The sequence below is a fragment of the Lytechinus variegatus genome, chromosome 11 (genome assembly GCF_018143015.1).
Source record: "Lytechinus variegatus isolate NC3 chromosome 11, Lvar_3.0, whole genome shotgun sequence".
In the NCBI taxonomy this organism is placed as follows: Eukaryota; Metazoa; Echinodermata; class Echinoidea; order Temnopleuroida; family Toxopneustidae; genus Lytechinus; species Lytechinus variegatus.
In genome coordinates this window covers 2,129,091-2,190,038 of record NC_054750.1, presented here as the reverse complement: position 1 = coordinate 2,190,038, position 60,948 = coordinate 2,129,091, and the positions used below count along the sequence as shown (strand labels likewise).

Below are 60,948 nucleotides of genomic sequence, written 5' to 3'. Positions count from 1 at the left end.
GTGTTTGACGAAAAAGGAAATGAATAATACTTATTCTTGCCGATTATTTGAAATTCTATAGACGAATTTTAACGAGAAGAACCAATGTAGAGCATGAGAAATCATGTGCTTTCCAGCCTATTCCCAGATTGAAATACATGATACAGTAGTATTATACATTATTCAATGTGTCACTTAAAACTTTTAAATGTTGTCGGTGAACATTTAAAGTCAATGTCCCGTATTCTAAAGTCTGGTTTAATTTAGACCATGGTCTAAGTCTGTGCTAAAATTATGGGGGGCAAAAATTCTAACATTCTGTTTATACTGTGCATTTACTATTTTGTTTCCTTTTGCTTTCATAATGATGAAAAATACTTAAAAAATACTCCAGTTTTCATTCCCAGACAAGTTGGGTGTGATATGAGTTAATTAATTTGGTTTATACTGTTAGGGATTTGTGCCCAAATCGGCTCTCCATAGTTAAATCAGAACTTGGTCTATCAATTCGACAGTTTATCACCTTCTGCTCTGTCCCCACTGCGGAATAGCCACCCAAACATTGCCCAAAGAACTGAGATATTCGGATCTGTGCTGTTTTCTGTAACAAAATCTTGGAAAACAGGCGCTATTTCCATGTACTTACGTTTCCACTGTGTTAGGTTTTGTCTGAATAGGATCTTCTTTCATTATTACAGGGAAATTAATGTTCGAGTTATTTAATAAAGAAGAGTTGTTTCATATTCTACAGCATTGCCATGATTCGGTGAACGGTGAATTTGTTGCGTCTGGGAGGAGGTAGCCATTGAGATCGAGATCCTCTCCGGATTTCGGTTTTTGGTAAATCGTTTTCATATCCATATAATCATGTGCCAAGTTTTCGTTTTTTCCCTTGGGTGAAAATTCGATTCCAACATTGTCATCAGACAGTTTCAGCATTTCAGTTTTACTGCAATTCTCAATTGATTTTACATCTCTCGAAGGCATATCTGTGTCTGGCCTGCAATAGCCATCAAAGTCTTTGTACTCGTTTCGTTGGTGTGTTTGACGAATGGTTTTCATGTCCGTGTATTCATGAATATTTTGAATTGTTTCTAAGTTGTCAGCATTACCAACCAGATCCATGGTTATTTGTGATTCATACTCATGTCGAATCACATCAGTCTTTTGTCTATCGGGTAACTGAGGTGGGGCGTGTAAGTCTTGATTAGTCGAACTGGTAGATAGGGCATTAAGTGATGAGAGATTTGTGACATCCATATAAATATCGTCTGAATTCCTAGCAGCCATTCTCTTATTAAATCTGTAAACACAGTACACGATTGATAAGATCAAAAATATACTAAGGAATAGCGTGCAAATGCCGGTGACTATTATCATGTGAAGACTAAGTTCGATGGCTGCACCTGAATTTGTTTCCAAATTTTGACCAATATTAATGTGTAACGGGCGGCGAGGTGTGCTGTAATCGGTGCTCTTATTTCCAGTAGTATCTGTAGTTTCGTATCCAATAGACGTTGAAGACTTCAAGTATAATGTGTTTGTTGAATGCATTTCATCAGATGTACTATCGTCTGAGTAAGTCGTAAAGCCTATAAAGATATACGAAACATTTAGATGCACATTAGATGTAGCTCATGCCTTACATTATTTCTACACACAAGCACACACACAAACATAAAACACTCCCATGCACGCACGAACACACACACGTACAAAAACTCTCACACACAGACACACAGACACACACACACACGTACACACACACACACACACACACACATATATATATATATATATATGTATGTACATAAAGGTTCATTTTTTCCCCAGTGAAGATATCTGAATCAAGTGTTCTTCATTGTGTGCAGACTACTGAGATCAATAAAAAGCATGATTCTGAACCGAACCCAATCCATTTATCTCCTATCAAATGATTTTGACGATGTAACTCCAATATGTTAAGAATCTGGGCCTCTCTAGGAAACAGATTGGTAATAACGTAACTGTAAAATGTAAGGTAAAATATAAGGGATGATCATTTACCGAGAGATCGACAAGTAAGGAAACTCCGAAAGAGAGCTACTACTACTAATAATAATGTGACTTATAAAGCGCCACAATCCACCCTGTAGAGTGCTCAATGCGCATAAAGAGCTAAGAGTTATTAAAGTTTTTAGAAGATTTTTGAAAGTTTCGACAGAGGTACTTTTTAGTATCCTCAGGAAGGCTATTCCACAAAGTGGGGCATGCAAATGTGAATTATCTTTCCCCCAAGGTCTTGAAACTTTTGGAAAAACAAGGAAGCCAGAAGTGGATGAACACAAAGACCTGCTTGGTCTGTAGAAATTGATAAACGAAAGACTGTATTGTGGTGCTGATCCAAGAAATACCATGAAAAGCAAGCAACAAAATCTTAAAGATAATCCGATTGCATGAGACAAATCCCTGTAGCCGGCAACGTGATATCACATGAAGTGAATATTAATAGCCAAAATATCTTAATCTTAATCGGTTTGTGTGTTTTGGGAGGGCATTAACACAGTTTTCAGTTACCTGTATTTCTGCATATGACGCTGGCATCCTCTTTATGTGCACAATCATGTACACCTATTCCGCTGTGATTACAGTCCTTGAGGTTGGCTTCTGATCCATTGCACTGAACACCATCCAAAAAGAATTCACCAGAACCCACACCAAAGTGAGCCTGGGGTAAAGCAGCCAGAGCTCCCTCAAATCCTAGGTGTCTGCATACCACGGTAGCATCATCCAGATCCCATAAATCATCGCATACAGTTCCCCAAGATCCTTCGTGCAGAATCTCTACCCTTCCTTCATTTTCACTGGCTCCATCTGCAAGTCGAACTAAAAAAAAATGATAGTGTGAAACCGTAATCTAAAGTATCCACTTATCAGATCACTTTGGAGATTGGTAAGTGGTAGTTTTTTTATGTTGATTTCAAATTTAGACTATGCCCCCCAAAGAAAGATCATTAGAGGTCTTTCCCCCCAATATTTGTATCTTTTATTACAGGCATACATTTTTAGCACTGTATAGAAAGCAATGGCATTTCAACTTTATTAATTTCAAATTTCAAATCATCTCTGGTTCTTTTGATTGTGGGGCGATAGTTTCTCGAGATAAAGAATTGAAAACATACCTTCAATGAAGCACATGACTCCTGCATCTTTATTATGACCACAGTAAGTATAATCTCCAACTCCTGGGTGTATGCAGTCTGCAAGATTGTCTTCTGATCCATCGCATTCTACCCAGTTAAGAAGAACTCTGCCAGATCCCCGACCAAACCGAGCAGCAATCGGTGCCTCCAAGGCTCCATCAAACCCAAGCATCCTACAAACCACCCGGGCGTCACGCAGATCCCAATTTAAGTCGCATACAGTTCCCCAGGATCCATTATGCATAACGTTTACTGTGCCTTCGACATTACTTCCTCCACCGGTCAGCCTTAATTGGAAGGGAGATGACTGATCTAAGGTGAAAACAATACAGGTTATAGGGTATTTTAATGCATACATAATGCATATTTTAGCTCTGACTTGACCCACCTTTCAATCTTAGGCCTATGACATTCATAGACAATAATGACAAATATAGAGAATATATATATATATTTAATTTTCTAGGGGTGTCCACCTTGAAAAGTATTCCTTGGTTTAATGGTCATTCTCGTACCATTCGATTTGGCTATTAAAGATAATCTACATTGTTAAAACAGAAAGCTTGTACACACTCTTCAGATGATCCTTTTCTGTCTTTTCGACGAATAGATTTTATAACAGTGCATAGTTGTTTTTGGGTTTCATGTTAGTCACTGCTTAAGAATTGTAAGCTGTTCCCACGCTTACATATTGGAATCTTGTAAGTGTATGTATACAAAAATAATAACTCGAAATAATAAAAAATCACCACGCTTACTTGACAATAGGGATTCTACACATCGAAACAACCATTTCAAAACTTGATTGATGCTTCAAGGGAATTGTGACGGAATGGAAATAATAACCTCTTGTAAAGCAGACAACACCAGCATCACTGTCATGGTTGCAATTGTTGACTCCGAGTCCTCGATGTAAGCAGTCAGCAAGAGAATTCTCTGTCCCTTTGCAATCAACGTCATCAAGTAAGATTTCGCCACTTCCGGTCCCAAAGGTTGCACTACCTGGTGCGGCTAATGCCCCGTCGAATCCAAGCATATTACAAACCACTCTTGCGTCTCGAATATCCCAGTCATCATCACATATAGTTCCCATGCCTCCTTCGTACAATATCTTCACTCTGCCTTCAAAATCGTTGGCGCCATTGATTAGGTGAATGCTGAATGGTTCTATTGCAATTTGAATAAAATGTATTGTAGAAAGGGGTGAGCAGATAGTGAAATTCAGTGATATGCTGGTATATTTAAACATTAATGACATTACATGAATGCTCGCGATGAAGTTTAACGAATTTTGCGAGTACGATTTTAATAGCTCAAAAATAGTGCAAGTAAAGATCTACCTCCTGAGTGACACACGGCTCCTGCATCCCTCGAATGCATACATGGGTAACGTGCGATGCCAGCATGTGCACAGTCTGCTAGGTTGTTTTCAGTTCCTTCACAGTTGACATGCATTAACAGAACGCGACCAGATCCTTGACCAAACCTTGCAGATCTCGGTGCTTCCAAGGCTCCATCAAACCCAAGCATCCTGCAAACCACCGCAGCGTCACTAAAATCCCAATAATTATCGCAGATAGTACCCCAGGATCCGTCATGTAGTACCTCTACTCTGCCTTCAGCATCGTTAGACCCACCGGCAAGGCGAACTTGTAATGGTTCTGGATTTGCTGTGTGAAAATACGATATCAAAACACAAGGAGAATAACAACAAGCCATTTTTTTTTATCATTTTATGTGAGAATACTAAACTTATACTTTCAATTAAAGGAACATCAGATCAGCATTCAAAAGATACATGGCTACGTCTCTTGGATTTGGCAACACAAAGCACAATTTGTTAGGATTGTTGTTTTATTTTGGGGGTGTCCATTATGATGTCTGGAATAGGACCCGTAGCCTTAGGAATGCATGGAAGTGCAAAACATATCGTGATTGTAAGGGTCAATCAAGGAAAAGGAAAAGGATACATATACCTCCCACTACTGTCTCCCATTACCATATGATTACTACGAATTTGTTCACCCCTCCGTGCAAGAACAGATGAACGTCAGAAACAACAGATTCCTGTGATCATGCGCCTTCATGATTGCTCCATCTTGCTTAAGCCAGTTCATGAACTAAGGAAGCAATCTTTACCCGTCTACTAAACACCAGAAGAAACATAGTATTAATGAAAGAAGTGGTCTGAAAGTACTGAAATCAATTAACCCTGCTCGTTCTCAAAAATATCTCGTGCATTTTCTGGAGCATATCCAACACGTCATTGATCATTTTAGGACTGTTGATATCTCTGCATCCATCATTCTTCGTAGTGATTTTAATGATTTACAGATTGAATCGTAGCCGACTCATTCAATTTCCTACCCGGGGCACTGCAATTCTAGAGTATTTTCGAACTTTCTCGGCCATTTCATCTCTCACCATCGAGACTGGCTCTTCTAGAACTCACTGACTATTATTCCATCTTGCTTAAGCCAGTTCATGATTTATCTACTGAAAAAAAGGAAGATCTTACCCGTCTACTAAGGAACAATGGGAAAATGCATGTGAAAATGGTATTATACACAATTTCCACATTTTCTTATCCATTGAGTGACGCAATCGGGCCAAGAAATGTACAACATAATTATCTCTGACGTAAGAGACATCAGAGAAACAAACATTGACTTCTTACCTCCTGAATAACACACAGCGGATGCATCCGACTGATGTCCACAAAGGGAATTTATCCCAATATCAAAACAGTCCTCCAGGCTCTCCTCTGTTCCCCAACAACGGGCAAAAAGCGTATCATCAGATCTTTGGCCAAATCGAGCAGTTTTTTTTTGCACCCAAAGCCCCTTCGAATCCTAGCATTCTGCATACAACCCTTGCAGCCCTTAGATCCCACACCTGACCACAAACGGTCATCCACGATCCACAGTACAAGACCTTCACTCTTCCTTCACCGTTGTTGGAGCCTTTGAAAAAACGTTAACATTCACGAATATTTCTTCATTTCATTGTCGCTGTGCATTTATGCAATCCCCGGTCTGTTGATGTAAATTGTAACTGGAAATAATAGAAACGACTCTTTTTGATGAATTATTAGAGGACCACTTACTTTAGAGTTCCCATCTTATGGATACCTGGGTGTCACTGAACGCAGGCCCCGCTTTTCCGACAGTGGCGGTGACGTTGTAAACATCGAAATATTAACCGAAGATTAAGTTTTTGAAATATCATTATAACTTAGAAAGTATATTGACTTATTTAATGAAACTTGGCCAAAAAGTACTCAAGTATTCCTTACCATCCTGTCTGAGTTTCAGATCACGTGACCAAGGTCAAATGTAATTTAGTGTCATTGAGCGTAGACTAAGCTGAAGGGAATCGAAATTTTAACCTAAGATTATTTTTTTAATGTAATAATTTCTTAGAAAGTATATAGACCTAATTCATGACACTTAGACATGAGGATAACAAAGCATTACTAAACATCCTGCTTGAGTTTCATGTCACAGTCAAGGTCAAAGGTCATTTCGGGTCAGTGAAGATGTTAGGGTATTTGTTGAATGCCAACATAACTTCGGAAGTTACTCATCCTTGCGGGACACCGGTTATTCAACTTTGGTGTGAGTTGACACCGCCTCAATGCCTTTTCAGTGCTATACTTGGCCTATGATATTAGACGTCTGCCAGTTCAGTACACTCTATAAGCAGATAAATAGCACCACGTACTTCTGAAAGTGCTGGGATCAAATTATTTGGTTATAAGGTGTAAAAATGATAAGACATGTCCAGTGGAATCAAGCTTACATACTGTCATCAAGAGATTGCCATTCTTAAAACACACTAAAGCTCTCTCGGTACTGCCACCCCTTCTGTATGCAGACTGTCTTCATGGTGTATTTGGCCAAGATCGTTTCATAAATGTGATACAGCCAGCTGCGTTGGGACGACTTTTTTTCAAGAGGCTTGGCAAGAAACCCGTGACAGGTAGATCTTTACTTTCTTAAATCATTTAATCAAGATTTGTTTCAAAATACAGGCACCAATTATACAATTATGCATTATGGGATTTCCCTATGCCGGCAAATGTATTGAGTTTAATAGTGCAATAGTCTGATCATGAAGGGCCGTTGCAATATGTATAATAATTTTTTCTCATATAGGAAGGTATTTTGTGTAGTATATATAATGTTAATAAATGTTGCTGTTTATTATTGGTCTTTGGGGGCTATTTTCACTGTCATTCTTACCATTCTCTCTCCCCCTCTCTTTTGCTCTCCCCCTCTCTACCACGTCTCCCTCAATCGTCTTATTCCAAATTCGTCTTTCTCGTCATCGATATCTTTCAATTATGCTTCCTATCTGTGTTTCCTATACTCCCACATTATTTAGCTTTTTTTGTAATATCAGTCATAATTCAATTTGTAAATTGACCCCCTTCAACCTTCAAGCTGCTAGTCAATGTTATTTCATGTTTTATTCATTTTTTTTAAATTTTATTTTAATAATAATGATAATATGCAACATTTATATAGTGCATAATACAAATGTTTCTAAGCGCTGCATACTATTACCCCGGCTTTAGCAAGGCTACCCTGATCGGGCGCATCGAGCATTCAAGGAATTCCTTCTACCGGGTACCCATTTACCACACCTGGGTCGAGAGTGGAAAATGTAGATAAACGCCTTGCCAAAGGGCGCTAGTGCTCTCACTCATTTCTTTTAGTTAATTATCTTTTGTTCTTAATTTTTTAAAATTCTAATTCTATTTTATCACACACACACTTATATATGTACAGTACATTTATTGGGAGGGAGACTGAGGCCCCCTGACTCGCCCATTTACAACTTCACTGGCTCAATTTGAAGCAGATCCGACTCGGATCCGAGACATGGCCCCAGGAAGCGGGGTTACTTGGGTTGAAGCACCCCTCCCCAAGATTTTCATGGGGTGCATTGTATGTTAAATAACATAGGCAGCACCCCCTCTGGCATGTCTGGAATCAGGTTGGTATGCTAAAATATGAAACGTTTATCAAAATCACTATAATGTTGGAACGAAACCAATTTTCTGTTTTTTTGCCCTTCAATTTTCGTCTGACCAAAATAACATTCGTTTTTAAACGAAACCCTTTATTTTCGCTTGTCTTTTTTCCCCAAACCAGCACCCCTCTCTTCAAAAGTTGCTCTCAGGCCCCTGATGCCAGAATTTATTGAGAAAAACAGCAAGTTCTGTGCTCTTGCTAAATTAAACTGTAATTTGATCGTTGCAAAACATTAAATTCAAGATGGTATAAATATCTTTTTGCGAGAGGAATATCACAGGTAACTGTCATAGAAAAAAATGTAATTTGGAACGTTGAGAATATGGCATATTAAGAGCTATGAATGCATTTATTAATTATCATTATTTTAATTTCATTTTCACCATGTAAAGAAAGGCTAAGAACATATATACTAATATTTCCAAATACTAACTCTGTTTTCTTCAAATACTGTTTAACAAAAATGGTTTTCTAGCATGGATATTAAATACAGTTATATCGTCTTATGGTAACGTACCATACACTCGATTATGTTATTTACGCCCAAATAGTAACGTTTTACCACTATAATATACATCAATTGTGTTCTGAGTTATGGTGCATAATATATTTTCATTTATTTACCACAGTAAAAAAGCGCGAAAATGTCCAACTTGGTTTCGTTTCCTTTAGGCGATACATCGGTTTTTACCAACATTGTATTTTGTCAATTTTTGTCAAAAATGAATTCGAAAGTTTACCATTCATCGTCATCAAATTAAAATTGAAAGTCTTTGTAATATACTTTCATAACGGATGACCTCGACAACAATGTTTATTGCCATTTCACTTTCATAGTATATAATTTAAAAAATCGTTTATACCAAGAGGACAGTTATTTATGTGTCTCCTATAAACCAGTATATTACTTAATGTACAAGAACACCTTAAAAATGTGCTGTAAACTCATAATTGCATTATCACCTAACATATGAAGGTAATAATTAAGAAAAGTTCTTAATCGAAGGAAATGTAAATGTTTTTTAGTTACATCATAGGGAGAATATGGCATATAAAAGTTATGTATGCATTTTTATTAATTCTTTTCTTTTAATTCTTACATGGTAAAGACAGGGTATCAAACATATTTATTCATATTGCCAAATACTATCTATTTTTTCCTTCAAATACTGCTTAAGAGAAATGATTGTCTAGCATATACATACACACACAATATATATATATATATATATATATATATATATATATATATATATATATATATATATATATATATATATATCGCTTACTGATAACATACTGTACAATCGATGATCCTTACTTTTTGGTGGGGGCCAGTTATACCACGCTCATTTATTCACACCAAGGGCGAAAACAAAGAACAACAGAGGGCGCAGATCAGGCGGTATCAAAGTTGTTGTGCATATACCGTTTATTCTTGACAATAAACAGAAACCGAAACCCCTGCATCTTACAGAAGATCAAAGAAAACATTGTGATGATAAGATAATACAAATCAATACCAATTTCCATCATTATTAATACTCAGAATTCTGTGCAAGAAATGCACTTTCATAGTATCATAAAAATCTATATGAAATTGTATTTGACTAGGACTATATAATATTTTCAGGTTATAAATCACTACAATAACTCCCCCTAGTTTATTAATTTCCAAGGAAAAAGTTACATGTGCATTACCTGCTCGGCTGTGCCTATGGCCAGCAGCCAGAAAAGAACGGCCTCAGCGGCTATGGTAAAAAAAATAGATTATAATCATGTACATGTAGCATGTATCACACAATATTATAATTTATTACTTCAAAAAAGAGAAAAAATAATCAATTATCGAAAAGAAATGAGATACACTGCAGACTAGCTGTACATTTCTAAACTAAATGGTATACAAATATAAGAAAAGACTACGTTTATACACGTTCTTTCGATCGTTTAGTAAATACGACATATCATTCAATAAATGCAATATAATTAAATACTATCATTTAAAATAAATGGAGCCGCTTGAAATACTAAGCATTTTGTTTTTGCAATATATATAATCAACATGTCAAAGTTATAATTTAGATGCAAAAAGAAAATACCTTAAAAAGGAAAAGAGGTGTATTTTTAACACTGCTCTAGCCAACTATAAAACATTTCCCCAAAAGACAAGATATTTTCAATATAAAAAGACCTATGCTATAATTGCAAGCAAAGTGAAATATCTTATTAATTTATTTAACATACCTGATGAATAATTAATTACAAACACACATCCGAATATGAAACGGTATGCGTTCCCGCTTAATTTTCTCGGGATAAGGTTGCTACCCAGCTACAAGACTTGCCTGATATAGCTCCGCATTATAATTTATGACGTCATATTGTACTACATCGAAATATACTATACTTGTGAATACAAAACTTAATAATGAGTGTATATTTGAATTGTTTGATATGTTTTCGACGACAGTATAACAATATAAGATTATGACAGAAAAAAAAGGAAGGACTATTTTTCGGTGGAATCATACCAGACCCACGTGACCAAAAAGTAATGTGGTATCGCGTTTTGTCACGTAATTTCACCACACCCGAAACGGTCGTATAATGATCAAAAAGTGACAAATCAAACTGTTAAATTAAAGAAATTAGTTCGATCGCTACATTTTAGTCCAAAGAGTATTTTTTACAACGATAATAAACATCAATCGTGTTCTGCATAATGGTGCATAATATGTTTTCATTTTTTTAACAGAGTCAAAAAGTGCGAAAGTGTCCAATCTGGTTTCGTTTCCTTCAGACAATACATCGGTTTTTACCAACATTGTATTATATAAAATTTTGTCAAAAATAAATTCTAAAGCTTGCCTCTATCGTCTTCAAATTAAGATTGAAAAGCCTTTGTATTATACTTTCATAACGGATGACTTCGACAACAATGTTTATTGCCATTTCAGTTTCATAGTATAGAATGAAAAATCGTTATACCAAGAAGACAGTTATTTATATTTCTCATATTAAGTAGTACTAATTGTATAAGAACAGCTGGAAATGCATTATAAACTCATAATTGCACCTAATAACGTCATTATCCACCCTGTGGGGGCAATAATAAAGAAAAAAGGCTTAATATAAGATGATGTAAATAAAAAAAAAATCATGTGTAGCGCTGACATCGTTATTAACAGCTACGGAGATATTATCATTACTTTTTTTTGCTTTAATTCTCACAATATAAAGAATGTCTATTAAACATATTTACTCATTCGGCCAAATAATATATATTTCTTGTCTACTGGTAACGTACAACTGTTTTTAGTCTAAATAGTATTTTTTAACCATTATTATACGCATCAGTTGTGTTCTACATAATGGTGCACGATATGTTTTAATTTATATGTGAGAATGTAAGAAATGCAAATGTGTCTATGACATGACTTTGTTTACTTCCGACAAAACAGTTATACCGGCTTTGTATTATGCCATTATTTGCTACAAATAAATTCTAAAGCTTTCCTTTGTTTTCATCAAATTATAATGTTTTTTTTTTGCCATTTCAGCTTCACAGTATATGTGAGGAAAGCTTGTTTCGACCAAGAGGATGGTTATTTATATCTCTCCTAAATATCATGGGTAAATGTATAAGAACGCCTAAAAATGCATTGTAAACTAGGAATGTTACTAGTCAGGAAAGTATAAATCACACAATTAAACATAACAGGTCGTCGACATTACGTCAATTGATTTGTTTAGGGGTTTTGGCCAATATGGGAGGTGTCAGCAGTTCATCTAAAGAACGTTCATTTCCGTAAGTGAGATTGTCAAAGATGATGGCTAGCACTCTTTGGGATCTTGGCGAGGACATTTGATATCCATGTAAATGTAATCATGATCCCCATTTTCATGATTTTGTCCGCTGGATTGCGATACTTCTTTAACATCTAGTTCATTTCTGCTGTTGGTAAAATTTGTTGATACTGCGTTGTTATTCAAAATCACTTTATTTTTGGAAGATGTATGGCTTCGAAAAAGATGTTTATCAATATCTTGGTCAGTGCTTGCTGACGTTATATCGTGGAGAAGGTAACCATCAACATCTAAGTCTGAACCAGATGCTGGCGTTTGATACACAATATTCATGTCCATGTACTTATTACCTTTATCCTGAACATTGCTGTTGCCATTCCCTGCCAAATCAGAGATAGGTGTTCCTTCTGATAAGTGCACACATGACTTAGACACGTTTGATGAGGTTGCTAGAATATAATCGTCAAACCCTGTGTCTGGAGTATCTACGATTGGCCTCATGTCCATATATTGTTTAACCGCATCCTGTGTACTATTATCTGTTTTTCTTTCTACACTTATTCGATTTTCATAATACGCTTTTCCTGATTTTCTTCCTGTCTCCATATAATTTTTTCTCTCTGAATCTTCAGAAACTGTTTGTTTTTCCAAAATGGTATTTAGATCCGTGTATTCATGGCTGACGTTGGTCGTATCTTCACCTTCTGTTGAGGCTATCTGTGATTTATAAAAGACTGACACATCGGCCGACGAATGTTGTGGTAAGTTCGGCGGAGAACTCAAATCTTGATAGGTTGAGTTCAAGTCCTGATGGCCCTCGGTTCTAGAATGCATCAAATCCATGTATGTAATAGTATCAGAACTCCTCGCTCTAAGTTTCGTCCGCCTTTGATATAGGCAAGATAGAAAGGCTGCTAAACCCATGGAACTCAGGACAAGAATGCATATTACGAGCCACAGGAAATGATCGCCATGAACTTTATTTGATAGGTTAGTCTCGAATTCAGAACTACCATTAGAAACTGAAAAGTAGGAAAAAAAATATTATGAATGGTTGGCGAAAATGAGAAAAAATAGGAAATGACAAAATATCATACAATAAATACATTCGATGTAAAACTGCAAGGACCACATTAATCAGAAATTACTTATCAAAAACCTATCAATAGCTTAGCTCGTCTCTTGGTGCATATTATTGTGTTGAAAATAGATATACTCGTGGTAAGGCGGATGAAAAGCTTATGCAATGGAAAAACACAACAATGAAGTAGAGATAAATACCACTCAAACGCACACACCGAACACAAACCCATATGAGTAGGCCCATAGAGGTAAATTTTTGAGAAAGGAATCTGATTAAGATAGGAAGTAAATGAACATATGGAAATAATACAACTTCACTTTTCAATTAGGTTAATTTTATATAACAATTGAAACCTAGAAAGGCTTGTGCAACTTTGCAGTTTTTTAGGAAAATATTTTGTCTGTATCTATCGCAAACAAATCCTTTTGATGGGGTAAATCATAATCAGAAAACCAATTCGTAAATAAAATCAATCACTAACCTACCTCTAGAAAAACAAATGGCTCCCGCATTTTTTGACTGTCTACATGAGAAACGACCAATCCCAACGTGAGAACAGTCGGCTAGGTTGTCTTCTGTTCCATCACACTCGACAAAAAAGAGATGAATAGGACCAGAACCCTGGTCGAACCTTGCAGATCTCAGGGCTTCCAAGGCTCCATCAAACCCAAGCATCCTACAAACCACCCTGGCGTCTCGTAGATCCCATTCATAATCGCAGATAGTTCCCCAGGATCCGTCATGTAGTACCTCTACTATCCCTTCAGCATCGTTTAATCCACCAGAAAGGCGAACTTGGAATGGGTCTGGTATTTTTGTGCGAAACAGCAAAGAAAAGAACAACAACAAAGAAATCCTGATTGTCTCTAATAATATCAAATTTCACAATTTAAAGAACATAATACTTGGATACGATTCATTTGATCTAGACATCACCAAACAATTTATTTTTTTATTTTTATTTATTTAGTAAAGGTACGCTGGCACGTGGTTTACTCCAACTCCAAATACATACCATTCATCATGTTCATAGCCATATTGCCTGTGTACAGTGCGGCCATAAGTTCATTACAGTATAATTATTTCTCGTAACATTAAACCATGAGAAAGAAGTTATCGTATTTTACTGAATTCTCTTCATTTACTTTTTCATTGCACATTGCTTCCTATGTGTACAATGTGTCCATAAGTTCTTTATAATATATTTGGTTCTAGTAAAACAAAACCATGAGAAAGAAGGTATCGTATTTTAATGAATTAATTCTCTTCATTTACTTTTTCATTGCACATAGTGTCCTATGGGTTTTACAGTTAATTGAACTAACCAAAAATTTCCAAAACATTTTTCAAACAAGGTAATATTCTAACGCTCATAAGATTAAGATATATATGCCTTCAAAGTATATTTATCTTTTTAATTGCCATTGATATCATGAAAGTCCCGAAACGCTGAACCAATATTCTAAACGTATGAATTCGATGTTTAAGTATTTAAAGTCGATATTCTCCATTTGGAGGGGCTAGAAACAGATAAGGGGGGGGGGATGAACATCGTACCTCGTGGGAGACAAATGGCTCCTGCATCCCTTAAATGGCTACATGAGTACCGTCCGATCCCTGGATGAGCACAGTCTGCTATGTTGTCTTCAGTTCCTTCACAGTTGACATAGTTAAGCAAAATATGACCAGATCCTTGACCAAACCTTGCAGACCTCGGTGCTTCCAAAGCTCCATCAAACCCCAGCATCTTGCAAACCACCGTAACATCTCGTAGATCCCACCAGTCATCACAGATAGTTCCCCAGGATCCGTTATGCATGACCTCTACTCTGCCTTCAGCATGATTAGATCCACCAACAAGACGAACTTGGAATGTGTTTGGATTTGCTGTACGTAAAGATAAAGTCGGTTGCATGTAAAAAGTCACACGAAATATCTTGATTTTCTGTGATGATGCTACTAATTCATAGAAAATTATATAATTTAAAAGTACAGATCATCAGCGTTCAAAATATACCTGGGTATGTTTCATTGTTCTATAAAGAAATAAAGTGCAGGTTGATAGTAGGGCAGTGGCGGACCGTGACCCGGAGGAGACAAAGCATGGGGGGGGGGCACAGCATTGTTCACAGACAATGCAGTGTCCCCCCAATGATTTGTCTCCTCCGGGTCACGGTCCGCTACTGTAGTAGGTGGTTCTTATCAATTCCATATACATGACCAAATATACATTATATTCACATCGCATATATACAGTGTGCCATTAAAAATATACATTGCTTGAAAGGAGCATAACATGCATTATCTTGTTAGTGAGTGAAAAGTATAAGGATCTTGGTTTAAAAACAAGAAGCTGTAAGAAAGGGAAAGGTCTTCGCATTATAGCGTTATGTTTCATCTTTTTCATCATCAATATGTTCAGCAGGCGCGTGAACTTTTCGCAATTTTACATAATCTCAGAACAAGGGTGTTTACTGATGAATGCTTCTAGAAAAAGGGTATATCATTCAAAATGATCAAGTAGGATGAGCCTCGAAATTCAAGATTTAGTACTAGGTAAAATCTTAAAAATACCGATTTTTTTTACTGAAAATCTGTATTTACATTTAAAGGGGTCAGAAGCCCCTTGCATTTATTGGTACGATTTTTTTGATGAAACAATAAGGTTAAAAATCTTAACGCAATGGCGTCGGAACGTTCGGTTAAAAAGAATAGGGTAAACCATTATTAACACCCAGTGGTTCGCCAATCCTACAAGAAAGCTTTATTAATAATGAAATTCTGATAAAAATGTTTCAAAAGATGGATAGAGAGTGGGTGAGTGTGTGTTGGGGCAACGTACCTCCTCAGCAACACATGACTCCTGCATAATTTTGAATGTATACATGGGTATCGTCCAATCCCTGCATGAGCAGTCTGCTAGGTTGTCTTCTGTTTATACAGTGCGTCCCAGAATAAACGAAACCGAGATTTAGCGATCATTTATCATAACTTAATCATAAATAAAATAGACAAATGACCTACCAATTTAAAGCTTAGAATCTCCTCTTTCATCTGATATTACTTAGGTTATTTCTTATTCACGCATGAGTGAGCAAAAACAATTTGAAGAAAGGATACCAAAAACTCATTTTGCGGGGGGTATCTGGGTTTCAAAAAGAAAACCACATTTCTGAAAAGTTCAATATCTGCTCTTTAATTTGGTACCTCAATTACAGAAAATGGTCAAGAAATAACAAAGTTCTGGTTATTTGAAATAAGGCTTGTATTTCCATAATTTCATGAGATAAACGTGTTTTCACCGGTTTCCCACAGAAGCTTTCGCATGGTGAACAAAAGATTTAATGCATTGCTGATCGTCAACAAAACGGAGTGTCGAGTGAGTTAGAAAGCCAGCCTGGAGAACCTCTTCATTTCATGAAATTATTGAAATTAAAGCCTTATTTCAAATGACCAGAACTTTGTTATTTCTTGACCATTTTCTGTTATTTAGGTACCAAATTAAAGAGCAGATATTAAACTTTTCAGAAATGTGGTTTTCTTTTTGAAACCCAGATACCCCCGCCAAATGAGTTTTTGGTATCCTTTCTTCAAATTGTTTTTGCTCACTCATGCGTGAATAAGAAATAATCTAAGTAATATCAGATGAAAGAGGAGATTCTAAGCTTTAAATTGGTAGGTCATTTGTCTATTTTATTTATGATTAAGTTATGATAAATGATCGCTAAATCTCGGTTTCGTTTATTCTGGGACGCACTGTATAAACAGAAGACAACCTAGCAGACTGCTCATGCAGGGATTGGACGATACCCATGTATACATTCAAAATTATGCAGGAGTCATGTGTTGCTGGGGAGGTATGTTGCGCCGCTAAATCTCGGTTTCGTTTTTTCTGGGACGCACTGTATATATATTTATTTATTCAATTTAAGTATTTGATTCTGGATGTAGTTTTATAAGATTTTTGATAGATGTGCACTTAAGGATATTCTCCATTAGATTTTGCGTAATTATATATTAGAATCGAAACCTGAATTTTTAATGGAAAATCCATAGTCTGTTTTAAAAGGTTAGCCTTTAAGCTTTGAGATAATTTATATATGTGTGCATCTTTTTACATATATGTATATTTATAGATCGCCTACACACATATTTCCCCTAGTCATGCTAGTTGCTGAAAAAGCGAGTTATAAGCGCCAAACTAAACCGAACTTGAATCGTACAAATAAATGCCGGAACAATCAACAGAACATAGATATTTATGAGTTACTTTTGGTAGATGTCAGATATCGTTTTTACTTAGTCAAAATGATTATTAATATATTATACTATAATAGCTTTCTACTTATTGACTTTTAGCTACGTTGGAAGATGAGCTATGCGAGCCTAAAATAACATGATAATCAACGCAGTCATAAAATGCAAATAGACCTACGTTACATGTACACTTTACAAAATATTATTTAATCAATGTTAACAGAAATCTATTGATATTGCCCTTCTCATATGTATGATTTCTCGATCGTGATCATGGTAATGGGAATTATTATATGTAGGCCTATGTAGGTATGGGGAAAAATTGTATTCAATGCCAATTAACAAATTACTGTTTTACCTCCTGAGTAGCAGATGGCACCTGCATCCGATTTGTGTTCACAATAACTCGTAGCATCAGAAACATCGTAACAGCCTACAAGGCTCTCTTCTGATCCGGAACAGTCCACAAAGAGAATACCACCAGATCCATGACTAGACCTTGTTAATCTTCCCGCCTCCAAGGCCCCGTCGTAACCGAACATTCTGCATACTATCCTAGCATCATTGAAACTTAACAAGACACCACTACAAACGACCATCCATGATCTACCGTAACTGACCCCTATCTTCATTCAGCATTGTTGGAGCCATTGACGAGGCGCGCCTATATTTCTGTCGGTATAAAAGTCTTTGATATCTCTTTACAAATTTGTTATACATGCATTTATTCTTATTGATGTAGAATATAATAGGTATACTAGCACATCCACTTTATTCCATTCAGGCAATTTTAATAGAAAATGCTTCAAATCAGGGAGAAGTCAGGGAATATTGATTGACCCATAGTTCAAAAGTTCAAGATTTTTTTGTGAGTTTTATACTTAAAATATTTGAATCCAACAACATACAAAACAAGTGATAAACTAAAAAAACCGAGAAGAAATAATTACGAAATTTGCGATTTCATCAGGGGAAAAATAAGATTTTTTTTCATGAAGTGCTTGATGAACTTATTGCAAGAAAAATTCGAACTTCTCAACAACAAACAGGAAATCACAAATTTTCAAGCAGGTTTCATAAGAAATATCAGTAAAGTGTGTACTTACCGATTCTGTCACGTCGCTGTCCATCTGATATAAATATTTCACCATTTTAGCTTTGATTTCTGTTTAAATTTCTACATAAATATTGTGCGCGAAATAGTGTTATATTTTTCAGATTTTTTTGCACAACACGCACTCGCCATACAGTCTTCAGATGGCGATACATAAATTTTCGTCAATATAATTTTAATCAACGATCTTGCCGTCAATTTGGAAGGATATGTTTTTTGTTTTAAGTATTATTTTTTTCTAATTGGATTTTAATACCCTGGTGATTATACCCCCACCAAAAAATAAACTAAGTTTAAAGGGGATAAATAAGAATCAGCGTACGGTTGGTCGGTACGTTGCAAATCTTCCGCTTCGAACTACTTCCTCAACTATCAACCAATCCTCATATTTGGAACACACATTGGTTTGGGGGTAAACATGTGCGAGACAATTTTTTTAAATTTATCAGAAATCATGTCGCCATTGTTATAACATATTATACGGCGAAAAATAGGAAAGAATCTCGCGGTTTGAGCTCCATCAGTTTTCAACCAATTCCCATGAAATTTAGCTGACACATTGGTCTTCAGGTAAAAATGTGCAAGACATATTTTCTGCCTGTGTCGGAAATCTTGTTGCCATGATGGCAACATATGTGGCAAAATTAGCTAAAAACATTGCGGTTCAAATAACATCAGTTTTCAACCAACTTACTTGAATCTTGGCACACACATAGCTCTGGAGTTAAGGAGTGCAAGACACATTTTTCAATTTTGTTAGAAATTGTGTTGCCATGGTAACCACATATTATGGCCCACCAAAAACTCATTGTGGATCAAAAACTTGATGAAAGTTGGCACCAACATTGGTAGAAAAAAATGCAATACACGTTTTCAAATGCGTGTTGCCATGGTAACAACATGCTATTTGAGTTATTTCTTTTGAATTTTGGCGCAGTCATCTTGGATAAAGACATGCAAGATTCATCTCAAAAGTGTGTTGGAAAAGTGTGTCGCCATTGAAAAGATGTGAGATGTCAAATTACAACAGGGAGTGCATGATAAATTTGAAAAATCCGTGGGGTGTACAATGATCAAAATTTGGGCAATGTCTAATGGGTTGATTTGATACAAATTTTATAGGCCCAAAATCCTGAAAAAAACCCGCTCTCGTTTCCTCTCTCCTCCACCCCTCTCTATTTCTTGCACACACGTACCCACGCGGGCACGCACACTAACCTTTTTAAAGTAGTGCCCAAATAATTGCCAAGAATGCGTGAAGCGCTTCAATTCAAATTAATGTAGAATTAAAGAGCACTTTTTTCATTCCCTGCTTACGGGCATAAGTTCCGTGGTAGGGAACAAACTCGGGATTTTCATTTGTCTAATCAGGCGAATTCCACCACTACAGGTCAGGGCCACAACTGCACCTAAACTCTCACTTGCACTCGCACACTCTTCATATTTACCAACACATCAGCGGTACACACAAATTTTTTACACTCACCACTAGGCGAAATCCGGAACTGTATACACAACTCTCATCCCCGCACACAGCTCTTGATTCCTTACTCACATACCCCCACACACGCATCAACAAATACAACCTAACATTTACCATAATGCTATTACCACTCATAGAAACACACACATCGTATTCTCATCACTATACATCCCCAAATGCACACACACGCTCATTCTCACTCCCACACATAGTCATGCACTCGTGGATGCACTCACACCATTATCTACACGCCCTCACATTTACCCACATGCGATTCTGACACTCGCTAAACACAGCACATCTTAACCTGCCACTGCGCCCACACTCTCAATAACACTCAAATTCCTTTCTCTGTCACATATAGCCACTCCCACTCACGCCTTCATTGGTCCACACACACACACACACATACCCTCAAATTGAACGGCATGTTAACGAGACTCACGAGGGGTTGGAGGGATAGGGCGCTCGGTTTAGGAGTCTTGTGAATTTTCCTTCTCTGTTGGACTCAAAAGGTAGCTTGCCTTCCATCGAAACCAAACTGGATTAATGTACATCGATCCTCACAAGTTCATTCCCAAACCCTCGGATGCACCCCACTCACACGACGTACCAAACACACAAACTTCTGACTCTTGTAAACGTTTAAGTTTTCTTATATTCATTGTTATTGGTTGTCTGTAAGCGCATTATATGTCATTTACTTTTCTCCAAGTCAAGTAAATTACTAACATGATAAAAAACCCACTAACAAAGTTTTTAAAGTAAGTAGTATGATGCAGTTCCCTTCCCAAAGACAGAATAGATTTCAAAATTCAATTCTTGTAGTTAAAACTGATTCGATTTATTGTCGGAGAAACCACTATGTATGTAAATCATATAGACAAAAATATTATTTTATCCTAGTTCAAGTGCTATTAGTGCTTGATAGCTCTTGCTATTACAGTTAATCGATTACTTTACAACTAATAAGTTACTATATATATATATATATATATAAATGTGTGAAGCTATACATGTACAACAGCTTTGGCAACTCTTTTATTTAAATATTGTAAAGAAATGGATGAAGAGAACAATGGTAGACGTAGCTTAAATCAAGGTTCCCCAGAGCTATCTACCCTTTGGAAAAATTGGTTATGCCGAAAAAATGTCTCTGCCGGGAATCGAACCCGGGCCCCCAGCTTCGAACGCCGGTGCCTTAACCACTAGACCACAGAGACGGGCTAGTGGCTAGGCCGACCGAGATCCCTTTGACCGTCAGAAAGACAGATTTTCGACACTATACCAATTACCTTTGTCGGCATAACCAATTTTTCCAAAGGGTAGATAGCTCTGGGGAACCTTGATTTAAGCTACGTCTACCATTGTTCTCTTCATCCATTTCTTTACTATATATATATATATATATATATATATATCTACGCTTTCTAGGGGCTTACATGTTTGTTTTAAGAGTTTAACCAAGTACCAGTTTCTAATTCTACCAGTTCTACCAGTTTTTTATCCAGAATTTTCTACTTTCTGTATATTAGCTTATGAAAGTGACTGAACTAACTGTGAGGATTACAGAAGAGAAGCCAGGAGCAATATTTACATCAAATTTTCAAGTGCAACTGGTGAGAATTCTACCTTCAAGTTTGACCAGCTGTGTGATATTTTGTACTGACTTACTGTACAGTCCCATACCTTCACTTTTTTGTGCTTGAAAACTCCTTACTTGCCTCTGTAATATATTGAAGTGATTCTTGGACACAGTCTCCATTCATTGCAACTCAACCGTGAATTGGACAGCATTGAAACTTGCTCTTCATTATTCAATGCAAACCTGAATAGCGCATTCTGTGACTACTTACGTCCTTATACCTCTATTCATCATGCCAAATACACCTTCAGTGAGCACAAGGTCTACTGCAGAGAAAGCTGCTCACAAGAAGGTTGTGACTGCTGTTATTAAAGACATTATGTCCAATGACAACTTCCTCGCCATCATTGAGAAAGCATTGGATAGACGATTTTCTGAACTTACAGCTGCTGTAGAAAGACTTGAAGGTCAAATCCTTGACCTCGAGAATGGAAGCAGAGAGAAGGAGCAGAAGATCAAATCTCTTCAAGCAAAGTTGGAAGGGCAATCTACAACCATCGATGTCCTGAGAAACCATGCAAATGATCAAGAACAGTACTCTCGCCGAAACTGTCTCCGATTTTTGGCATCGAAGAAACTACCAATGAAGACACCAATGATGTAATTGTGAAACTCTCCAATGATGTCCTGGATGTACCACTTACCAAAGGGGATATTGAGAGAAGTCACAGGTTATCTAACAAGCAGAAGGAACCAGACTCTACAAGTAGACGCCATCCACCCCGTCCAATAATTGTGAAGTTTGTCTCATATCGTATGCGCCAAGCTGTCATGAAAAACCGTCGGAAATTAGCGGGACAACGCAAATCGATTCAAGAGGATTTGACAAGCATCAACGCAAAGCTTCTCAAGGAAACGAAGAATTGTCCCCAAGTAGCCAACACCTGGACAAGTGATGGTCGAATCATCGCCCTCATCAAAACCGAAAGAGGAACCGAGAAACGAAGCATCAGAAGTGCACTCGATCTCAGACGACTGGAAAACCTAGTGAGGCCTTGATGTAATGTATCTTTCTAACATTTGAACTTGCAACATTTTAATGACTTTGTCTTGCTCCTGGCTACAACCCAAGTTGAAAATTGGAACTCACTCTTTGTAGTATTCAGAGCATTTTTATTTTTATTTTTAGTACTACGTTTTTAGATGTCTCTGTAAATATGTTTCCTTATTGTGCTTCTTTCTTATTCAATGAATTTGCATGCATGTCTATGAAATACTCACAGCAGTACACATTTATTACACCACCATCTTTTATGACGATTTCGGATAGATTGCAATTTGATTCCCCTACACAACCCCTAATGATTTTAATACTTGTAGATATTTAAACAATGAAAACTTATCAATGATCCACATGAATTGCCGTAGTCTTAAGAAAAATTTTGATCATATGAATTTATTTCTAAATTGCTTTAATGATAAATTTTCAGTTATAGGTTTAACTGAGACATGGCTGAAAGAGGACGAGAGTACTTATTTTAACTTGCACAATTATGCCTTTCTTGCCAAAAATCGTGTTTTTAAGCGAGGAGGTGGAGTAGGAATTTATATCAGAAATAATATCTTATTTACAAGACGAACAGATTTAGAACTTATGGATGATGTTATTGAATGCATGTGTATTGAAATTTCAAGAAATCGTTCCTCCAACAGTCTCTTGATTTATGTCATATATAGACCTCCAGATAAATCTGTTACATTATTTCTTGATAAATTAGAACTTATATTGCAAAATGCCTTGCATGAAAAGAAGGATTGTTTTTTACTTGGAGATTACAATATCAACTTGATGTACAATTCTCAACTATCAAAAACTTTTTTAGATCTATTAACATCATTTTCATTTTCTCCTCTAATTTCTAAACCTACTCGAGTTACCTCTGAGAGTGCCACACTCATAATGTTTTTACTAATGTACCAGACAGTGTTAGTCGTACTGGAATTCTTACATGTGATTTTAGTGACCATTGTGCAATATATGCAATTTCAAATTACAAAAAGTGCAATTCTTTACCTTCGTTTTATCAAAAGCGAAGTATTAATAGTGACTCAATTTCTCAATTTTGTATGGAGTTACAAAAACAAAATTGGTCTTTTGTTTATAATTTTACTGATGTTAATGCTAGATTTGATGCATTTTATAGTTATTATATGATGAATGTTTCCCTCTCAAACTTTTCAAATACAATGTTAAAGATAATAAACCATGGTTTAATAGTACTTTACGGAAGATGTGTAAAAAGAAACATAATTTATATCGTAAATTCATTAAAGATCCATCATTGAGTAAAAGAAATAAATAAAAAGAATTCAGAAATGAATCCAATACCGAAGTTAGAAGATGTAAAAGGAAGTATTAGGTAAACAAATTTACTCAACGGTAATATTAGTAAAACATGGAAGACCATCAATGAAGTTATTAACAAACGTAAAGTAAAATATCAGTGTACAGTTATTAAAGATGATGATAATGTGAAAACCAAAGATATGGTTGAAATTTTTAAACATTTTAATAGTTACTTCAGTACAATTGGATCTAAACTTATAACTAGTTTACCATCGAGCGATTTGCATTTTTCCTTTTTTATGAAAAGAAGAATAGATCATTCCATGTTTGTAACTCCAGTGAGTCAAGCTGATATTATTGATGTAGTCACGTCATTCAAGGTAAATAAGAGTCCGGGATTTGATGATATCAATATTGAAGTTTTTAAAAAGTCGTTATGTTTTATTTTACAACCTATGTGCAATATTTTTAATATGTCATTAGAGTTAGGTATATTCCCCGATAAACTCAAAGTGGCTAAAGTAATTCCAGTTTTTAAAAAAGGGGATAAAGAAAAAGTTTCTAACTATCGTCCGATTTCTCTTTTATCTGTTTTTACTAAGACATTTGAAAAAATTGTATATAATAAATTATTGAATTATATTGATAAAAACAATATTTTATACGAAAGACAATTTGGTTTTAGACAAGGTCACTCAACGAGTACTGCTCTTTTAGATTTCACAAACACTCTTGCCAATGTTTTTGAACAGAAAAAGTTTTTAATTGGAATATTTCTGGACCTTTCAAAGGCGTTTGATTGCATTGATCACCATATATTATTGCAGAAACTTGAATATTACGGTATCAGGGGAAATATACACAATTGGTGTAAAAGTTATCTTTTTAATAGAAAGCAGTTTGTATGTATTGACAATGTATCATCTGACCAACTTGATTTAACTGTCGGAGTGCCACAAGGGTCAATCCTCGGGCCTTTGCTCTTTTTAATATTTGTAAATGATTTTCAATATGTTAGTAAATATTTTTGTCCAATTATGTTTGCAGACGATACTAATTTATTTATTTCAGGTCAAAACTTAAATGAAACAAATGTTATTGTCAATACTGAATTAAGAAATGTTTACAAGTGGTTTATATCCAACCGTCTCATAATTAATTTTGACAAAACTTCATATATGCTTTTTAAATCTAAAAATATTCATTACATAACTTTGATATGCAAATTCAAATAGGTGATGTCAATATCAAAAGAGTAGAGCACACAAATTTCTCGGGTATATTAATCGATGAAAAGCTTACCTGGAATGAACATGTTAATAATATATCATCCAAGATAACTAAGGCTATTGGTGTTTTAAATCGTATTAAATTTGTCGTGCCTTTTAAAGTACTAATGATGCTATACAATTCAATGATTTTATATACCCCATTTGTCTTACTGTAATATTGTTTGGGGTTATATCCAACCGTCTCATAATTAATTTTGACAAAACTTCATATATGCTTTTTAAATCTAAAAATATTCATTACATAACTTTGATATGCAAATTCAAATAGGTGATGTCAATATCAAAAGAGTAGAGCACACAAATTTCTCGGGTATATCAATCGATGAAAAGCTTACCTGGAATGAACATGTTAATAATATATCATCTAAGATAACTAAGGCTATTGGTGTTTTAAATCGTATTAAACATGTCGTGCCTTTTAAAGTACTAATGATGCTATACAATTCAATGATTTTATATACCCCATTTGTCTTACTGTAATATTGTTTGGGGAAACTGTGGAATTACTATTTTAAACCGATTATACATACTACAAAAACGTGCAATTAGGGCTATGTGCAATGCTCCACCTTTAAGTCACAGCTCTCCTCTTTTTAAGAAAATGAATGTTTTAAATGTCTTTCAAATTAATCACCTACAAGTTGCCATATTTATGTATTCTTATTTCAAAGGTATACTGCCCATGAGTTTTAATGATCTTTTTACTAAGAATAGTGCAATACACTCATATAGGCACAAGGGGATTTACGTTTACCTTTCTTAAAACTTAATTTCTCAAAAACTACCATTGCTTTCATTGGTTCTAGATGCTGGAATAACATTCCAGATGAACTTAAATTATGTCCGACTTTGTTAACATTCAAACGTAAATACAAGGCATATATACTGCATGTAGATTTTTAATATACTTAGCATGTATAATTTATTTTCGTAATCTTCTTTTTTTAATGCCAATTCTCTATTCTCATTTTTTCCGTATCACTGTCCCGTTTCTTTCCAACCCCCTTCTCTCTAATTTCTGCCTGTCTGTCTCGCACTTTCTGTTTTTTATGATATGAATGTATCTTTTTACTCTCATTCTGGGATTGCCCTCGATAAGCGTCTTTGGCTTTTTGGCAATTCCTCCGTATTCAGATTACATTATGTTCTGCTTCTTTGGTTGTTTTTTGTATTTTTGTTGTTGTATTTTTGTCATTCTTAATTGATTCTTGTTTGTATTTTATCATGTTTTTTACATTGTACAATTTGAATTTGAATATGGAAATAAATGAATTGAATTGAATTGAAAAAAACATGTACATTGTACAGGCTCTGGCAATTTCTTCCTTTCAATTCATATTTTGTGAATCCTTATATGTATTTCAGATGTAATAGCATGTTACTAAGAAATACGATGTCAACTGTATAATGATTGTAAACTCAACAAATTGAAAACTTGAAATGAAACGATTAAATTGAATTGAATGAAAGAAAATACAGTCAATCGTGTGAGATGGGGATGTTATATTTGAATATCCTTACCATCTATTTGAAATTGTTCATTTGAATACGAGCAATGTTTATCGGTTAGGAATAACTGATCAATCAAATTTAATTAAATGATCATAATTCTGTGCTATATTAATCCTATAGATCACGAGTCTAGGAAACATACACAAGTTACATGTATTTCATTCAGTACAGATAAAACAAGTCTACTAACAATTAATTCACTTCCAGGTTATTCGCCATCTCAAGTTCTTTACATTCCTAACGCTCATGATCTCGAGTACCTGGTGACTTTCTGTGGAGTTAAGACTACAAACAATTCCTTTCCGATTTTCATTTCTGCGATACGGGTCCCATGCTCTGCCAGGAAAAATGCTTGTGGTGTTTATTGGGCAAACTTTTCTTTTCGTATTTTCGTTGATCGGATACACCCGATTGATATTATACTTCAAAATTCTAAACATACATCGCATTGTTTCTTAATTAAAGAAGGAAAAAAATATATAGTCATTATGTGTGACAGAATTATAATATCTACCAAAAAAAAGTTGCTATTCGTTCAAACAATTTCGTTGGATTAAATCGTTGCCTGGACCCCTCATGTGATTTGTCTGTTCTCCTGAACCATAGTGCGTAGATTTTTACATCAAAACTTTCGTGAAATATATACACTACCTTTTTATTAATTTTCATTTGATTTTTTATTTCATTTTTTTATTCTTTATTTCATTTTAATTTAAATTGTTATTATCTTCAACAACTGTGGGGGCCGGGGTTGGTTGGGGCTTGGGGTGGGTTGGAGCATTGTGGTTTTCTTTGGCGCCTGTGAAATACATGTAGATTTGTGCGGTGCTGCCCTCAATTTGTTGCAATGATAATTCAACACTTGTATTGTTAATAGGGATAGATTGAGGGCGGTGTTGCATGAATTAGTTTTGGAGGGGGTTGCAGTGTTTCGGCTTGCCCCGTGTTCTAGCTGGCCCCGGACTCCCCTACAGTTGTATTTTACAATTTTTGTGTTACATGCATGTTTATCTTTGTAAAGTCACATGGATTGGAAAGGAAGACCTTCGGGTTATAGTTATTTAGTTAATCTTTTTCCTTTCCCGGCATCCATGTGACTCTCCTTATCCTATTGTTTGTATATGTTGTATTATGTTTCATTCTGCCGAATAAATAATAATGACAATAATAATCGTCTTTGTGGTGATGTCAGGTTGCTTTTGCAAAACTTATTCTTTTCATTTAGGACTGGTACACCTGCCTGTTCGAAGTTAAAATCTGTTCCCCATCACCATTAATTGTGTTATAAAAATGCAAACTGTCAACATAAAAATATTACCATTGCAGAGCAAAGGGAAACTACCATTTTTTTTATTCAAAACCTTTCGCTGTTTTGATATAATTTATGATGACTCCAAATCTCCTCGTCTTCCCATTTAAATGACTATAGATCTAACGTTTCTTAATTTTAGTATTTTACAACATCTTTCTCATTCTTACTTTCCACATTGAAGTTAAAACATTTCTTACATTTGATTTTTATTATTGCAGACATTTTATATAGTATTTTCATAAACCATTATCAAGCTGATAAAACATCGTCTCGTGTTGACTTTCTTTTTGTTCGCTCGTGCGTGGGTACAAAGACATTCATTTCTCTGTTTCGATAGGGTTACATTCCCAATAACGAAATGGACATAAATTGTTTTGGACAAAATTGAAAGGAGAAACAAAGGGTATTTTTGATATGTGGAAAATATATATGATGTGAAACTTTATAGCGACAGTCTATGGCCATCCGAGATTTACATTGAGTCCGCTGTAGGAGAAACACAATCTCTATCAACTTTTCTATGGTTTATCAGTATAATTAGATACACTAATTGCTTAACATTGAAATAGGGTGGCATATGTCTCGTTATCAAAGTGATAATTTCTATGCAGCATGGGGACCCAACCCAAAATCCCTAAAATTTGGCTAGGTCCAAAACAATCATTTAATCTGTTTGAATATTTTTTTTTCTTTTTACCATTCATTATTTTACGAAAGTCAATAAATGTGATCTTTTTTTTATATATTTTTATGTCAATCGCCTTTGATCCCGTCAGGAATACACTATTTATCTAATAGATTAAGATTGATTAAGATAATTCTTTGCAAATAGCGATAAGACTCAATTTGACTAATGCATGGTAGCATATGCTCTTAAAATGAATAATAGATGGTTGAGGAATAATTAATTTTGGAGTTTTGTTCGTTGAAATAACCAAATATGGGCTGTTAAAAATACCAAGCAAACATGCATGTTTCCTCTCTACCAAATATTGGGTAAAATTTTACTCACTGGTTTTGGAGTGTAGTCAACGATCCCTTTTCATTAATCAGGATCAAATAATGATGTAATTGAAATGTTCATGATCTATAATTGCATTAGACTTTTTAATGTCGATATGGAAATTTTGAACTTTTAACAAATACGATGTTTTTATTTTCATCAAGTCAACAATAAATTTGAACCTTGTGCCATTCATTTATCCGGAAATCGATTTACTTTATCAATTAGTTAATTTCTAATTGTTTTTTATTCTTTCATAAATTATTATCTGGCATATGAGAAGCTTTCTATGGTATTTAGTAGAACCTGATGCGTAAGAAATACACATTGTCCTACTCTCTATCCTATTTCTACTTTCTAACCATGAAAAATAGAAGTTAGAGGACCGTAGTTAATTCATAAACTTCATGAATTCAATTGGAAAAAACCTATTAGTCGTTCATTTCACGACCGACACCAGAAGCGGTAGGTAGAAGATATCCGTCGGTGTCCATTTCATTTTCCTTTGACATTCCTTGGCCAAAAGTGGTCATATCTAAATATTCATGTGCACTAAGTCGTTTTGTGTTTTGTAATTCTTTTTGTAACCGTGCGTTTTCATCTTCGGAGCAATCTGGTCTTGATTCCGATGTCTTGTCGTTATCTGCGGGCATAGTTGCGGCGGCATGTTCATCTCGAATCGGGAATTGTTGCGTTTCGCTAGTTTTACTTGGAAGAAGATATCCGTCAATATCTTCATCTTTTCCCTCATCAATCTTCTTCAAAGACCCTGACCGGGGTAAAAACAATCATATATTAAAAGAAAGGCAATGATTCATACAATACAAATATACCAAAAATATTCTATACATCTTCCATTTTTTAGAAATATTAGATAAAAATCAAAGAAACTGCTCCTCCAAAGTACGCTTCGATTGAGCACCCCACGTCGCCTGGAAAGGATGACGTCATGTTGTGTCTGGAGGGTCGCGATTCCATAGGTTTGTGTACAAAAGCATTGGGTATTTTCTTCCATTTCTATATTATGAATCCATTTTTTTTCGTTTTCAGATGAAAATGGCACTCACAATTATTCACTGTTGAAATTGATGGAAACCTACAACTATTCACTGCCTTTTTTGTGACTTCTTTGTTTGGCTCTTATTGGGCCTAAATTGCTATGTCAGGAAAAGTTGTGATACATAATCTGAATGCAGATAGATTTGAAATCTACGCCAAATAAGCAGGAAATAAAATATGGCAAAAACTAGTTCAAAACTGTAGATTTCATAATTTAAGCATGTAGGAAAAAATATATGTGATATCACTCTGTGATGGAAGTGAAGAAAATGAAATGCGTAATCTGGAAAGCAAAAAAAATAACCCAGTTTTTCTGTGTACAAACCTATGGAATCGCGACGCTTCTTACACAACGTGACGTCACGGTCTCGAGGCATTTGAAAAGCACAATAAAGCCTATTTTCTAAGCCGGGTTCGAAGCCCGATAATTGGAATATTCTTAAGCAAAATACTCAGCTGGGAAGGGTGAAAATGAATAAAGCTCACAATGCTGTATTTAGTAGCTTATAAGCTTTTGATTGGTATATAATTTGTCAATGTCATTTTTGGGTCCGGTCTGGGTCTTTAACACAGTGTTCATAACCATATACCCGTGTGGTTGGTTTTGAATGATGAACTGCCCATTACTTGTCGACTCACCTGAATCTTCTTGCCTTCTTGTTAGATGGATGTTGTAAGCATAGCAATGTTCCTTCCTGTTCGCGGAAACAGTCTTGGTCGTGGTTCCCATTTCTGTATATTCGTGGCTACTGTCACGTTTTCTGTCATGGTGTGTCAGAACCTGCTCATCGTCGTTATTAAACCGCTGGCCAGACGATCTCATGGTACTTCCTTGACCAATCGTCGTTAGAGGTCGTTCTGGAAGTTTAGGTGGAGAATTCAATTCCTGATAAGTAGAGCGTGTGATCGGGCCCTTATTTGATCCTGTGTCTTGGACATCCATGTAAATTTCATTTTCTAGGTTGCTCCTCGCCCTTTTCTTCCTGACCATCCGTATACAATATGTAAGTGTTAACACTACGAAGACGCTCGAAAGTATGATACATACCCCGTAAACAATGATTATTTTCGGAGATGTCGTTTGAGTTGTGAGATCTGGAATTAATATAATAGTGGAAAGAAAATTTTACCAAAGGATATTAAAAGAACAGGACTTTTCTGTTTTATAAAAATGTACTCTAACCATGGCTTATCTCTGAAAAATGCAATGAAAGAATCATTGTTTAATACCAAGATATAACGTTTGAAAACAAAATATGATTTCTGCAGAAAACAAAAACTGCCTAAAATACGCAGCTGTAATATACCATTCACAATGATTCTATACCTGACTGGATACAGATAACACTGGCATCTTCGTTGTGGGCACAGTCGTGGACACCAATACCGTCATGATCACAATGTTCAAGATCGATTTCAGTTCCATTGCACTGTACTTCATCGAGAAAGATGGCCCCAGATCCTTTACCAAAGTGAGCACCAACCGGAGCTTCCAAAGCCCCAACAAATCCTAACATTCTGCAAACGACCTCCGCGTCCTTGAGATCCCAAGAATCATCACATACAGTTCCCCAGGAGCCATCGTGTAAAATCTCTACTGTGCCTTCAGCATTATTAGTTCCTCCAACTAGACGTACTGTAAAAGGATGTAGAAAACCAAAATAATAACGTATTTAAACAAGTAGGGGAAAGAAAAACACCCTTCTTTATTTTCCAACAGAATATTCCCTTTCTCCATGTATTGCTCCTATTCAAAGCATATACGACAATATTGCATGAACCTATGTTTCATTAAGTCCTGGTCATTACATTGTCCTCTTTATGTTTGGTGTATATTTGTCACCATTAACCCTATCAGACATCTGAGCAGGGCAACTTTAATTCATGATTGCTTGCTTATGACTGTGATCAAATGGCGGTTAATAATTTTCCAATTGTTTATCCATGGACCCAAATTATTGCCCGCTGTGGGAAATCAATGAGAAAATGAGAAAATTCGTAAAAATGTAGCGCGCAATAAGTAGAGCTGACATCAGTGTATTCTACTCGTCCTTACAGGCGTCATATTGAACCACGCATTGTTATACGTCATAATGTTAATGAAGATGAGACAATGCTGGACAATGCCTCCCCAAGCCAGGGACGCGACATTTCAATTACGTCACAATGGTAAAGTTCACAGGCCCAGTCTGTTCATCATGAAAAAATAGATTCCCATTCTTAAAAGGTAACATATAATATAAAAAAATGCTCTAGATGTCTTATTTGGGTAATAAAAATATTGACTGGCTTTATTTCGGGGAACATAAAACATATTAACTTAAAAGAAACATATTGCCCTCGTCTAAAGACTCGAGCCAATATGATTCTATTGCGAGCAATATATTTGGTTTTTAACCTTGGGCCATATATATACATATATACAGTGCGTCCCAGAATAAACGAAACCGAGATTTAGATAAACGTGTTTTCACCGGTTTCCCATAGAAGCTTTCGCATGGTGAACAAAAGATTTAATGCATGACTGATCGTCAACAAAACGGAGTGTTGAGTGAGTTTGAAAGCCAGCCTGGAGAACCTCTCCATTTTATGAAATTATTTAAATTCAAGCCTTATTTCAAATGACCAGAACTTTGTTATTTCTTGACCATTTCCTGTAATTTAGGTATCAAATTAAAGAGGAGATATTGAACTTTTCAAAAATGTGGTTCTCTATTTGAAACCCAGATACCCCTCGCCAAATGAGCTTTTGGTATCCTTTCTTCAAATTGCTCACTCATGCATGAATAAGAAATAAACTAAGTAATATCAGATGAAAGAGGAGATTCTAAGCTTTAATTTGGTAGGTAATTTGTCTATTTTACTTATGATTAAGTAATGATAAATGATCGCTAAATCTCGGTTTCGTTTTTTCTGGGACGCACTGTATATATATGTGTGTGTGTGTAAAGCTTTACATGAACAACAACTTTTTGGCAACTCTTTTTTATTTAAATATTGTAAAGAAATGGATGAAGAGAACAATGATAGGCGTAGCTTAAATCAAGAATCCCCAGATCTATCTACCCTTTGGAAAAATTGGTGATGCCGAAATAAAGTCTCTGCCGGAAATCGAACCCGGGCCCCCAGCTTTGAACGCCGTATATATATACATATATATATATATATATATATATATATATATATATATATATATATATATATATATAAATAATGCACTTTATTATACCCACTTAAGCGATTTCATGAATCAACCCGACCTTCATATTAGGATTTCAATAACATGTACATGTTTGAGAGAAATATACCTCCTGAGAAACATATAGCACCCGAATCAATGGCGTAGTTACAATTGTTGACTCCTATGCCTGCGTGATTGCAATCTGCCAGACTGTTTTCTGTGCCGTCACACTGGACATCAGAAAGGAAAATGTCGGCTTCACCTCGGCCAAACTCTCCAGAAACGGGTGCTGCCCGAGCTCCATCAAAGCCCAACATTCTGCATACAACTCTCGCATCGTTGATGTCCCAGCTACTACCACAGATGGTCCCCCAGGATCCGTTATACATAATCTCTACCCTCCCCTCCGACGCTTTTGATCCATTCCTGAGACGAACTGTGAATGGTTCTGTGAATTTTGAGGGGGAAACACTCAAATTGAAATATTCATTGACATATTGACATTAAATAATAATGGAGAAGGATCTAATAAATATTACATACATTTCATGTGAACTATATTGAACATCCTGGTTTAACCTTCCATTAGTGTTACCAACTCATTGGAAGACTAGTTTTGCATTTTCGATTTATTTATTTATTTTTTTTTGTTGTTGTAGTGTACAATTTTACAAATTTAACCTTCGTATAGAAATGGATGCAACGAATCCTATTGAAATATCGGGATGTCAAGTCTTGATATGGAATATGAATATCATGGTAGAATGGAAAGGCCTTTTATACCCCCTGTAAAACAAATAGCTCCAGAATCTTCTTCATGTAGACAATTTGAAAGACCGATTCTTCGATGAAGATAAGTTTTACTGAAATTTCTTTTCTAAATTGTACATTTTTGGGGAGTATTTTCTCTTGGTGTAATGATGTGGTAGAGCATGATATATGACTCCCCAGGGGAGTCACATTACTCCCTAAATGGAGTCAATATTGACATAGAGTCAACCGTGTGCTGGACTCCCATTTGAGATTCACCCAGACTCCCTTTTGGCTGTGAGTGAAAGAGTTAAGGAAGCTCTTGGAAGCAATGATACACAATATGGCATTTGCTATCAACATCGTCTTCACTTTTATCAAGCTGCAGTTCATTCTCATTTGGCATGTTTGGGCATATTGAGTCAGCAGCAAGAAGGTTATTTCTTTTTTTAGCCTGCTTCTGCTTCAGACAAAGGCCTGCTTAAATATATTTGTGTTTATTATTCTTTCCATTCTCATTTCTCACAGACAGGTTGGATCAGATTTTACTGTGAATTTTGCGACCGATTCTCAAACTAGTTATTCCATGTAATTATTCAGATAGAGCCGTACACTTTGGATAAACTTTTTGGTGTGTTTCTTTTTTAATTCTGTCAGAGCCAAGCCATTTTCAGTCATCTTCTTTGCACTGATCTCCCCATGGCCGGAATCCATTGTTAATGTTACAGTTCCTTTAACAGATGATATACATCTCAACTGCCCACTCTTAATGCAATATTTTGACTATTTTTGATAATGTTCCTCAGTGTCCATTTGGTTTTAAAGATCTTTTATCTTTATACATGCAGCCCTCTCACTGATGTATATTGTAAGTCGTTCTAAGAATATTTATTGAATATTTGAGTTTTCTGACCATTATGATATTGGAATCATTCCGATTATTGAGCATATAGTTTAAATAGAGGTTGGTGCTGTCTTTAGTGAATTAGGATTTTAAAGACATCCCACCTTCAGGTGATGGACCTTAGACCTCACACACACACTATTGCTGCATGTCAGCGATTTTTAATAGCAAAATAATAACTTACAAATATCCCTTCAGTTACCTTTTAGTCAAACCCACTTTTATTTCTGTTTTGAGATTGAAATGTGCATGGAAGATCATAAACCTTTTGGAAACGCCCTCTCTTGGTAAAATTTTTTACCACATTTGACCTTCAAATTCATTCCGTGTTTCATTAATGGGTAGTCAATTCCCTGAACATGAAACGGGATGATTACATTATTTTTGATCGTCATAATTAGTCCATATAATAGTATTGCATGCTATATGTGCATACAAATAATGCATAGGCTCATTGTGTCCTGTAGCTGTATATTTCTGTATTGTGGATTTAATCCAATACCTGAATAAAGAACACTGCAAAACAGTAACATAATAATATATTGGGTAATAGAATGGCTAATTTTACAATTGCGAATGCTCTCCGATGTCACATCAGCAAAAATAGAACCGATACACATCTTGTCTGAAAAGTACACTTTTACCATTATGCAGAAAGGCCTACTTTTAGCGGCTGATGAGCAAAGAATAACACGGATTTGAAACCTGAAATGACTAAACCAAAATCAGCCCAGAGAAGTTTGGGCCTTTTTTTTGTCTCGCCTGCGTAGCGGAGCGAGACATAGGTATAACTATTTTTGGCGTCGACGTCGTCAACAATTGTGTTGTACACCCAATAACTTTTTACAGCTTCGAGGTGGGATCACCAAATTCATACCAGAGGTCCATCTTTTGAAGGGGCAGGTCAAGTTCAAATGTGAGCCGAATTTGAATAAGGTCAAAGGTCAATGAACTTTCAATGACTGGCACTGTGCTGTGCTGTACACACAATAACTTTTTATATCTTCGAGGTAGGATTGTTAAATTCATACAAGAGGTCCATCTCTTGAAGGTGCAGGTCAAGTTCGAATGTGAGTTGAATTTGATTAAGGTCAAAGGTCAATGAACTTTCCATGACTGGCACTGTGCTGTGTTGTACACACAATAACTTTCTATAGCTTTGAGGTGGGATCGCCAAACTCGTAACAGAGGTCCATCTCTTGAAGGTGCAGGTCAGGTTTGAATGTGAGTTGAATTTGATTAAGGTCAAAGGTCAATGAACTTTCAAACTACTTTGTTCCTCTAATGACATGAAATTTATTATTTTATACTTTTTAACACTAACATTTTACTTCAGAACTCAGTACTCTGTATGCCTGAACCAGATTTTGTATTTAACTTGTTTTTCTTTAAAAAACTCGTTATTTATTTAATGATCTATAGTTCTTGGCACCGTTTATAATATTCACACACAAATTTGCCAATGGTACAATAGAAAAGCTGTCAAAGTTACCCTTCAGATTTGCTGTATATGCATGTTCTAGTAATACTGTAGACAGTACAAAACAAATTGAAAAAAGTTGTGCCCCTACCATCATCCAGCATAATGCTAAAGATTGACATTTCATTTTATCTTAATAATTAATTTAATTTTATAATTTTACTCACATTATTATCAAATATATTCTTTTTCACTAACATTCATTTCCTTGCATAGAAATAATTATAGCTTCATAGTATTAACAGCATTCTTAGTGTTATCTGATTTTCTAGGGATAAAGTAGGCCTATACCATTAATGCATAAGTAAACTGTCAGAAACCACAATTCACCCCTAAACTGCTGACAGCCTCAGAAGTCATATAGCACAGTTTTGACATGCAGTCTATTCATGACTGCAATATGCAGGCGAGATAACGCTTGTCGTTTGCCTTGTTATATAGCAGGTAAAATATAACCCCGATTGGCCATTTTCCAATTTCTCAGAAGTCTAGAAATGGCATTACCCCTCCTAAGATAATGGAATGATCCAATTATTTATGCAAAATACCATTGACGGCTTGAAGGCAAATGGTTCAAAGGAAGAACCACAGAAATTTCAGTTGATTGCAACAATTTGAAATACACGATTATTCATGGTGAAAATAGTGCTAAATTTTGAATTTTGGTGCCACTAAAGGCCACTTTTAGGGGTTGGTGATAGTTATGATCAGAAAATTATAATGCTCCTTTTTTTAAAGTTTTACCTTGGATGTAGTAAAACTTGAAAGTATGAAGGGATTCTCAAATGGTGGCGCGTGCGCCACTTTTGGCGCACCGAGCCTTGCGGAGTGGCGCTCGGGAGCCGGTATAAAAAAAATCAAAGTAAGGAAAAAGTTTGGGAGAAAAAAATGTATCTATTAGTAACCTGGAAACAAGGATTAGGTGATTATTTTAATACAAAGAGAAAATAAAAACTCTTTACTTGACACTTAATTGCTAATTGATTTCCTCAGATTTTGTCCAATTTAGCACTAGATAACCCCTGTTATGGAGGATCGATGGTGTTCTCCTTTTTATTTATTCTATGATGTACAAAGTTTATTTGCCACTCAAGTGATTTGAAAACCCCGTTTTTCATGTTTGTAGGATTTCTATTTCTACGGCGGGAAATTTGCATTTCCAGGGTATACGATTTGGTTAAGAGTTAATCAAATAATATATTCAAAGAACATACTGATCATAAAAGATTATGAATATGGGACATAACCAGCAGAAATTTTGTTTCCGGAGCCGATTAAAATCCGAAGTTGTAAAAGTGAAATACATGTATGCTCAGATGTATTGCCTGCATGCACTCTTGCTTAATACGAACTGAATGAATAATACTGCACGTGAGTTGTGGAGAGAGAGAGAGAAGGGCAGTTTGGGGCGTTAGTGCAGTGCAACGCCTGATTTTCAACCCTTGCAAAATCGGGGAACGTAACTTCAGCCACTGGCGCACAGATGGGGGTTATGATTGGAGGCCCCCAAGTGTTTCACGGAAAGGGAAAGAGTGGAATATTTTTTTCTTAATATGTCAAAATATAGATATTTGTATTGAAAAATTCAATACTTTTACTTCAGCTGCCATGTCTAGCCCCCTCGTTGTTTTCTCACTGCGCCACTTGCTTCAGCCAATCGATCTGGTACAGTCTGAACTAGTGGTATCATTGGTATATTGTGAAAAAGTCCCCAAAGTCACAGGTCATTTTTCTTTTGATATTAATATTGTGCAGTTTGTTGGCATTTATATTTCTTCTGTTGATATCAATTAGAGCCCCTCTGGGCAATTAAAAGGCCTTATATTCCAAAACTTCTGGAGGCTCGGACCCCTCGACCCCACCAAGGGCCTCTGAACCCCATCCGCTGATACATTGCTGGTTTGCGTAATGGATAGTGGAGCATTATAGATTCTCAACAAGAAATATGGCGCTTCAAAAAAAGTAATTGAGAATACGGAAGCGCAGAGGGTAAGATATCTAATAATAGTAATACATAGCATTTATAAGGCGCTTATTACTGGTGTTTTTAAGCGCACTGTGTTCTGTTTATGGTTTGTACTTGGGTTTAAAAAAAGAGTGGCATGCAGGGGATAATGAAACAGGTAATACAACTATTGTAATAATAAACAATCAAAACTGGTGTGCACCTCCAATTCACCTTCCCACAACTGTGAATCATCTATTAAACAAGTAGGTTTTGAGTTGGGTTTTGAACTGATTCACAGGATTGGCATTATGAATGTAAGATGGTAGCTTATTTCAAAGGGAAGGGGCGATTGAAGAAAAAGCGCAGTCACCATATTTTGTAGAGGTTCGAGGTCCAGGGGCCCATTTCATAAAGAGTTGCTGTCATAGTAAGTTGCTATGATAGCAACTCTGGTAGAATATCAGCTTTTACTTGCTATACTAGCAACTTTGCATTTCATAAAAACACATATATAGTCATGTACGAGGCTGATTTGGGGGAAATCCCCCTTCTCTCCAGTTTTTTTCAATTCAAGTCACAGGTTTAGGAAGAAAGCACTGGCGGATCGGGGGGGGGGGGCACAGCCGGCTCAGGCCCCCACCTTTGAGAAGCAAAATTAGAAGAAAAAAAAATGAAAATGAATAATCTTTTTTTTGCTTGTTAATTTTTTCGGGGGCGAAATTGTTATTTTGGAGCTGCAAACAGGGTCTGCAGCATAAGACCAGCCGTTGAAGCAGGGTGATGGCTTGCATAATCCCGATCATGGAATAGAGTAAGAAGGAAATATTAATTTTTCAGCTGTTTCTTTCTCCATTGTGTATATTTTCAGAGAATTTCATGTATTTTAGCCCTTTGCCAGGGAAAAAATATTTTGAAAAATGTGAAAATGTATCACTATCGCCGGTCGAAATTTCACCTTCAACAAAGGTTATACCGTACAATTTTAATCCCAGTCCCTCACTTGACGATTTGTGTCGGTAATGCTTGCATGGTTGTATCAACAGTGCAGTGAGTGCTGTTAAAAATCACCCTGAAGCAAGTAAATTTGTAGGCTCTAATTATGCATGAAACATCGAAAATGACATTAAAAGATTATTTTTGTTCATATTTGAAATGATTTTAAGTTATCGGTTTCAACGGCGAATAACCATCCATGATCCAGTAAATCATTTAATGGATTCAACAATGGCCACAACCTTTTTTTCTGGGGGGGGGGGTGGGGGAAGTCAGAAACAGAAAAAAAAGAAAGCAATTGATCATTTTTATCATTTTTTTATCAACGTACGCCATTCTTAATCAACTTGACATTGAAAAACCCTTTGCAGTGTCAACTTGACGCCCCCTCATGACCAGCGTAAAATGTTTAACCCTATTTGACGCTCCAGTAAAAAGTTTACACTCCTTCTGGTGCGTCAACTTTTTATGAAATGCGCTGCAGCGTCAAATATCAAATTTGACGTTGCAAGTGAGAATTTGACGCTGTTTTGGGACTTGACGCTGACACTGTACCTTTATGAAATGGGCCCCCAGGCGTTAACTGCATTTTAGACGATGGAGGAAGAGGTCTTGAGGAGGTACTAGAGCCTAAAGAAATGAGATCTGTAAGATATTTTGGGACTTGGCCATTGAGAATTTTGTAGGTGAGAAGGAGAACTTTGAAAGAGATACGGTGATGTATGAGGAGCCAAGGAAGAGAACGCAGAATTGGAGTTATGTGCTCGGATTTCCTACTGAGAGAGTTTTGAACCCGTTGAAGTGGAACAAGGTATGTATGAGGGAGATTGGAAAATATTGAGTTACAGTAATCTACATGTAGGTGACAGGAAAGAAATGCATGTGTTAGTTTAGCAGAGACTGATAGTGAGGGAGAGAGAGAGAGAGAGAGAGAGAGGGGGATCTTGCACCCACATATGTAATAACGCCCACAAATGTAATAACGCCCAAAAATGTAATAACACTTTACCCACAGTGGCGGACCGTGACTCGGAGGAGACAAAGCATTGGGGGCACAGCATTGTTCGCAAACAATGCACAAAAGTGCAAAGTCTTTTTTTCAGACCCGGTTAATAAGACATTATAGTACAAGTCCAAAGTCTTTTTTCCAGACCCGGTTGTTTCAATAATTATAATATACGTCCAAAGTTTTTTTTTTCCAGACCCGGTTGTTTCAAAAATTATAATGCAAGTCCTCCGTCTTTTTTTTTCAGACCCACTTGTTTCAAAAGTTATAAGTCCAAAGTCTTTTTTTCAGACCGGGTTGTTTCAAGAATTATAATATAAGTCCAAGTCTTTTTTCCAGACCCGGTTATTTCAACAATTTTAATATAAGTCCAAAGTCTTTTGCCAGACCCATTTATTTCAAAATTAATAATATAAGTCCATACTTAGATACGATAATGATATTCAAGTGGAATAAAAATGAGAATCGAGCTTAGTTTTTTCTCCAGACCCAGTTAAGTAAAACTAGTGGAATTAATGTCCTTGTTGTTTAAACTTACACGGTGTATATTGTGAATATATGCATTAAGATTAAATTGAGAATCAAGTGTAGTCTTTTCTCCAGACCGGTTACTTAAAACTAAACCCTATAGCAATGCGTTCATATAGCACAAAAGTGCAAAGTCTCTTCCTGACCTGGATAATTAAACAATTACAATACAAACTACTAAGGTTAATCGATTCGAGCAAATCGACCAGCCCTGACCAAATTCCTTCCTGGATTCTTAAAGAGTTCTCCAGTATATTAGCTGGTTCAGTATGTTCTAACTTTAATGCGTCGTTTGCCCAAGCGTATATTCCCCCTATTTGGAAGTCGGCTAATATCATACCTATTCCAAAAGTGAACCCTCCAGTCTCAATTGAAAATGATTTACGGCCTATTTCATTAACACCGGTTTTAGGAAAAGTTCTTGAGAATTTTATTTAGAAATGGCTTTGGAAAGAATATTCACCAAATCTTGATAAAAACCAGTTTGGGAGCGTTCCAAGCTCCTCTACCACCTTAGCACTTATTGATCTGTGTCATCACTGGTATCAAGAAACGGATGCTATTAAAGAGACAAGCCATTAGAGTGTTACTAGTAGACTTCCAAAAAGCTTTTGACCGAATTAACCACAAGATTCTTATCGATAAACTTGTTAACATTGGTATAAATCACAAAATTGTCAATTGGATTCGTTCATTTTTGTGTCAAAGAAAACAAAGAGTAAATATAGGTCAAATTACATCTGATTGGTCATGCTGTTATGGAGGTATACCCCAGGGGACCAAACTTGGCCCCCTCCTGTTTATTATTATGTTGTCTGATTTGAATCTGAATTTTCCCCTAGTCAAATATGTAGATGATACTACTATCTATGATGTGTGTAACGTTAGGAACCAAGATACACTCCAGAGTGCGTTGGATGAATTGGTATTATGGTCGAATAAGAATGACATGCATATAAACTCAAAGAAAGCTAAAGAAATGGTGATTAACTTTACTAAGATGGATTTGACACACGCACTAACCATTGATGGCGTAATGCTGGATCGTGTAAGTGAAACAAAGCTTTTAGGATTATGGATAAATGATCGGTTGAAGTGGGATACCCATACTGATGCAATTTATTCCAAAGCTGCAAGACGGCTATTCCTCCTAGTTCAGTTACGCAGAGCCGGCCTTTCTAGTAATGAATTATGTATGTATTACAAAGCTTGTATACGTTCTGTTCTTGAGTATGCCTGCCAAGTATTTCATGGGGGTTAACAAACGAACAATCGCAATTACTGCAATCTTTACAAAAACGAGCAATACGAATAATCAACCCACAATTATCGTACACTGAGGCACTCAAAGAATTAAACTTAGAATTGCTATCAGACCGTAGGAAAATCATGTGTGAAAAGCTATTCCTCCAATCGCAAAATTCAGATCATATCTTGAATAACCTCCTTCCATCAAAGAAAGAGTATAAGTATGATTTTAGAAACAGAAAACAATTTCCCTTGCCAATGTGTAAAACAAAGAGTTACAAACAGAGTTTTGTCCCCTGGTGTCTGTACTTGTCCCCCCACACCTCTTTCATGTGAGTATTTTGTCAACTTTGAATATATATTCTTGTTTTCATTCCCTGCTTATCCATCATATTCCCTTTTCCTTCTTATATACTGATTATTCCCTATTTCCTGTTTGTTTTTGGTATTAATGTACATTGTATATTGTTACAAATTTCTCACTGGTTTTTAAATATTTATTTCATATGTAATTGTGTATTTAATTGTACTTCTTTGAATTGTCAATAATCCAACTGTCATGGTTGCAATGAATGAATAAATGAATAAAATAAATAAATAAACAATCTCTTAAAAACAAAAGACTTTGTCATATTCCTATTCTTGTGGAATAACACGAGTATTATGCGTAGTCTTTCGTCTAGACCCGGTTATTTAAAAGATAAACAAACATTGAATCTTCAAAATTAAACCAACTTAAAATGCTCGGGCTTAGAGTGTTGTCTTTACCCCTCACCAAATTCTCTTAAAATACAAATTAAGCGAAACATTAATCTTAAAACTTAGATCCCAGCATCTTCCAAACTATAAAACCCTTGTGATAACGCATACTTAATTTGACCAGACCAGTTTATTAAAAAAATACAGAAGAAAAAAATTTAACCCTCTTCCAGCCTAATATCCTGTAATAAATGATGAAATTAAACATTCACTTTTTCTTCCAGGCAAAGAAATTTATAATAAAAAAAAACAACATCAAAACTTAGAGCCCGGGGAGCGTTTCATGATAGGATTTGTCTGACGTTTTATCCGACATTTACCATGGTAGTACTGCTTCTTAGTCAATCAACATCAAGGACAGTTGTCATATCTGACAACTTATCGGACATAAATGGTGATGAAATACTGCCCCAGTCATCTTATGATCATGTTGGGCAGGTACAAGAATATGATCTAGTCTTAGTTATGAGGATTTCATTTATCTTTTTTTGAAAATGCCAAGGTCTGGAATAAAGAAAACTCTCTAAACTTTTATTTATTGAAGGTTCTTAGTTTGAAGGATAGTTGGGCATTTGATTGCAGAAAGACTGCACCATATTTCCATGTTATTCAATGTTGATAAGATTGCAGGATCTTTGTTTTGTTGTAGCTGTGTTTTAAAAGAATTCTATAACAGGGTCTGAAAAAGACTACGCTATATTTCCATGTTTTTCAACATAAAGAGCATTGCGGGTTTTTGTTTGCTTGTTTTATTATTACAAATTTATTATTATTCATTTGTTGTTTGAAAGATCTGGGTCTGGAGGAAAGACTACGCTATATTTCCATGTTATTCAAGATAAATATGACCGTGGGTGTTTTTTTGCTTTTTTATTATTACTAATTTATTATTATTATTAATATTCATTTGTTATTTGAAAGATCTGGGTCTTGATGAAAGACTACGCTATATTTCCATGTTACTGGGCGTTGTGGCGTGCGCCTGTAATCCAAGCTATGTGGGGAAGTTACAAATTGATGCAGAGGTTAGAGGTTCGAGCCCTGGTCACGTCTTTCGGATGGTGACGTTAAAGGTCGGTCCCAGACATAAATAATCATATCTGATTGATACACGTCTGACAAAACTCAAATACACACACACACACACACACACAGTTATTTAACATAAATAAGAGAGTTGGGGTCTTTGTTACATTTCCGCCAGTTTCAATTAACTGGGTCTGGAGAAAAGATTAAGTTCGATTCTCATTTTTATTCTACTAGAATATCATTATCGTATCTTAGTTTGGAATTATATAATAATTTTTGAAACAACCTGGTCTGGAAAAAAGACTTTGGACATAAAATTATAGTTTTTGAAACAACCGGGTCTGGGAAAAAGACTTTGGACTTATATTATAATTTTTGAAACGACCGGGTCTGAAAAAAGACTTTGGACATATATAATAATTTTTGAATTAACCGGGTCTGGAAAAAAGACTTTGGAAGTATATTATAATTTTTGAATTACCCGGGTCTTGAAAAAGACTTTGGACGTATATTATAGTTTTTGAAACAACCGGGTCTGGAAAAAAGACTTTGGACTTGCATTATAATTTTTGAAACAACCGGGTCTGGAAAAAGACTATGAACGTATATTAAAATTTTTGGAAAAACCGGTCTAAAAAAAGACTTACTATAGGATCTTAGTTTAGAACGAATTTGCCCAAAATCCCTTTAAATTTATTACATTTGTGGGTAAAGTCATAATTACATTTGTGGGTGATCACAAATTATTACATTTGTGGGTAGAGTGCATTATTACATTTGTGGGTGAAATTATTACATTTGTGGGTAAAGTGTTATTACATTTGTGGGCGTTATTACATTTGTGGGTAAAGTGTTATTACATTTGTGGGTGATTATTACATTTGTCGGTGTAACAGGGGGGGGGGGGGTGCAACGTACTTCCTGAGTAACAATTGGCTCCTGAATGGCTACACGAGTATCGTCCAATTCCTGCGTGAGCACAGTCTGCTAGGTTGTCTTCTTTTCCCTCACAGTTGACATATTTCAGCAGAACGGGACCTGATCCTTGACCAAATCTAGCAGATCCCGGTGCATCCAAGGCTCCATCAAACCCAAGCATCCTGCAAACCACCCTGGTGTCTCTCAGATCCCACCAGTCATCACAGATAGTACCCCAGGATCCGTCATGTAGTACCTCTACTCTCCCTTCACCATCGTTAGATCCTCCAACAAGGCGAACTTGGAATGGGTCTGGATTAGCTGTGCGAAAACACGAAACATACTGGTTGTATTAAACATGTTAAACGAAAAAAAAACGTACCCATGTTTGCTGAATTCATCGGGGTTTTGTTTAACTTTATAAGGATAAGTAACCTAGTGTTTCAATCAGATTAAAAGTGTACAATATAATATACTTAGATTATATTAGATTCATTCTTTTCCGTTCAACATGTTCAATTAAAATAAATTACCATCAAAGTGAAAGAACAGACATTTTACATTAAATGAAAAAAATATTGAATATAAATTATACAGGAACTAAAGTGAGCTGGAAATATTTCGGCTATAAAAAGAATACAAAACAAAACGGAGGGATTTGCCAAGAAAAGCAAAGCTTTTTATAAAAGGCCCTTTAACTTTCGATACCTGATGAACAAAACTATATACAATAATAGAGACGGACTGAAGACGAGCTTTACAGAAGTAATCTTTAAAATATCAAAGAAAAGCGAACTATAGAATTGAGAGAAAAATAATTTATATAATAATTACAATATTAACAACATCAATAATAAAAACTAAAAAACAAACAATATAAATTAATAGGAAAAATGGGGAGGCATATAAAGGGGGGGGGGTGTGGAAGTAAAACTGAAAGTAAAAAGAGGAACAGGGTAGGTGCATAGGTCGTTCGGCATGTAGTATCATTATCTAGAATGATATTTTGAAAAATTTATTGATAGTAAAACTTTAATACTTTTAGTTTTGTTTGTGTGTTGGCTTGAAGTATTGAGAAAATTAACATCTTTTTTAAGTTTGCGCTAGAAGAATAATGTTTAGAAATTCTTTAAAGTCGTTCGGTGGGAAATTCCGATACACTGGTCCAAAAGGAAAAGAAAGTTTTTTCCCAATAGATCATACGGGTTTGGGGTAGGTGATAACAGTTAAATTGTCTCGTCTATGGAAGAGCTTTACACAATATTTATTTTTAAAAAATGTGGGGAGATCATCTTTACTTAGTTTCAAGGATTCAAGAAGGATTCAAGATTTATTAAAACGTATGATCGCAGCTTGTTAAGCTGAATTGACAAATGTTTAAAAAAACACATAAAAATACACATAAAATCAACAAAAAAGCAATGTTACAAAATAATCAAGAAATTTCAAAAGCAATTACAGTATTATCATGATTATAATGAAGAAGAGATCTTAGTTATGGAAAGCTTTGAAAAAGTACATATGTTGGAAAATTAATCCACTCCTAAACTTTAGTTTATACATTTATTGAGTGAGTTGTAAAAGATATTCACTTTAAGAATATTATTATTGAAAAAAAAGATATAGGTATGTGCGATCTCTATTGAGTTTGAAAAATTATCCTACGGGCCTTCTTTTGCAACATCATTATTTTTTGTGATTAAAATTTGATTACATAATCCCATGCCAAAATACAATAATTGTGTGTATCAATATTAAAGTATAGTGTAATCTGCATATGAGATGGAAAAAAAACATTTGCTTCTTGAATTTCTTTTGCCAATATTATCAATGTGTGGATTCCGCGATAGTTCATTATTAATAATAGCACCAGGAATTTGCTCCTAGAAACATTTTCAAGAACAGTGTAATAAAAAATGAGATTGTCGGGTAAGATATGTATTATATCTCTAAAAAGCATAAATTTGGTGATAGTGGTTTGGAGAAGTGATAGTTTATTAGCTTTGATCCAGTTAGTCACATTAATATATTCTGAGTTTACAATTCTTACAAATTGGTTTACGTTATTTTGAGAAAGAAAAAAAAAAGAATAGTCCGGCAGCCCAGGAGGTTTATTCAACCGAAAGCTGGACAAGCAAATGACCCCATAGCTGGATGGCATGGACCCTGAAGTTTACAAAAATGCATTGCTGCCGGGTTCTATGCGTGGTCTTTCCTCCGAAATGACGTAATATATGATGTCACTACAAAATGACCCTATTTCACCATTTTTCAGACATTCTACACATAGCATGAAGTCAAGGAGAATATCTCAGCCAAATCATGCTTGTTTTGTATGAAACTTTCAAAATGTATTGTTCAAGTAGTGCACAAGAGATACGCAAAATTTCACGAACAGAAATTATTGTTTACATATGCAAATTATGTAATGAGATTTGCATATCATTAGTTTTGGAGATTTCTCGCATGAAAAATTGTCGAAAATCGATTCAGATTTTTTTTTCTTTTTTAGTGTACTTTATTTGATATATTTCCCCTCAAGCATAATATTATTGTCTTCATCTATATCTCTGCTTTAAGAAAATATATGTCAGTAATTGGAAATGACATTGTAGACTGTGATTTCAGCATTTTTTTTACAATAAGAATGGAAATAGACATGAAAGTTGGGAGAGTTCGGCAGCCTATGAAGGGGGAAGGCTTCAGTGCGCTACCACATCTTTATATGTAACTGATAAAGAAGATCCTACTTTGACATCTTTATGTCGTTACGAAACAAAAACAAGGGCTTTACCACAAGGCAGAATCACTGTTTGCCTCAATGATTCTCCAAAATGACGAATTTTCCGAGAAATTTGCAAGATACGAAAAAAAGATTGGGTGACTTTGGCAGTTCCCTGAGGGGTAGGCTTTGCTATGCCCCAATGTAGCTGATAGAGAAAAGCCTACTCTGTTTTCTCTAAGTGATTTAAATGAAAATATTACATACTCAAAACAAAATTTTACCACAATGGGGGCTCCGAAAAGCACGATAATAGTCAAGCTATGGATAATGGTGTGGTACAGTATGTAAAATTTTACTGGTTCTTGTGGGACTATGCTTTAAGGTGCCCGAGAGTAATTGCATGCAAAATGAAAATGCAGAGCAATGACTCAAACTTCTATCTTTTTCGAAAGATGTAATTATCATAAAAATATCATTGTGTAGAAAACGCTCGATCGCTAAGCATGTTACATGCATTTCTGCATGTTAGGCATATCGACAAAGACGATCGGATCCAAGATAAAACAGATAGATGTCAATGCGCATGAACATTTTGGTCCAAAATTTTTGATGAATTCTTATTTTTTCAAAATATATTAACCGGACTATTCAGAAAAAATTCAACCGATTTCTACTATCCAAATCATAGTGAAATGCGTATTGATTTATGATTTCCCATTGTCAAACTTTGTGCAATAAAATATGAAAATAATTGATTTTCATTAAAAAAAGTCAAAGAGAGCCGCCAAAGATATCAATTTTGAACTTCGCTGGAGACGATTTTGGGAAGGGAACATCAAGATTCATTAACTACACACTTTAGGCAAATACCAAAACGTTGAGTGAAAAATATTTTCATGGTACATAGGAACCCCCTAATCCGACTCGACTACAACGATGCAGTCATACTTGGTATAGGTTCGTTGTTGAAAACTAGGCTGAAAACGTAGCCTATAGACTGCCCACTGGGCAATCAATCCTTGCTGAAATCATTGATTTATCACCAGAGTTAAAAAATGAAGATGAAAATATGTTGTTTGGAAGATTTAATATCATCCAAAATGCAAGAAGCAATAATAATTTAGGCATATCGTTCGCACACCTCAGCTATATAGTGAAAATAGGCCCAAAACGCACGATTTCTATATGCGCGCACCATATTGAAAAAGGGGCTGAAATCACAGTCTATAATGTCATTTTCAATTACCCCCGTCCCATTCCCCCATCCCAAATTTTTCACGACCAAGAATTGGAAGTAGTAATTTTATTTTTTTAAAAAGACAGAATTGAATGCGAGGTGCTTTGTTTTCGTGAAATCCTAATTGATAGTTCGAAAAGAGAATATATTTATCAAAGAACGTACTTGTGCGTGTATTAAAAAGGATTTTCGAGAATTTTAGATAGATTTTTTTTTTTTTAGATTTTGTCATCGGTGAGTGTATTGTTTGTTTTTATTTTTGTTATGGTAGAACTTTTATTTTTTTACCTCGGTTTAACATAAAAACAAAAAACGTGAAAAACACGTCTTCGTATTCTAATGTGCTTATTATTTTTTTCTTTTTATTATACATTGTGTCATAAGTGTTTCGTAGGCAGTTAGACCACCATATGTTTTTTAATAATATTTTCAATACAAGAGCAGAAACTGATAAATTGTTTTAGAAAATAGTGCAGTTCAAATGCACATAGGACACGTACTATAGCCTACATAGTATTTGTTTTTATTTTCATTGTCAATGATATCACGAAAGTTCAGAAAACTGAATCAACACATGTATGCTAAGATAAATAAATTCCAGGGTAACATATTTCATTTTTGTATTCCTTTTAGCATATACAACCGTAATTCCGAAGCTTTGTTACTCCGAAGGTTCGTTAATCCGAAAGCGAAATAAAGTTCGTTGTTCCGGAAGTTCGTTAATCCGAAAACGAAATAAGGTTCGTTGTTCCGAAGGTTCGTTTGTCCGAAAGCGAAATAAGGTTCGTTTGTCCGAAAGCGAAATAAGGTTCGTTGCTCCGAAGGTTCGTTAATCCGAAAACGAAATCAGGTTCCTTATTTCGAAGGTTCGTTAATCCGAAAAATAAAAACGGGAAATCAGAGGAAGGCAAGTGTGGTGGGGGGGGGGGGGGAAGAAACACCGTTGCTGTTCAATTGTTATGAGGATGGGAAGGTAAGGGCGGCCGAACGAACGAATTTTCGTTTAGGGGGCAAAGTCAAAATGACATTCGTACGTCAAAATGGGCACTTTGGCGATATTTTCACTATGATATTATCATCTGCGTGAAGTCATTGAGTGTTGTGTAGTAATCAAGTAGAGAAAATCCCTTTTTGTGGTTACTTCTGATTATTAACTTTACAATTTACCCAGTCTTCCCCTGACAATCCGTGAATGCACGTTCATTGATACTTGTAAACGTTACCTTAAGACTCGTCTATTCAATGCCTCTTACTCTTAATTGTTCCTCTATCTGTTACTATTATATTTGTACCTGTTCTCTTTCGTTCTTTCTTTCTTCTTTCACTGCGCCTTGGGCATTCTGCCGAGTGGATTTGGCGCATTACAAATCACATATATTATTTATTATTATATTTAGGCTTTATTTTTCGCGAGAGAGTATAATGAGCGAGCGATTCGGAAAAAAAAAATCAAAGCTGAAATTGTAAAACTCGTTTTAGGGGTCAATTACTCTTAAAATGGCATTATCCATGTCCAGACAGAACAAAGATACAAACACAGTTATATTTCGTGGTTTAATAATTAAGCGAGTAGCATCGCCATATTCAAATTCTCAAATCATCAAAAAAAGTCATAATATTATCATACGTTCTTTTACATAAAAAATAGGTGTGGAGGCCTCCTGAGGTTACTAATGATTTTCAATAATACTGTATATAACTCATCCAATATAGGTGGGAATAAAAAAAAAAAAAATCAAATTTTAGAAAATCACGAACATAGCAAGATTTCACAGCTTGCCAAGTTCAATATTTAATGGTAAGATTTCACAGCTTACCCGCAGTCATGGCAAGATTTCACAGCTTGCCAAGTTCGATGATTAATGGTAAGATTTCACAGCTTACCCCAAACCATGGCAAGATTTCACAGCTTGCCCTTCCTACTTAAATTTCGTGCCAAGATTTCCCAGCTTGCCACGTGGCCAAAGTAGGGAAGAATACATATAAATTCATCCACAGGCCTATCTACGACAAGATTTCTCAGCTTGCCGCAGCCCACCAGGCCAACGTGGGCGCTAATAATCATTATTCTTTTGCGAATTGTAATAAACATCCCAGGAAACCTCTCGTTATACATTTATTCTTATATAATGAAAAAGTAGATTACTGTATGAACGAATGTTGTGTGGCAAAAATGCAATTCCGCCAAACGGGATGGAAGCATGGGTATAACTTGCCCGGATGGACATCCCACCGCCACAACACATTCTGCTTCGCGCAAAAGCCAAACTCAAAACCTAAACATCTTATAACACATTTAACATCTAAAAATTGTTAAATGAAAAAAAAGAAGGTCTGTGATAGGTTTAGAAGGAGTTTTTTTTTTTTGGGGGGGGGGGGATTTGCAACCACAGAAACCCCATAGAAACGTGCACTCCCGACATAAAAAGCTGAATTAGGGAAGAGCCGTATTAATCTGGCTGGACGAGGGGCAAAATAGAGTCGTAAAATGTCCAGGGGCAGCATAGGTCAAAAATTAAAGGTCAAGTCCACCTCAGATAAATGTTAAATCAGACAAGCACAATGCTGAAAATTTCATCAAAATCGGATGTAAAATAAGAAAGTTATGACATTTCAAAATTTTGCTTATTTTTAACAAAATAGTTATATGAACGAGCCAGTTACATCCAAATGAGAGAGTCGATGATGTCACTCACTCACTATTTCTTTTGTTTTTTATTGTTTGAATTATACAATATTTCAATTTTTACGAATTTGACGATTAGGACCTCCTTGCCTGAAGCACAAAATGTTAAAATAATGGAATTCCACGTGTTCAGGGAGGAATGAAACTTCATTTCACATGACAATGACGAGAAAATCAAAATATTTCATATTTCATATAATAAAATACAAAAGAAATAGTGAGTGAGTGATGTCATCAGTTCCCCCATTTGCATACCGACCGAGATGTGCATATAGCTGTTTTGTGAAATGAAGCGAAACTTTAAAATGTCATAACTTTCTTATTTTACATCCGATTTTGATGAAATTTTCATTGTTATGCTTGTTGAATCTTTCTCTTTTCATTCAAATCAAGGTTTTGTTGGGGTGGAGGTGTCCTTTAATGGTCGAAAGGGCAGTGACGGGAGGGGGGGGGGTATGGCATCGCTCCGAAGGAAATGCCACGTGTTATTACGTGGCAGGTCTGCCCCACAAACTAGTTCATTTCTCATGCTATCTCAAAAAGTAGATCGCGGGTAAACAAAGGATGAGGTATAGTCGACTGGTGCCCCCTTCAAGTTCGTATAAAGACTCAGGTCGAGTAGAAAATAGCTTGGACGCGTGGCATGTAGATCGAGAGTAAGCAGGCTCCTCCCAAACCAAATGTTGAATGGGTTACAACCAGGCGGAATCATATCAGCTGTAGATGGAGAGAGAGAGAGAGATGGGGGTGAACATCGTACTTCCTGAGTAACATACAGCTCCTGTATCCCTCGAATGGCTACATGAGTATAAAGGGTAAGGTCCAATCCCTGGATGATCACAGTCTGCTAGGTTGTCTTCAGATCAGTTCCTTCGAAGTTGACATTCTTTAGAACGATGCGACCAAACCCCTTACCGAACCTAGCAGATGTCGGTGCTTCCAAGGCTCCATCAAATCCCAGTATCCTGCAAACAACCCTGGCGTCTCTCAGATCCCACTCATGATAACATATGGTTCCCCAGGATACGTTATGCAAGACTTCTACACTGCCTAAGGATCATGGTATTGGAATTATTCTAATATGTTGGTAAAGCTATGAAAGCCGTTGTCGTCTTTTTTAATATTCATTTTATGCCAAGTACGAGTAAAATCTTGCCAAGCAATCGCTATTATACCTCCTGAGTAGCAGATGTTACCTACATCGCATAAACATGTATTTCCACAAAAGTTGCTTTAAGATTAATGTAAAATCGACGAAATATGTAACTTAGAAATGCCTACTTCCGGAATACCAATTAGCTCATGTATATAGTTAATCTCTGCATCTTTCAGCGTCTTTATACCAATTAATAAACCCTATATTTATCTGAAATTTAACCGATGAAAGAACTTTGTTAACAAATAAAATCACAATGCTAGATACATTTGAAATGCTAGATACATTTGAAAATCACAATGCTAGATACATTTTTTGATATCATATAACTCGATAGCAAACACGTGGAAGAAGTTTCCTTTCCAAAATCACTTTTTCATATAAATCGGATTGAATAACTCTTTTCTTAAAATGATATAACGTACTTCCTTTGTAACAAATAGCGCTTGCGTCTTCGGCGTGTCTACAACGATTCATTTTAATCCCAGGATGTGGACATTCTGCTAGATTGTTTCTGAACCAGTGCAGCCGATTAAGTCGAGGAGAATATTCGCTGATCCTTGACCAAACCTTGCAGATCGCGGTGCCTTCAATGCTCCATCGTACCCCAGCATTCGACACACCACCCTAGCGTCTCTCAGATCCCAGTAATTATCACAGATAGTACCCCAGGACCCATCATGCCAAACCTCTACTCTGCCTTCGGCATCGTTTGCTCCCTCGACCAGACGGACTTGGAATGGATTCGGGTGCCCTAAAGTAATCAAAGTGTAACAGAAAACATATTGATATTACCTTTGTATGCGTAAAAATTCCTGATTGTGATCATGGTACTGGACTTATTATATATATATGTTGGTAAAGCTAGGGAAAACAATTGTCCCCTTTTTATGCCAAGTACGCGTACATTTTTTTTTATTCGGCGTTTTTCCGGTGGTGGGAGATAACGTATTACACGGATATAACATATTTCATGGATGGCCATCAAAGGCATTTACCTGAGCGATTTTTTTCCTATCCAATTTGGCCGAAATGTTGAATAAAAATAAACTTAGAGCCTTTCGAAGGCACGGTTGTGAGTGTTAAACTATTCGTGTATCGTTATGCATGAATTTTCATTCAGAGATCGTTTTCACTTCTATTCATTAGATTTGCTAAGTAAGTGTAGCCCTACTATGAGCGCCTCAAAGATGAATTGATAAAAAACAACTTGAATCCTTCAAATAAACACTGAAACTAATATTTATAGGAATTAATCTTTTTTAGATATCAGATTTTGTATATGGGAACTTACCTCCTGAGTAGCAAATGACACCTGCATCTCTTTCATGACCCCAGTAACTCCAATTTCCTATCCCTCGATGAATACAGTCTGCTAGGTTGTGTTCTGTTCCATCACATTCAACCCAATCAAGAAGAATTCGTCCAGTACCGTGACCAAACCTAGCACTCCCCGGTGCCTCCAAGGCTCCATCAAACCCCAGCATCCTACAAACCACCTGGCGTCTCTAAGATCCCATCTGATATCACAGATAGTACCCCAGGATCCATCATACAACACCTCTACTCTCCCCTCAGCATCGGTAGATCCATCAACAAGACGAATTTCAAAGGGGTCTGGGAATAGAACAAGAAAGTTGGTTGACAATTCTGATCCTGGCATGGCAATTTTAATGACAATCGTCATGATCGTAAGATTCTTTAATTTCTTGATAGATGTATGTGTTATGTCTTTATTTATTCAATTCAATTTTATTCCATTTTTATTCATTTTATTTTTTACATATTTTATTTATTATATAGGTTCTATTTATTTTTTATGGGTATAATGTAGTGGATATAAGATATTCCAAGGAAAAGAAATAACTACATTTGCTGACTGAAAAGGGAGCAATATGAGCGCGAATTAAAATAGAACATGAATGGTTCAAACTAGCAGCAATTACCCGTGGCAGCACAGGGAGTAGGAGTCATGTTTATTTTTTAAGGTGTGTGTGCGGGTGTGTGTGTATGGGGGGGGGGGGGCGGGTGACATTCTTGTATGTTCAGCTAGGCTGCCTATTCACACTAAAAGCCAAGCAGTTAATTGATGAAATATATTTAAACAACTGATTCATAGCAGATTTCTCTTTCATTTAATATAATGAGAGACAACGTGAAAAATGAAAGAGACCCACATTGGGAACATGGGGAAAATGAATGAGAAAGAGACAGAGAGTGGGAAAAATGAATGTGAGAGACAGTGGGAAAATCAGAGAGAGAGAGAGAGATGAAGAGAGAGATAGAGAAATTATAAAGAATACAAAAGTGCGAGAGAGGGAGAGAAAATGTTTTAGATGTTAATTGTGATAACATTTTAAAATGTTTTTTTTTTCTCTTTTTCGGTGGGTCAAATAATTATTCATTGAAATAATTGATAAAACGTTAGAAAGTACATTGTATATATAAAATATATATATATATCTTACGGAATTTTGTGTCTTTTAAAAGTTACATGGGCATCATCACTGATCAGAATACAATATTTAATTTCATACAAATAAATACCGATATTGATACGTGTATGTTAGATTCTGTCTTTTTTAATAGAAATGTATAACCCAATGTATAAAATATGTTATTCAAAGGCAAGATATGCTACAACAGTATACATATATAAAGATCATAATATTTGAGATGGCATGTTATAATGCATAAAAAAGGTCAATGTATGTCTGTTAGATGCACGATATTGGCTGTTGAAGCAATAAACCATTTTAACTCTGTTATATTCACATCTACATTTTTACTTAACATATGTACAACAGAGTTTTGTAGAAATACATGTCAAAGTATAAACATGACATGTCAATGAAAGGCAAAATGCCAGTACAGAAATGAAGTTTAGAGATATTAATTTTGTTGAATGTGGGTAGCAAAGAAGAAAATGCCAGTGTTGAATGTGCCTTTCAATAATTTAGACCTAAAGACGGGACACACCATTTATGTTTCGTAATTCACGAAAAGGATGACTTATTTGGTATCTTCCTACAATAATAATTCGAGCGCATTAAGAAGAAATTTTTTTAAATTCTGATATGAAAATGGATGATTCAAGCATGTATTTGATAAGAGCACACTGCGTACATGTATCTATTCTGGTTTGCAAGTTACCTAAACAATAGAAAACAATATGTGGTGGTCGATGGTGTAAAATCATCTGTAAAGAATATAGAGCACGGAATTCCTCAAGGCTCTGTTCTTGGTCCCCTTCTCTTTCTTGTTTACATAAATGATATCATCCAATCTTCTGGTTATTTCAAATTTTTCCTGTTTGCTGACGACACTGTAGCAACGATGAGTAAAAAAATTACATACACTTTACTCATCAGCAAACAGGGAAATCTCAAATGTGTCTTTGTGGTTCAAGGCTAACAAACTAGCCTTGAATCTAAATAAGACTAATTATCTATTATTTAGAACAAGAAAGAGAAGGGTACCACAAACACTACCTCAATTATTAATTGATGGTGTTCAAATCTCACAATTACATGATGTAAAATTTTTAGGTGTTATAATTAATGAATATCTTGATTGGACTCCACATATATCTGCAATATCTAAATCTATAGCTAGGGGTGCTGGTATTCTAAAGAAAATTAAAATTTGTACTACCTTGTTATGTGTTGGAAATTATTTATTATGCTATTGTTCATCCATACATCAATTATTGTAATCATACAATACATACATATTGTAATCATACATACATACATGTACTCCAAAAGAAGGCTTTACGTATTTGTTCTAACTCCCACTACCTAGCTCCATCACGCCCTTTATTTTTTAGATTAAACACCTTGACAGTTTTTGATGTTCATAAAATTCAAATTGCAATTCTAATATACTACGTAAATCACAACTTAGCACCCCTTAATATAATTAATCTATTTAAATATAATAAAGACTATCGTCAATACAATACCCGTTCCCACTCTAAATTCCATTATCCTGTAGCATTCAATCAGTCAACCCTTTATTCATTTAAATCCACTGGTCCTCGAATATGGAATTCCCTCCCTTGCAATGTAATTTCTAGCACAAATGTTACTGCATTTAAAACAAAACTTAAAAGTTCACTTGTAATTATGTATGCCAATTAATCACAGAATTTTATTTCCACACCCTTTCCTGCCCCCCCTCCCCTGTAGGCTTACCGTCTTATTTTCCTATGTATTATTTGTGTTTATTATTGTTACCTTTTCACTTTTATGTACGTTTATATATATATATATATATATATATATATATATATATATATGTATTGGGTGTCCCACTCATCAAGCTTTTGCTTTTAGGGGCACCCTAATCATTTAATCTATACTGTACATTCAAGTATGATTTTGTATATATTTTGCTTTGTATATTGATTTTTTGAATGATGAATAACATGAATTGAATTGAATATCTGGGGGAATACATATACATCCCACCTTAGCAAATTACATATTTTACAGAAGAAATCAGTAAGAGTTATTACAAAATCTAATAGTAACTCGAGCTCTATCCCTTTATTTAAAGAACTAAATATCTTGCCTATTCAGAAAATGACTATTCGTAATTCACTAATATTTATGTATCTAATAAAAACAATATGTTTCCTCTAAAATTTTGAAATATATTCATTCATAATTATAATTTCCATTCCTATTCAACTCGCCAGAAAAATCAATTTCATCTTCCCAAATTACGTTTAACCTCGTCATTAATATCTCTTTCCTACAATGGTATCAAATATTGGAATAATTTACATAAATCAATCCAGGAAAGTACTACTTTATCTAGATTTAAAAAACTGTAAAAAAACAATTACTTAATGAAATATAGGATCCTTGTTTGTATGTGTGTGTGTGTGTCCCTGTGTGGGTGTGTGAATGGGTGTTTGTAGGTTGTGTATGTATGTAATCTTGATCGATTACTTGTTAATCTATTCTGTTGACATTATTTTCATAATGTATTTTATATATTTTATGTAAAGGGCTAATATTTACAAGCTTCGGCTTCACTTTGGTCCTAACCATCACATGATATATGTTTTGTAATTATTGGTTTTAATCAACGAACGTAGAGGGCAGCAACACACAAGCGTGTTGCTCTAAGGAAGGTCAACTCCGCTCGAATTTTGTGACCACTCTAAAAAATAAGGTGGACTTTTCGGAAATTTGTCGAGTTGATTTTTTTCATTTGTTAATTTCAAATATTTTGTATGAACAATTATAAGATCCGTTATTCTGGGTAGAAATATTAAAAAATATTACTTTTATTTTTAAAGAAATTATTTAGCTTAAATAATCATGATTTTGACATTTTTCCTCATTTTGGAATATTATGTCTATGACGAGGATACTTCTTATCTCTTATTTTCCTCTGCTGAACTTCGCTGCTCCACTAACAAATGCATAGGCAACCACCGTAATAATCGAGGTAATTTTTCTGGCCTGGGTGCGCCGAGTCTGGGCGGTCGCGTAGCTAACTAGTGACGTTGATGATGCGCTGGGGCTTCAGTCGACTCGTCATAGATCTTCTAGCAACATAGACAATGACGTCTAATTTGCCTGGTCTGATTTGAAGTGCAATTGCTTCAGGGCTGATGTTTATCAACGATGATTGTTCAAGGTCAGATTTCAAATTTTAAATTGCATTTGACTTTTAAGTCTATAAATCTTAATCCAAGGCGCTGAATCCCCGAAATCCGGGTCTAAATTTCAACTTCGAGTCCGAGACTATGGACGGCGAAAAAACCCATGCATCGGATGCATTGCATTGGCTGCGCGCTGCGCTGCAGCTGCACAGCCAGGTGCTGCGTTGCGTACGGGCTTGACCGGCAGAACGCGTATTTTTTTGGAGAAATTTCGAAAGCGAAAGAGCAAAGTGACTGAGCTCGTCGTGATCTTATGCATTTTCTAACTGAATTTTAAATTAAAGATTTCATGCCTAACACTAAGGCCTAACGGTAACTTGCCAACCATATAATCTTCTAGTTCTAGATCTAGACTTTACCCTGTAGGCATTTTACGGACTAAAAAATCCATAACCTCCTACTCCTAGCGGCTAGTCCATACAGGCTGGCCTTAATTGAACCAAACTTAGCTTGCATGGACCAACCCTCAAATGGTCTAGATTTAGACGTCCTATACTATAAGACAATGTGGAATTCGTCTGTTTTGAGTTTATTATTATTTTAGTATTTTTTTAAATTTTTGCATAGACTATCTCATTCCAACAAGTCGTGCTAGATCTATTCTAGATCTACATGTACTTAGATATCCAGTGTGGAACAACATCTTCAACAAACAGATCGAGACTGGTCAAAGCATTTGTGTAGTTAGACAAATAAAGTTAGATCTTCAGACTTGGGTCTATCGATCAACTAGACAGGAATAACCATCGTTTCTGGGGATTTATTCAACAATTTCTGACATTTTACTATAATCTCCATCGGTGAGTGAGCCAGCGCAATTCAGCAGAACAACCAAAATACAGAGACTGAAGTTTTTGGTCTATCGATCAACATGATCAAGATCTAGGTTAGATGTAGACTTCACTTATTAATGATTGAAATGTATTTCTAAATTTAAAAGTTTTGGGGAAAATGGTGAAAAGAAATGATAACATACTACTGATAGATACGTAAATAATTTTTAATACCCATTGGCATTGCTGCCGGCTCTAATAAATAAATAAATGAGTCACAGCCTATGATATTGGACTGCAGATAAATGCTGATCGACGCCTAGCAGAACAAGTACCAGTGCTAGACTAGGGCGTTGAAATCTAAGCAGACGACGAAGCATAATGTAGCTTAAGCATAGAATGATGATGGGTTCAGCGAAGAGCCCAGAAAAAATAAGGTTGCTATATTCAATCCCGAAATGCTTTGCGAGTGGTCACAAAATCGTCTCGGCGCAAATCACCTAATACAGCCGTCTGATGAAATCGCTGATAACAACAATCACCGATTTGGTAATGATTTTAGTTTCCTGAAACTTGCATTTGTAAAGTTTTAAATATCAAAGTATGTTTTCATATTTATGTATATCCCTGAACACATTTTTTATGTTATCTTTGATATCGTTGTAGTCATATTCTTTCATATTCGTTTCTTGATCACTACTAATTTGTTGTTGTATTGGATCGGCATTTGAATTCGCTGTCATGAACAATAAAATGTGCGCGCAGCTCAGTTGCATGCGCGTATCGAGTTGACCTTCCTTAGAGCAACAAGCTTGTGTGTTGCTGCCTTCTACGTTCGTTGGTTTTAGTAAATGAACTTGAACTTCTTTGCGCGTGTTTGTGAGATTTAGACCTAGAATCTGGGCATTCTAAGTACATTTTCTTTTATTATAAATATCAATAATGCCAATATAATATCAATAATAAAAATCAATAGAGCGAGCTAAACAAGTTGATGGCAATCAGAAGAGGATCAGTTTAAGCACTATTTCAAGCATCGTAGGAAAATTGTGAAGTGGATAGGGATCGTAGTTCACAAATGATGCGAGCTCGAAGCGCGAACCGATTTTTAAAAATTATTATTTAGACCAAGCATCCAGTGAAATTGTAAGGATATTTTGTCACCATATTAAAATGACTCTTCCTAAGCGAGATAAAACTTTTCAATATCGATATTCCATTCTGAAGAAAAGGACAATTTTATTATTAGGAAATCATGAACCTTTCACCTTAATTATCAATCTAATAGTAATGAGAGCTCGAAATCTATTGATATTAATGCCTTAAAACCGTACATTTTAATCATTTTTTAATATTTTTTTACGGCCTACTCATATGGTAATCCTGTTATGCAGAGCTAATCAGAGTCTCAAGTTGAGGAGAAGGTCTTGATGCGCGCGCATTTGCGTTGCGTACATGTGAACCAACAGAATACGGTGCCTTTGGGGATATCGGCCGGCCATAGATTAAAAATGGATATAATACCTCCTCCGTACTTTCCTCTCTGTTTTTCAGCGTTTTTGTCTCACCTGCGAAACTTGGCCATAAGGTTAATCAAGTATTACTGAACATCCTATTAAAGTTTCATGTCACATGACCAAGGTCAAAGGTCATTTAGGGTCAATGAACTTAGACCATGTTGGAGGAATCAACATTGAAATCTTAACCTGAGGTTAAGTTTTTGAAATGTCATCATAACTTAAAAAATATATGGACCTAGTTCATGAAACTTGGACATAAGGTTAATCAAGTATCACTGAACATCCTGCATGAGTTTCACGTCACATGACCAAGGTCAAAGGTCATTTAGGGTCAATGAACTTTGGCCGAATCGGGGATATCTGTTGAAT

General features: G+C 35.6%; 2 protein-coding genes and 1 non-coding gene across 3 annotated transcripts; all 3 read right to left on the bottom strand.

The window, feature by feature from the left end:
- Positions 1–717: 717 nt before the first annotated feature.
- On the bottom strand, positions 718–4,805 carry LOC121424160 (deleted in malignant brain tumors 1 protein-like). The gene is made up of 5 exons (XM_041619769.1): positions 4,502–4,805; positions 4,008–4,328; positions 3,141–3,473; positions 2,536–2,844; positions 718–1,571 (listed from the first exon to the last, which is right to left on the bottom strand). Exons 1-5 carry the CDS (start codon positions 4,689–4,691, stop codon positions 718–720), a joined length of 2,007 nt encoding a protein of 668 aa, XP_041475703.1. The 5' UTR covers positions 4,692–4,805.
- A 5,211-nt stretch (positions 4,806–10,016) lies between these two features.
- Positions 10,017–18,278, bottom strand: LOC121424158 (soluble scavenger receptor cysteine-rich domain-containing protein SSC5D-like). The gene is made up of 4 exons (XM_041619768.1): positions 17,710–18,278; positions 14,652–14,981; positions 13,580–13,960; positions 10,017–13,032 (listed from the first exon to the last, which is right to left on the bottom strand). Exons 1-4 carry the CDS (start codon positions 17,981–17,983, stop codon positions 12,038–12,040), a joined length of 1,980 nt encoding a protein of 659 aa, XP_041475702.1. The 5' UTR covers positions 17,984–18,278; the 3' UTR covers positions 10,017–12,037.
- Positions 18,279–21,099: 2,821 nt separating this feature from the next.
- On the bottom strand, positions 21,100–21,171 carry TRNAR-UCG. The gene has a single exon. It is a non-coding gene; the product is annotated as a tRNA-Arg (tRNA).
- Between the last annotated feature and the right edge of the window lie 39,777 nt (positions 21,172–60,948).

Coding starts and splice junctions, on each gene's coding strand:
- LOC121424160 (XM_041619769.1), bottom strand. CDS start 4,691: ATGCTTGGGTTTGATGGAGCCTTGGAAGCACCGAGATCTGCAAGGTTT. Junction 4,329..4,501: donor AGCCGTGTGTCACTCAGGAG/GTAGATCTTTAC, acceptor AAATTGCAATAG/AACCATTCAGCATTCACCTA. Junction 2,845..3,140: donor AGTCATGTGCTTCATTGAAG/GTATGTTTTCAA, acceptor ATTTTTTTTTAG/TTCGACTTGCAGATGGAGCC.
- LOC121424158 (XM_041619768.1), bottom strand. CDS start 17,983: ATGAAGATAGGGGTCAGTTACGGTAGATCATGGATGGTCGTTTGTAGT. Junction 14,982..17,709: donor TGCCATCTGCTACTCAGGAG/GTAAAACAGTAA, acceptor CTTTACGTACAG/CAAATCCAAACACATTCCAA. Junction 13,961..14,651: donor AGCCATTTGTCTCCCACGAG/GTACGATGTTCA, acceptor TGATATTATTAG/AGACAATCAGGATTTCTTTG.